The 71,167-nt window shown below is 41.9% G+C and overlaps 4 protein-coding genes across 4 annotated transcripts; 1 reads left to right on the top strand and 3 right to left on the bottom strand.

Annotated features, from left to right (window-relative positions):
- Nucleotides 1-21,952: 21,952 nt before the first annotated feature.
- On the bottom strand, nucleotides 21,953-29,194 carry myorg (myogenesis regulating glycosidase (putative)). The gene is made up of 3 exons (XM_041954666.1): nucleotides 29,104-29,194; nucleotides 26,046-26,425; nucleotides 21,953-25,866 (listed from the first exon to the last, which is right to left on the bottom strand). The coding sequence occupies exons 2-3, from the start codon at nucleotides 26,306-26,308 to the stop codon at nucleotides 24,075-24,077; spliced, it is 2,055 nt and encodes a 684-aa protein (XP_041810600.1). The 5' UTR covers nucleotides 26,309-26,425; nucleotides 29,104-29,194; the 3' UTR covers nucleotides 21,953-24,074.
- A 3,690-nt stretch (nucleotides 29,195-32,884) lies between these two features.
- Nucleotides 32,885-38,149, bottom strand: zgc:109965 (uncharacterized protein LOC619266 homolog). Its single transcript, XM_041958986.1, has 16 exons — nucleotides 38,011-38,149; nucleotides 37,573-37,755; nucleotides 36,483-36,673; nucleotides 36,128-36,272; nucleotides 35,923-36,020; nucleotides 35,724-35,801; nucleotides 35,513-35,616; nucleotides 35,083-35,171; nucleotides 34,825-34,964; nucleotides 34,562-34,740; nucleotides 34,346-34,433; nucleotides 34,187-34,225; nucleotides 33,626-33,798; nucleotides 33,471-33,524; nucleotides 33,310-33,388; nucleotides 32,885-33,140 (listed from the first exon to the last, which is right to left on the bottom strand). The coding sequence occupies exons 2-16, from the start codon at nucleotides 37,715-37,717 to the stop codon at nucleotides 33,084-33,086; spliced, it is 1,659 nt and encodes a 552-aa protein (XP_041814920.1). The 5' UTR covers nucleotides 37,718-37,755; nucleotides 38,011-38,149; the 3' UTR covers nucleotides 32,885-33,083.
- A 1,325-nt stretch (nucleotides 38,150-39,474) lies between these two features.
- Nucleotides 39,475-50,379, bottom strand: fam219aa (family with sequence similarity 219 member Aa). The gene is made up of 6 exons (XM_041953119.1): nucleotides 50,173-50,379; nucleotides 46,184-46,280; nucleotides 44,908-45,001; nucleotides 44,154-44,234; nucleotides 42,789-42,843; nucleotides 39,475-42,337 (listed from the first exon to the last, which is right to left on the bottom strand). The coding sequence occupies exons 1-6, from the start codon at nucleotides 50,230-50,232 to the stop codon at nucleotides 42,179-42,181; spliced, it is 546 nt and encodes a 181-aa protein (XP_041809053.1). The 5' UTR covers nucleotides 50,233-50,379; the 3' UTR covers nucleotides 39,475-42,178.
- A 703-nt stretch (nucleotides 50,380-51,082) lies between these two features.
- Nucleotides 51,083-70,861, top strand: dnai1.2 (dynein, axonemal, intermediate chain 1, paralog 2). Its single transcript, XM_041953451.1, has 20 exons — nucleotides 51,083-51,124; nucleotides 51,315-51,374; nucleotides 51,541-51,639; nucleotides 51,866-51,946; nucleotides 52,282-52,411; nucleotides 52,656-52,711; nucleotides 52,819-52,974; nucleotides 53,192-53,251; nucleotides 53,374-53,502; nucleotides 53,760-53,844; nucleotides 53,977-54,094; nucleotides 54,288-54,331; nucleotides 54,507-54,754; nucleotides 55,060-55,149; nucleotides 55,395-55,482; nucleotides 55,682-55,761; nucleotides 59,362-59,510; nucleotides 62,522-62,621; nucleotides 66,016-66,201; nucleotides 70,653-70,861. The coding sequence occupies exons 1-20, from the start codon at nucleotides 51,083-51,085 to the stop codon at nucleotides 70,752-70,754; spliced, it is 2,103 nt and encodes a 700-aa protein (XP_041809385.1). The 3' UTR covers nucleotides 70,755-70,861.
- Nucleotides 70,862-71,167: the final 306 nt, after the last annotated feature.

Here is a 71,167-nt window from a genome sequence, read left to right as displayed (position 1 = left end):
TGTATTGCATTTACATTTGATGTAGGGGGACATGGGAATGAAACAGAATTTTCGAGAAAAGTACATTATTCAGGCTTGTACAGGGCAAGTTTGACACAGAGAGGTTTTTTGGAAATGCAGTAAGCCAGAGGTAAGATTTGATCTTCTTTTCTTTGTTTCCTTCTTTTTTTTTTTTTTTTTAGCTTCTGCCTGCCTCTGTCTTCATCTGTCAGTCTGTCTGACCGCACGCAGGCATATGTGTGAGCTCTAACTAATACAAACTACCATGACTGTGCTCAGCACTCAAAGGGAAACATTAATCAGCGCTCCAACACCTCGGCCTTCTCCAGCCAAGCAAAGTAAATCAGGAAGAAGTTGGACGGAGAGAAAAGAGGAAATGGCTTTGATTTAATTTATGGCCTCCGCTTTCATGTCGCCACACGCCTGACTAAGTGTCAAAGTGGCATTTATGATGTATGAAATTAAATTACGGAGGAACACCACCACACACAAAGCACAACACACCTGCAATGTGTTCTCACCTCAGCGGCTTCACTGAAAAGGCCCTTCGTTTCTATGAGTGTAATAAGTCTCTCTCCATTTATCTCTTTTTGCCTGTTTCTTCACTGTCTGCAGAACAAGGCAAATCAAATCTTTATTAGGCTTGTAATCAAACAGAGGCCCTTCATTTGATATGGATCAACATTAGCTTCTCATTTCTTCAGTGAGTTGCATCAACTTAAATTGATGTTCTGAACTGATGCAGAAGTGCTTCTTATGTATACAGCTGCCCAAGAAGAACGATGAAGTAAAATCCACAGCTTCTCTCACATGAGCTTCACAGGTGCTTTAGAAAACTTCAGGCTAAACGAGAGAGAATTTGATTTGAATGTAAAGTAACAAACGACTTGCGCAACAGTGGTCAGAAAGGAAGTCGGAAGTTCTCCAAAAAATAATGATGCAGCGCTTTACAAATCCCAGCTGAGAAATTCTCTTTATTCTCAGAGCAGGGAGTCAGCTACAGTTCAGCGCCACTACAGCATTGTTCATTTGTTTTTTGTTGCTGTAAGTCTACCACAGGCACAGTTTGCGAGGTGTGTTCAGGTTGCTCTGTCTATAAACTCTAAGTTGTAAGCATTATTATTGGTTGAGCATTTGCACGGCTTAAGGAAAGGCGAAGTCAGTCTGTGGTCCTTCCACACTTTACCTCCAGTGCAAACATGAGGTGGACATTTGCAGCTTTGACAGCTGCTGGATAGATTACCATGAAATTTTGTTCAGACACTTAGAGAGTGAATCCTATTGGCTCTGGTTTATGACCAAATACCTGCAAAGCTAATAACATCCTCATCAGCCTCAGCTGTAATGTGTAATGTGTTTGATGTATTGTGTTTAGCACTAAGTAGCAAGTGTTAGCACGCTCAACTAAAATGATGAATATCAAGCAATAAGAAGATTGCCACAGGAAAATTAGCACGTTAGCACGTCACTGAGAGCATGTGAGCATGCTGACTTCAAAATTTAGTTGAAAGTACCGCTGTTCCTACTGGCTCAGAATTCATTACAAGCAGGAAGTTTATCTTTCTCCCTAACCAACTTTACTTTACTGCACTCTATATGTGTTCACAGCAAGTGGGAAATATCTTTATAAGGGTCCGGCACATGATCAGATCAGTACTAGCGTCGCTCGTAATTACATCCATGAAATTTTTCATGCTAGCTGGGTTGCGGAGTTGGTGATCATAAAACCACAGGCTGCTACACTGCCCTCAGTTGTAAAGTCGTCTTGGCATTTACTTCCACAAGTCTGCCCTCGTTTTTAGTGATTTTTCACAGCTAAAGAGGGAAATCACACAAATGTGGTCCGACTGCTGTATATATTGACGTGGATGTTCCTCTATCTGCCAGTGAAGCACCAAAAAAAGTTCCCATCTCCCAACAACAAAACATCCTCCTTGTTTATGTCGGCCTTAAGCACTTGGATGCACGGCCAGCCATAATTACGTCTCCGCAAGTTGCAAGTTTACGAGGAGCCCATGAAGGTACGACCTGCCTTTCATATGCTGGGCTGACAGTGACAGACTGCTTCTGCCTGGCATAAAGTGTGGAAGAATCACCCTATCAAATTAACACATGCTGCCTTCACTTTCCTGTTGGAAACAACCAAGTTACAAGTTACAGGTGAACATGAGGACAGTCTGGGTTTTCACAAGCTCAAAGTCGCACAGTTTTTTAACCTGGTCCAATGCTGAATCTATGGTGTGCGAGTATGACATGCGTAGACATTAGATTTTAGTAAGTCTTTATTTGGACATAGATTAGGAATTAGTAACTCAGTCAAAGCATAAAGGGGTATTTCTAAATTCATAGTGAGGGAACAGGTTGGTTTGGGCTTGAAATATTGAAATTGTTGCTACAGATAGTGACTACAGAGTAACAAAGGGTGTAGAAGTATGAATTTGCTTTTGAAAATTTTCTGCCCATGACAACCTCAACGTGGAAGTGCAGGACTCATATATGTATAATTTGATAATGTTGTATGGTTACGGTTTTAATGCTCTCCTATTAAAAACAGCCTTCTACGCTGTCAAAAAGAGTGCAGTGTGAAGGCCACAGTTACACCTTGTATATGTCGGCCGCTGCACAGGGAAAGCAGCAGAGCATCAGTCCTCCACCAGTGTCTACTGTGCACTGGATCACAAGCGCTTGGTAGATCCCACATCCCAGTCTGGAATCTGCGGAGCCAGTGGCGCCCACAGAAATGTTTCATTGTTGGTGGCTGCATGTAGCTACACTATAGCATGAGCGATGGAAGAAAATACATTTCAAAGGCCACTTCTCAGGACAGTTTGTGTGCATAAAGTGCAGACAGCTGCACATATTAAAAATGAAGCACATGAAACACAGCTGACACATCCAAACATGTATCTTAGGTCATTTGTCCTGTCAGTGCCCTCGACCAAGGCACTTAGAGCTGGAGTTAGTCCCTGGGTCCCACTGCTCCTCAGGGATGGATTAAATATAGAGGACAAATTTCACCACGTTGCACTGAGTATGATGGTATGCGACAAAAAAGAGTCCGGAGTCAGCCGCTTACTTCATATTTTCTAATGGAGATTTTGCAGAAAAAATATTTGTAGTGAAATAAAGTCAGACAATACTTTACTCTCTTCTATTCTGTGTGAAGTGTGACCACTTTCCCATTTTTGCTCAATTTATTTACACTATTAAACAATATTGGTTTACGTTGCACATGATCATGGGGAAATGGGCCTGTATTGCCGCTTGATTTAATATACTGTTTTTGTCTTTATGTAGAGGCTCCTTCTGGAAACAGGAGGCCTGAGTGAGCATTGAATCGCTGTCACAGAACTCACAAGCTTTTTTCAATTCATCAACACACATTTGTATCAAACATATTTTATTCTTCCCTCTCTATGGTGCGTTTGATGTTTACTCGGTATATCACGCAGTGAAAAGGCATTCTTTTGGTTTTCACTGTGGCTAAAATGATGGGAGGAAAAAGCCTTCAGAACACGCTGCCTTAGTTATTGTACATTTACAATATAGTGGCTTACTAGATATATCAACTTAAATCATGCATTAGTGTTTTATATAAGATGATAACTGCACTTTACTTTGTACCATAACTTTTACAGTCCCAGCAGGTGAAAGTAACTGAACCTCCACTTAAGACAGTTTGACCTAGCATTTTAGATTTTATGCAGTGCTTAGTTGTGACCAGAGGTGTTAATCTTTGGCTAAAATTCATCCTGGCCCTTCCAGTCTGAATAATGAGCCTCCTTCTAATCCCCCACCTGCTAATGCCTCCCCTCGCCTCCTCTGCGCTTGGACTCTTCCCTCTCCAACTTACCGTCCTTAATCTTGTGTCTGCTTCTTCTCACAGGCAGCGGCCACCTTTTTTTACAGGGCTGAAAATCTGCTGAGTAACTTCGCCGCCTCCTCTTCCTTCCTCCACACCCCCCCACACACACATACACACACACCCCTGCTGGGCACCTACAGAAAGTGATGGGAGGAAGAAGGGAGGAGAAGGTGAAGGGGGGGTTGCTGCTGCTGCTGACGTTACGCGGCTCACAGGACTTGCCCGTAAATGAACTCATTTTTCATCCTGCCTCTCTCCCTCCTCCCCCTCCCGTTAATGACTGGCACTTTCCTCATACGGAGCACCGGCCCTCTGAAGAGCCTGGCGAGTGACAGAGCACCATTCATCTCCCCATGACGGAGGAATGGGGGGGGCAGGGCGAGAGCGGGAGGTAGGGCTGGCCGACGGACACGTGGACAGATGCTGGGGAAGAAAGAGACAGAGACAGGTTGCAAGCAAGGCTAGATTAAGGAACACTTCTAACAGTGGGAGCAGGTAAGAGATAAAAGAGCGTAGGAGAGAGAGGAACCGGCTACCACAGATGAAACAGGCGCATGTCCTCTTTTTCTGATGTGCCAAACTGCTCAAATGCCAGACGAACCATCAAGTAAACCAATAATCAGCATGTTTTGATACTGATTTTCCGATCTTTGGTTAAAACAACGGGCATCCTGCCTTTACCCAGCTAATGAAAGCTGTCCTAAACACCTGGTACCCACAAGGACTTTTCTCAGAAAAGTCCTCCGAGGCGCAGGTGGGGTTGCACTTTATGTTTACACAAAGAGCGACAGCAGCTTGTCTGGAATAAATATGATGCTGCTGTCAGGTTAAAAACCTCTCAGAAGCCGAGGAAATCAGCGATGATGCATGAAACAACGAAACACTGCAGAGTATGGAGGTGTTAGATGACAACAGGACTTTGAATATCCAGAAAAAAATTAAATAAAAGGCTGCTAACGACAGAAACTCAAACAGATGACTGTAACTACTCAGAGGAACAAAACAAAATACATAGAAATAACAAAACATCAGCAATGGCTGCAGGTGAATGAAACAGCCTGACGATGATGGCTGCGTGATGATTGAGTTCTATCAAAACCACAGCCGACCTCAGCTGCTTTTTGCTTTACTGAGTCTCTAAATGCCATGTCTGTTGCTGTAGATGCAGGCACAAATCTCAGACGCTCAGCAACACTCCACCCAACAGCACAGTATATCCTTTAATTTTCAAAGGCTTGCCTCCTGTGGGCTTGAAAGATGGCTGGTAAAAGTTGGAGGTTTCTTCCTTCAGAGCACAGCGGTCAGCTTCAGTTAATGTCAGTTACGTTTTAACGGCAACGTGTTTGGTGGAGAAAAGCATAAAAACATCCACAGAAGCTCTTTAAACCAATCGCGCAGTATAACCCACTTGTCCTTCCTTTGTCGTATTTCATAGGGCCAAATACACTGCTTCTATTTTGTTACGTGCTAACTAGCGTGATAGCTCGTGGGACACAATCATGAACGAGTGACAGGTTTGAACAGCTTGGTTTGGGTGGGTGTCAGGTGTCAGGTCAACAAGTTATGACTCCAGTCACTCTGGGGGAAACACAGGAACTGTAATACTTCAACATGTTCATATCTAGACTACATTACGTACCTGTAAAACTGTTCGCTTATTTGCATATTTCTCTCACTAAGACAGAAACATTGGGCATATGGAGCTTCAGACTTCATCCTGCTTCTCCTCCCGTTTAAAGTCACTTTGATGCCCGTGTTAATATCCCATGCGAGACCCTGCCATGAAAGTTCATCACCATTCTGAGGTCTGCAGTCTATTTTTCTGCACATGCACAGTATGTCGTGCGCAGTGGACGTGAGTTTGTTGATGTCACGATGCTGAACACGTACACTCCCTGCACGTCTGTTCAAATATAGCACCGCAGGATGATCTGGTTTTCCAACATAATTGTCTTCTAACAAGAGCCAGACTCTGTAGCCATGCTAGCAGTGGGGCTGTGGGGCTGTATGTATTATGTACGGATGTATGTACGAATTAGCACTAAAGACAAAGCGAGCTGAAATTTTGACCTGATTACGGCACGAGATGAAAAGTCACATGATCATCAAAGTCAGTAGGATTCATCGACTGGGAACCACGAATGTGCAAGATTTTGTGCCAGATCATAGCAGATGTCAAGCTGTTTCACTGAATAAATGGAAACTAACTGGATTTTATATCTTAAGATATATTTGATTCCAGTTTCAGTGGACCCTTTTCTCTCTACAACAACACTACAAACTAGAATTTTTTGAGACATTAAGTTAACGTTCATCAACATTCAATTAAAACGTCACAAACCCTGATTGTGCACAATTTCATGCACCAATTCTTCTTTTCAAGGCAATAGATCATTAAAGACCATTCTCATACAAGCCTACATTCAGTAACACAACGTAATGCAAAAACTAGCAAATAGCTGGAGCTTCATTATATTTAGAAGGTTATTTGTAAGGAATCTGAGCAGTGACTCCCACATAAGCCCCAAGTCTACATCTCAAATATCAAATTACCATAAGCGCTTGAAAGATGTCTGCCTTTGGTAGACTAGAAAATCATCCCCAGCTCTTGATTAAGAGCACTGTGCAGATCAAATACACCCTCTCATTACATATAATTAAATAAAGTATAAATATGCATGAGCCAGTGATGAGCATCTCCATCTCTTGATCACTTTTAGGGGTCGACCTTTTGCTCTTTCGCAGGCTCTGGAACACTGGCAGGTGTTTTGCAAAATAGAACTGTTATTAAAAATTCAAGCATGCGGTGGAGAAAAACACGCCCCACTGTTCAACACAAATCTAATTGTGCTGCCTGTTTCCTCTGCTATCGTATTACCTGTTGGTGGGATGACGGATCGCTGAGTCTAAACAATGCTATTAGGATAGGATGTATGTGAGTCAGATCCCGGCTTTGGTTTTGCAAGTAAACAACATTATTGTGATACTGGAGAGCGTGATTAATTATGATTATACAATTATGATTATAAAACAGGCAACGCTATACTAATGCCTCAGAAAACTTGTTGTGTCTTGAGTCTATAATACTAAAAAAAAAAAAAAAAAAAAACCTTTTTCTGAGAAATGGCGCCTTTTTAATGAACTCTGTCAACTGTAAAGTTATGTGACCTAAAAATTCATTTGGGATCAGTGAGTTTTCCTGCACTGAAGCTTGACAGAGGTATATGTAGCTGGTTAACCAAAAATGGTTTATGGTCCAAACAGATCAACCACCAATCACACAAAAAAGAATGATGCGTGATCAAAGGGCTGAGGGTTCTTTTAAAGCCATAATATAGCATGAAAAACCTTTAAAGGGAAGTAAATGGAACCATAAAGACAAGAGGATCGACCATAAAATCCTATATGTTTGAAAAATGAATACATGTAGTCTGACAGTCTAAACCAGATTGTGTTCATATGTGAAAGCACACGTGATGTGATGTGATGAGACGTCGATACAAACCTCACAATGCGCACAATCCACTGTGAGTACATAATGTCTCTATGTATTTGTGCATGTGCACATGCTGTGAAAAGCAGTTTGTTTTTTCTTTTTTCTTTTTTCTTTTTTCGCCCGCTGAGTGTGGCAGATGGAGTCAGGCTCAAAGTGACACAGCTATAAAGCAACACCTGGTGGAGATGGGCCGGTCACTGCTACATCTGTGGCCATCAGGACTGAGTGTGTGTATGGGTGCACGAGTGTGCCTGTGTGTGTTTGTGTGTGTGTGTCCTACGGCCAGCAGAAGTGTTGGCACGCCGTGGCCGGTGCGGGTGATGGTGCCAACCTGAATTCTCTGTGAGACGCGCCAAAAAAGCAGGAAAACACAGCAGCTTGAAGATGCAAAAGAAGAAAAAAGATTCAGGCAGCTGTGGAAATATTTGCTGTCTGAACAGACATATTTTACTTTTTTTTTCAAGTTTTTTTATTCCCCAATGTTTTGTCTCCAAAAAACATTTGTAACTGTTGGATATTTGTTTTGTTTTTTTCACAAGAAACTATATTACGTTCTTGTTAGAACAGGAAATGAACAAGCTCATACTTGTATCTCAACTCTTGCCATGACTTCTTTACCCTGCTGCCATAATCCCACTAAGAATAAATGTCTGGTTTGCCATCAAGTATCTGCCACATTAATTTTTCATGTCATCTTTGGTTGAAACGGGGCCCTTCAAATACGCATCGCAGAAAGACACATCAGACTGTAGAAGCTTTCCAGTACGGTGGAAATGTTTTTATGTTCCATCACCAAGCAGCTGTCGAACAACAGATTTCATATTACAGCAGGGTGAGTTCGGCAATGTGTCAGTGTGAGTTTGGTGGGATATGCTGTAGCTAACAAAACCATATACTGACAATAAGATAATAAGATAAGATGCTTTTCATCCCATATGAAATGTCAATGATGCTGAGATGTAATAAAATAAACGCATGCATAGTATATATACATATCTTATGTGATAAAATAGCATTATACATACATACTAAAGTAAAAATTCTAAAAAGTTTAAATTTATACATTAATAATAAAGGGATTTATTGCAGTTAATGTTCCTGATCGTCAGCCCTAAATACTTTGTTAAGCTCTCAATTAAACAGTTATCAGTGGGCCCATGTGTTGTGTTTACTGCTACTGCAGAGGAATAAAACTTTTTTCATGTTTTCCCGCTAGCGCTCATCAGGCTTGCTAATGCTAGCGCAAGCAGCTATGTCTGAGAGGCGCAACCCGAGGCTACAGCAAGCCAGTGTTGCTGCTACCACAGTGCGGGGACTCGGCATACGTGACAAACCTCAGAGTCTCGGCTGCTCTGTCGGGGAGCGAGGGAGTTCAGCTGAACCAAACTTTCAACACAGGACGGCCTTCACGTCATGGAAGTATTAACATTATTTTGAATTTGTGGGTGAAAGGGACACAAATGTCATAGCGAAACTGTGTCCGGCCGATAAGAGTTCGTCAGCTGCAAAGAGCTCTGCTTCAAATCTGAAGAAACATCTGCAAGCTAAGCAGAGCTCCACAACACCTGTACTTCAGATATGTTCTAGAATATGTTACACGTTGTATGAACTTGCTAGAATACATGCATTGAGCTCCAGTACCCTCTTGATTTTATGCTTACTTGTAATCAACATAATCATTGATGAAGAGCTATAAAGGGGATATTGCCCCTGTTATTCCTGTTATCAGCCTGCTGAGTTACACATTATGGGCTGTAGACTAGACTATGCAGTGACAGCAGACTAAATGCATTCAAAGGAAGATGTGCAGGAGGATGAACATCCTCTGGATAATATAAGCAACACACACAAGGAGTCACAATTCATTTTTGGAAACGTGACGGTATTGTAATTAGTTACTTTTCGCAGTAGTTACTTTTCAAGTTCATTTTAAAACTTTACCTAAAACTGACGCCAGCAGGAATCGTGAGTGTGATTGTGTGTACAGCACAAAAAAATTCATTCTTTTCATGTTCATTTCCTCTTTAAAAGGTACATCACGCCGTGACTGTAACTGTAGCTCAGATACATTCAGTCTGAACTGAAGTCTGAATTAAAGATGTTAGTTCATCTACCTTGACAGAATGACGTCCTGAGTTTTTATGCCTGTTCTGCTTCACTGCTTTGCATCCTGTAAGACGCCTCAGCATGTCTGAGCCATCCTATTGTGTCTGTTTTACGTGTGACACTTTCGTCATTTACTGCACTGTGCAACACATATGATCTTGGAAGTTGCTGCATAACTTTACTTACCGTCATGCCTGTAATAATCCACCATGCCTGCTCATAACATCACAATGGTAGTATGATCTTTCACAGAAGCATTCACACATGTGAATTGCTGAGCAAAGTTCCTCAGAGTTGTCTGGAGAAGTGAGTCCAGCTTCCTCTGCTCTGTCACCCACGGAGTGTTTCCCTGCCTGCCTCTGCCCACCTTGCTCCACAGTTAGCCATTCGAAGCCTCTCCTGTCCCAGCAGTCCACAGCCCAGCCAGTCAGAAGTCATTACACCCGCTATTAACTCCTGCTCAGCTTCATTAGGCATGCAAATTGAGGAGGGACAAAGACTTGAAAAACTTTACTCTGTCTGACGCTTCCCTCCTCCTCCCTCTCTTTCTTTCTCTTTCTCGCCGCTGCTAAACTCTCACCTGTGTTCAATTAAGCCTGGATCTGCATCGAACGGTCTGATGTGAGAACTACTATGGAGACTCCAGTTGGCAAAATACATGAAAACTGCAGGCTTGGACCTTAAAGTCTTAGAGCAAAAACTTCTGTGATTTCGTGCCTTTGCCGACACAACCAGCTGTGTCATCAGGTGACGGCGCACATGAGTGCATTTCAGTGCTTGTCATGCTGGACAGCTTTACTGGGCTGGTGTCACCATCTTTTCAGAGATTCCTCAATTTGTTCAATTCTCCATCATGAACATGGATAATCTGAAATAGTCTGTGCCGCTTTGTCAGAAGGCTGATACTACAAATAACCTCTTCAAATATTCATGAAGATCTCTCTTAACTCACACTGTGGTAATGGAGTTTCAGTGGCTTATTATATATGATCATATAATCCTGAAAGCTAACACTGAGATCCGCCATTCATTAATGCACTGACTTGTCATAATTGTAAGTGGAAGAGGTTTCTCTTTTCACACCATGACCTCCATCCCTCTTTAGTAACCCTCTTTGTCCCTGCTGTCTAAAGCCACCAACATCAGAGGCGAGGCCAACATGGGTCAGGGCCAATCCTTTGCTCTGACGGAGCATAAATGTATTACCGGCGGGCTGAATTACCAAGGGATAACACGGTGTGTTGTGCCGTGCCACTGTGCATCACACAACAGGCTCAAACAGGTAGAAAATGTATTCAGAGGAGGGGAATAAAATCAGCCGCTGTCAGTTTTCACAAGAAACACGCCTTCAACATGATCTGGATTCGACTGAACGTCGCGCTGTGAGACAAGCGCTGAACAGCGGTTTTAAGATTCGGACCAAGATTAATATCACATCTCTAATAATGAGAATTGCCGAGCTGACGTGAGGCCATTCATGATGCAATGAGGTCTAAACGATTCTGAAGGCTGTTACAGGGTTAGAGTGGTTATGCAAAAGGGGTCACACGCTTAAAATCTTCAAATGTTAAATATCTCGATGCATCGATACTGTGATTTTAGCAAAAGCCAAGCATCCATTCACATTTGTCATCTGAGCAGAGGCATTAAGAGCTCTGACTGTTCAGTAGTCAGCTCAGCTAGGGATCGGCTCAGGTATTCTGTAGTAAACAGTGCCTTCCACTGATTCATAAAAGAACTACACTGACATGACTGTCATCTGCAGCTGGAGAAACCGTCCGGAGGCTGGAGAGGAAACTGTTACTAAGATCATCAATGTGCTGTATAGTCTTTTCCTGTTGTTATTGTTGTGTTAGGGTCGGTTGATTTCTGCAAACTTAATCTAAAAACCACTAGAATCTTAAAATTTTTTTGATATGTGAATAAAACCTGCAACAAAAAAAAAAAAAATAATTTGATATAACAGTTGGGACTTTTTCAGCATAACTCTACGTTACTTCACCTGTTAATGAAGCATAGGAATTACCGCGTAAATTCATGCACAAGTTCTGAGACCTTCTTTCCATCAGGTCCACAGTGATGAAGCATGTCTCAGTGAAAGTCTTGCCAGTGCTAAATGGCGCCGTGACGCGGACGGCCCGGAGGGCAAGGGCCAGCCGGAGGACAGGTGGTAAGCTAATCATGTGGAAAATGAGAGCCTGGAAGGCAAGGGTAGGGGTGGGGACGGGGGCTGATGAGGGGTGTCCACCTTGTGCTCACAGGTCCCGGCCCGACTGGGAACAAGACCAGCGCTGTGATCCTCCATTCTGTCTGCCAGCTCGCCCCCTTCCCACCCGACACCCACACAACTCTATTTTCCATCCAGCGTTTCTCACACCAGCTCCTGAAGGCCAACCTGTTGCTCCACCAGCCTTTTCTTATCGCCATTAAACAAATTCAAAAGACACTAACTCATTAAGTCATTACACTGAAATAAGGAGGATGAATGAAATTTTAACCAACCTGTTGGTCAATGTACTGCTACAGCATTCTCCGTTTGTTCATTATGTGAAACAAATCAACAAGTCATTATACAAAGCCCACACAGTACAAAGACAGAGCGACCGGCATTGATGCTTAACCCTCACGATGCAGCTAATTGCTGCTGAACTGCTTCTGGACAGAGCTTTGTCACTGTCTAATAGAGGTCTTGTGCTAGCTGTGATGTTAAAGCGAGACCATGTCAAACTTTGCAGAACAGCGGCCACTGAGAGAAAAAATTGGCAATGTTTGCTGAAAGTTTGCTAGCATTAAGCCGCTGGTCACACCAGACCAAGTAAGCCTGCTGCAGCAAAACCCCTGAGTGGGTTGAATTCAGTAGCACTTCCTGTCAATGCTCACTGCATGAATTAAACTTTGTCAAAGGAGGAATGTGTTATTCATTTTTTTCTTTCATATGTTCCACAGTCTCACGTTACATTTTTGGAAAAACTGTAGCAGAAGGTGTGATCGAACTTGTGCGGTTTATTTCAAGGTAAACCCGAATGACTCCCTGTACTGTGAAGGAGCTGCTAGCACTGCTCAACACTTTCAGCGGTTGTTTTGGTGCACTGGAGCAACAAGGCTCCATCATCTGTGGGCAGTCACTCGCGGTCTACAAGCACTGACGGACAACACCACAAATTTTTGGTTTTGATCCGATAACAAATCACCAGTGTAGGTCTCAACAATATTGATGATACGGGGCAGGAGCTTGAAGCCACTGGTTCAGATATGTGGATGGCACATGGGTGGGAAAAAAAAGAACCTGCAAGGTAGTGGCTTTCACAAAACACATCAACCCAGTGAATGATAACATCAATCTTACAATGGAGGGCATGTCAAACAACAAACAGGCATTCCTAGACTGTGCTGTCTCCCTGAAAACGGGGGATGGGGTCTTGAAATTGCAAACCTGTACCAATACCTTCTGTCTGATTCCCACAACCCACTTCATAAATTAGCTGCAACTCAAACCATGCACCACCAAACAGACACAAACGCCGGCTCTAGAAGCTTTCACACCACAACCACGTGAGAACAATTATCATCTAACTTTGACGGATGTCATGTGACACCGCCGTGTGACTGAAGCACAGAGGTTTTAAACACCTGGGATGCCCTCACCTCTTCAATCGCCAGACTAATTCTGATATTTCTCAAACAACATTTTGGTATTACTGCTACCGCTGAGGGCTGGAGACTGTATTGATTCAGTTGCTGGAAGGCAATTTGGTAAAGCAGGGCATCGTGGGTAGGTATAATTTGCACTAGCTATTCTCTTCTTTGACCATTATGTCATTCTGCAACAATTTAGCAGCTAATGGAAATCGAAACAGGATCAGTATTTTTTATAGTTCTCATATTGATCCCGCTCTTTTGAAAATCAATGTTTTGCTAATTGACACAGGTATTACAGGATCAATGCTTTTGGCATTTATATGTTCACTACCTGCCAGCTCACACAAGCCATTTATACACGTCCTGCCTGTCTCAAAAGCGTGGGAGCCAAAGTAAAGAAGTGACTGAAGAGAGTATAACATTTAAAAAAACATTTTAAAAAAATGGCTTGAACTTGTATTTTTATTTTATGCAAATTTTTTGTCATCTAAAAAAGTGTTTCAGTGCTTGTCCTGTCTGACTTGTGAATTCTATGGATTTTTGTTCCTGGCTGCTACTCCCCAAACAGACTTGTAATATAAAGGTAATGAGTAGAGCCTGTTCCTCTGTAGATTTCTTTCCTGGAGCTTATGGACCAGATCAGAGCTACAGGTGAGTGAATATTGTGTTGAGGCTGAATCAGAAAAGTAAAGCTACATACAACCAAAACAGTCATCTTAAATATAAAGAGGTTCCACCGAGCTGAGGAGAGCTGCAGAGTCGGCTGATAATTATCTGTGGGGTTGTTACTGCAAGCATTTTTAGTCATTTTTTTCCATTTCTACCATTGCCATAAAATATTGATTAGTGCAGCGTTACACCATTTACACCAGTGCAGATTCTACCGTTCATCACTATGGATGAGATGCTGGATTAAAGGTTTGTTACATTCGGCAGTGAGCCGCAGAGTGCAGCAACACTGACAAGTCACAAAGGACAGAAACTGTCAGTGTCTGTCGTGGTTTTGTTCTGTACAATTGTAAACGAAGATGACGGCAATGACAATTCCAGAAGCTCCCAAAAGCCTGAAGTGCACTTCATTTAAAACCAAGTGGACTAACAAACACCAACAAACAGACTGTCCCACGCTTGTGTTAAAACTCTCCTAAATGTCAGCTGTACAGAAGGTGTTGCAGAAGTGTGAGAAGGCTTTGAAGAAACTGTGACAGAGAGCCATGGAGCTATAAAAGCCAGAGAACCTGCATAGAACAGAGGGCCACAACAATGTCTGTCTCCTGGGTAACCCCCTCTTTGAGAAAATAAGAAGGGCTGCAGGGCAGGAAAAACGGGTCAATATCACAGTGTTTTTCAGGAAGGAATATTGCTGTATGTGTGTTTGAATAACATCCTGAGGGGAATTATTGATCAACACTACAGCATGAAAGAGAAAGGTCCCTCAATGGCTTCAAATTGTTCCTAAATTGCTGTCAAATGAATGCCGCTCACATTAGGTTAGCTGCATCTGGAACGGGGAAGATCGCCTTGGGTGAAATTGAGTGTGTTGCGTTTGCACATAATTTTAAGCATTTGTTTTAATGTGCATAAGAGTACCGGTGTACAAACTATTAAAATTTAACATCAAATGTTTTTCTATAACGGTGCAAACCTTCTTGCGCTCACTATATAATCCCCATAAATATATGCATAATTTAGCTCCTTACCAAACTAAAATACAGTCTTCATTCATTAACCAGCTCATATAATTGTCATTTTGGTGAGAAAATGAGCTTTGTTGCTACCATTTGTGTTTTGATCAACACTGATGTGATCGCTGACAACAGAAGGTCTATCTCATCTGCTCTGCACAGAAAAAAAACAAAACAATTCAACGCTGATGTGATGACACGAATTGCAATTTAGAAGTAGCTTTGCCCGCCACCCCCCGACTTGAGAAAGCAGAGGAAAATTAAATCCTGTAACTCAGGGGTTCTCTTTCAGTGCAGAACCCAAATTAGAAATTTAGTCTCTCATCCTAGGATACAGACTCATTAATATTTATTGGTACTTTTACTTTGTGGGACGACACTAAAAGTAGAGCCGTGACCCACTTTGGGCCTGATCTGTAGTTTAAGAATACGAATTATGCTCCATTTCAGATGCGACAAGATGTCCTGGTATTAAAAATAAGAACTAAACTATGAAAAAAGCAAACCTCAATGACACATAAATGCCTTTTAGTGGACACGACAAGCAGAATGTGAAAGTCAGGAGAGAGGGGGGGGTGGGGCGAGGCAGAGGCTGATAAACAGAAAGAGAAGATGTGTTATCAAACTTGCCAGAAGGGGAATCAACTCCCCTGTCCCTATCCATATGTTACTAAGGTGATGTTCCATGACATCCATCCTGACTCAGACACCTGCCAGCCGGAGGTTCTAGCACTGTTCCCCTGCACGTCCATCTGGAACACTGCTACCAGCGGCAGCTGGAAAACAGGACAGAGAGAAGAGTAAAAGTAAAAGGCTGCCGAATCTGAAAAGAGAGTGAAGAACAGACTGCGCCGGTTAGGTCTTTTTCCCTTTGAGAGTTCAACGGCATTGTTCCAGCTATCATATCGCGAGCTGCGTGGTTGTTATGAAGCATGCAAGGTGTTCTTTTTGAAATGAGGTTTAATGGCGTATTCATTCATCCCAGCTAGAATAGAGTGTTTGGCTGTACTCTAAGCAGCTCCCTGTCTGTTAAAGATAGATCAGCAGGCAAGACAAGGAGAGAAATAACAGAGGAAGAAAGAGAAAAGCCGTTTTGTCCCTGTCGCCCTATTAATTTGAGGAGAACGAGGAAATGCCAGCAGGATTAAATGTGTTACTCCCACGGCTTTTTTTCTCCCCCTTCTTATTCTTTCTCTCGCCGAGTTCAAATTAAAGGATGGGGTGGAGGGGGGGGGTGGGGGTGTTGGGTGGGGCAAGGAGGAGGGTGGAAAAAGAGAAGAAAGGTGTTAATTGCTTGCCAATCGATAATTCTATAATTACTTTGTGACAAATGGCTGGCTTGCGGTGCTAGGGTAGGTTCAGAGGAGGGTGGAGGAGGAGGGTGGTCAGTGGGTGGGGATGTTAAAAGGGATTGGCCATGATCAGGAACGGAAATATTTGCTTTTGTGCCTACAAGCCTGGCTGCCCCAGGGATTTGTGACAGGGAATTTATGTCAGGTTTAAACGTGAAGCCAAGCCCCCCTGCTTGGGGGGGGGGGTGTACACACATGCTCATGGTGATACTCATGCTACATAAAGTAGTTTTTACCTCAGCATACTTTACCTGATATTTCTCCTCAGGTTGAATGAGCTACAAAATCCCTTTATCCTGCAGTGCACGAGACAATAGCCACAGCGAGCGTGAGAGCATATTAAAGACAGACTGGCAGATTATCATTTTTGCACCATTAAATTGTCAGACCGATTCAAGAGAAAAGCGGGCTGTAAAAGGAAACCTGGAGCGAGTGGTTTTGAAGAGGCAAGAAGACTTTGAGTCTACTACTGCCTGTCACAGTTCACTATCTTCCAATCACAGTTTCATTATGCCAGCCAAGCGTGAAGTGATGGGAGTCTCTTCTAGCCGTAGGGGGAGCTTTAGGCAGACAGCAGGTGGGCTATCTGGAGACCCGTGCAGGTCAGGGCACCATGACACCTGGCGCCCCCTAGCTGCTACGGCTGGGCGGGGGAGGGTCATAGGGGCCAACAGGAGATTGATGGCCCACCTTCACTCATGTCAAATCACCTGTCAGCACGCCCCTGGCACTGAATCCATTTTGTTCCAAGCCACCATTAACCTTGGACCAGTTGGATTCATTCCCCCTCTCCATGGACCAGGCCCCCGCAACCTTTGTCTACTACAGCTGCCAAACTAGTTACTGGGCTCAACTTTTATCACGTTCACTGAGCTTCCATCAACGTGGCCGACTTTTAAAAAGTAAGCAAGGAAACAGTTGAGGCGGAGCTGTGCTGTCTCACCCAAGTCTTCTGGGCGAAACAAGACTGCTCGCGATCAGGTGACGAACAGCTTCGAGGGACGTTTGAGCCAAAGTGAGCCTCAGATAGCACTCTGATTGTGTTACTGATGAGACCTGCCCCAAGTCCTCCTAAACCCACTCATCTGCCACTGTGCATATTTTTGTATAAATGTACTGTATTGTCGTTACATCCTGTTGTGCAGCGTGATATCATGCAGAATTTGATATTGTATGTATGATCCATCTATATATGAAGCATGGTTATGAGCAGATGTTTGATCATTTCACAGGCCTATAAAAGGGCGATTGGGCTGCCAGTGGCCGCTGTAATATTGATTGATGGTGGGCAGGTGGGGGCCACAGTGCCGCCCTCAGACAGGCTCTGTTTATTTATACAGTCCGCCGTCTGCCCACCTTACCCACCACAGGGCTACATTCACTGAATTTACAGTCCTCAGGAGGGAAAAAAAAAAATGCTAATGAGGCCACGTAGGAGAAACAAAAACATTTTCAATCCAAACTTTCCACACTCGTATCAGTTCTATCAGAATGGATCTCGCACACGTTCGCCACCAATACAGCGGGTACAGTATCTCGCCTCTCCACAGTACCAATCCATTATTTGCTACTCTGTCCCCTGGGGCATACATAAATTGGATCCAATAATGAGAGGCAGTAATGATTGTCTTTGCATATTTGGTCTTGATTTTCAATTATATATCGCTGATATTACTGCTGCGGATGCTGTGTGCCGTGGTATTAAATTGAACTTCTCTGTAAAAAACTCGGACTCGGTGTCTCATTGAACATGCAGAGGCAGCATTGTTTTCAGGCAAGGTTTTATCATGGCCAACCTTCCAACGGGTTTATTCGACTCAGGAATCTGTGTGACCGCTGCGTATATACGTTTCCCTTCGTCCACAAGGTGTCACGATAACTTCCGCGTCTTACCCCGATCAGATATCCAACACACTGTAAAATCTTGATCACAGATCGAAAGTCACGCAGTGCGAAAATGAGGATAAGCTTATATTCCGTTGCTGTGACACACACAGAGACAGAACAAATGAGAGGGGGGAGATAGTCCTGTCCACACCATTAAGGATGCTGAATAGTGAAGTCCTTGTTCCATTCCAATTTCCAAAGCTTTGAAGGAGTCAGTGGCTGGATGTGGGCTGCCTCACAGAGCGTGTCTTCTGTTCCACTGAGCACACAGTAGCTTAGGGATCAGCCTGTGTCCCTGACAGGAATGTGTGCCACTGAGCGTTGGCCTGTCCACTGAACAGAGCTGCGAGCCTCAGATCAGTGGCATTGGCTGGCCCACGGGTTGTTCTTTATGGCTGTGTCGCTGAGTGGCTGGCTCTCCGCTGTGCACACGGCAGCCCTCCAGATGGATGCTGGGACAGCGGAGGCCACAGGGCTGAAAATCCCATCAAGCAGCAGTTCCAGGCCCTTGCACTGAGAAGATGAAGCGCACCAGCACGCCAGGGGACACGGGCCAAACCCTTCTGCACCTCCATCACCCCCCAACCCCAATCCCTTCATGCCCCTCTTTCCTTCCTCCCTTCATCCCTCTCTTCCCCTTTTTTCTTCCTTTTACAGGAGAGGACTGCAAGCCCAACCAGCCAGAATATGGAGTGTGGCCCTCGGGGTCTGTGGCCCTCGCTTGTTAAATAAAGGAGCTGACTGGTTGATTGATAGACCCTCAGCAGTCCCTGCACCTCACATGTTTCCCGGTTCGCTGCCTTATATACGAATCCTTTGTTGGCCAGGTCTGCGTTAGCGTTTGTTAAATGCAGTGTTTGATGGATGGCACCAATTTTCCTCCAAAACCCAGATGAGCCACCTAAGCACCTTTCCCCCTCCCCTGGTTTCTCCCCAGGTAAGCCCCATGAGCATGAGGGGACAGGAGTGTTCTAAAACGGTATCAATCAAACAACCTTGTGCACGGCCGCAGCAGCAACGCAATGTTTCAATTATGCATCTGTTCCTCGGCGCCTGACACTTCGTTCAACCTCTTACCCCCACCGAGGCGCAGAGGAAGTGCCCTGCCTGTTGTCCTCACCTGAGCCCTTAATTTTACTATTTGACTGCATCTACATATCTGTTGCCATTTTCCTTAACAATCCTATATATACTGTGTGCATAGACTCAACATTCAAGAGAGCTTTATTGTCACTGCAGCAACAAAATGACAGGTGCAAAGTCTAGGGCTGCAACTAGCGATGGCTACAACTAATGGTTTTCATTATCAAATCACTTCACAATTATTTTCTCGATTAACCAATTATTCATTTAAAAAATGGTCAAAAATCCCCATAACAATTACCTGAAGCTCAAGATGATGGTCACTGTTTTTTCTGACCAATAGTCTGAAACCCAAAGTTGCTCAGAAAAGAAAAGAAACACTAAAGAAAAGCAGCAAATCCTCACATTCATTTGCTGGAGCATGAGAATCTTCAGCATCTTTGCTTGAAAAATGAACCAATTATCCGAATATTTTTCTGTCGATGGACTAACAAATTAGTCGAAGTTTAAAAATTGTTGTACAAAAATACAACAGCAAGTTCTAAAAATATGTTAAGTGGACAAACTATACTATCACGCCCCAGTCATAAAGTTACCAAATGGTGCTAGCAGCCAACAGCGACTATCTCTGTTCATGTGATGCCAGAGGCATGCTCTGAAATCCACAAAGGCTGCAGAGGAGCGTAAGCCTGATGCAGTGCAGCGAACCGACAGGTGAAAAAGATAAACAGATGCGAGACCGGTCTCTGGGGTGTTGGGTTCATTTGTTACCTAGCGAGGACAGACATATTCCTGTCAGACAAGCCGTGGCAGCACCAGATGCGAGGTCATCCTAGTTACGGAGTGAAAATCTTGGGTTAAGGACAAAGATTCTCACTTCACACCAGAGACGGCCATGGGGTTTTATTTCCCCTGTGGTCTTCTACAATAAACGCTCATTCCACACTTGGCTCCAAAAAGCCGGAAAGCTTTTTTAATAAAACTGAAGCTTATTCATCATTGTTTGTCTCTCGTTCATTTTCTGTTGTGATCCAACAGCAGTTTTGATGATGGATTCAGTCTTTTCAGATACAATTATTTTAGTGATCACGTTGATGTGTGTAAAAAAAAAAAAAAAAAAAAAGTGCAATATGTTTTTCATTAATGAGCTTATTTGTCGCAATGGTTAATTAAGTCTAGCTGAGTTTAGCTCTACAAATAACAACATAAATCATAATATAATGTCAGATCTTTGGCACTATAAACATACACTACAATACTGTATTTAGTTATTTTTTACACTAGTTCTTGAGCATGGTAATTATTTATCTGAGTGTTGTCAGCTGAGGATATTAACCACAGGTCTGATTAGAAAAGTAGTTGGTAATTGCAAAAAAAATGCATTTATTTTTATGAACTTTTTTTGTGAGTCAGCAGTGTTTTTATGGTTTTTGTTCCGAGCAGCAGCTCTCTCTCTTTGTGTAATATATATGCCTTTCTGGGGAGGACACACAGCAGACAGGCTCATGGATGGAGAATATGGGAAGGTACTTGAGACACACTGGCTCCTAACCAGAACAACTGGCGTCTCTCCTCTGCAGATGGACACACAGGTGGGCTCACAGGTGGGGAAGGAAGGGGGGGAAGTGCTCTGCCAGTTTTGTGTCCTGCTTGGTGTGTGTGTGTGTCTGTGTGTGTGTGTCTGTATACGCTCCTACAGTAACATCTGGACCATGGTCCACTAACATGTCAGAGAGGGAATTTATCAATGAAGCTACACTGCACCCTTCTGGACGTCTGAAGCACCACATGGTCAAAACAACAACGCATTTCATTTCATTGTTTAGTGTCCAATATCTGTTAAATTTCCATGTCAGCTCTCTAATATATAATCTGTACATTTTTTGGTTAATTAAAATACTTAAAACATCTTCACCCTTACTTTAAACGCTCCACATTATAGTTTCATACTGTTACCTCTGCTCTTGCCGCTTACAGCACTGGGTAAGTATGCATTTAAATCAACAAATTCATAAAAGAGCAAAAAGAAAAGCTCCTACTTAAATGAATTGTCCAGTGTGTGAAAAGATGGGCAGAACCGAACATGATTGCAGAAAGCAAACTGACAAATAATATTGATCGCTGCAACACACAGACAGCTAATCAATGAATGTATGTCCTCCCCGCACAGGCTGCGGGTCGAGATCAATTCTGAAGAAAGATGAGGCATTGGCAAATAAAGTAAAGAGGTTCTCCAGCATATCCCGCTGTTGTGAAATGGAATAAATTCCCCAAACATATGAAAGATTGACTATAGCTGTAAGAAGTGGTCCAGCCAGGCGGTTTGAACTCAGAGAGAACAATCATGCTTAATGCTGTAATTCTATTAAATATTGTTGCTGTTTTCTCCTGCTGTTTATCTTTTTTATTCTTGCCGTCTGGCCGCACACTTCTGTATCACTTGCTCTCTGGCCTCACATCATGAACCACCAGATGATGTATTGATCTAAACACAGCCTCCAAATAACCTGCACAATTGTTTCATCACCTTGTCATTATTGCCCCATGATGAGCCAGGCGCCAAAAGTTGGAAAAGTCCCTCAAGGGTGTCTCTTTCAATATTGAATTGATAGGCATATTAGCTTTCATGTGTTGCAGGCTTGTAAGAGGTTACAGGTTGTTATTGGCTCACTGGTTGCACTGACCTGAATGTCCATGTGTCTTTTCTTCTTGTATTTTATTTGTAGATGTGTGTGAAATGTAAAAGTCTGGCATATATTGATCACTCTAAGAGGATGTTAAATCAGTCTTAAGCACAACAAAAAATGCTCACAAACAGCTAAAGTCAAACTTGATTTCTTTTAATACATTCACCAAAAATTGACATCAAATATGCACTCTTGCTGAAATTAGTGCTGCCCTTAAGTCGCATGCAAATGTTGCCAGTGCTCAGTGAGAATAACTGGAGGCAAACAGCACACGCTGGGTCATAAGAGCCAAAAGCAAAGAAACATTCAGTCTGAGATGCAGCCTCGCAGTCCTGTCATAAAGCAAGACAGTCTGAGACAGAAATAGCCTCGGAGGTTGGCCTGGCCCAGATGCTGAGTGAGAACTGTTATAAATAGGCAGTGTTGTTATGATGAAACTATGTCAAAAGGCACACACAAACCCCACTGAGGTCAACCTGCAGGCCACATGTCAAAGCACACACACAGTCAGCATGGAGCTGCATGATGAGTGAAAGGTAGACAGCATTTAAATATTGCCAAATGTCAGAATTGCACCGGCAGAATCTGCTGGACCGTGTTACCAATATTATTCGTTATTGGTTTGACTGTGAGAAGTCATTTAAAGGAATATGCTTGCTGCCTTACCCCAAGTTCAACGCATCAGTTTTAGATAACAAGATGCATGATTTTACATGACGTACTTTGATCCAGAATATGAAAAAAAACATTTTTTAGACAGCTACATGATGGAAACTTAAGTTTTGTGGCATATGTTTTACAACTACACCACAAAGAGTTAAATTATAATATTACAATAATACTACGTACAAATGTGCAATATGTAACAATAATAAATGTGTAGCATAACAGCAAATCACACATAGTATGTGGCAGTAATTATTAACATATGGCACAACATATGGATATCACTGCAGTTGCAAAATATTTACATCAGCAAAACACAAGGTGAGAAAACACACTGTACCATTTAATTTGATCATTAAATGCTGCTAAATTCATTGCTTCTATAGACTTCCACACTGCATAACAATAAAGGAACAGCGTTCCAGAATTACAAACAACAGAGACTGATTATTTTGGATGTGGAAGTCAATTATAGTATTAGCTGTTTAGCTGCATTTGGAGGTCAGCAAAGCACAATAAAGACAATTAGCAAGCACTTGAGAACACACTGCAGCCAGAAAAAGCTGTTACCTGAGGAAGAGCATAAAATATTTAGTGCCTAATAAAAGGCATCTTCTTCTGGTCTAAGAGTAGCTACATGACACTGTTACACAAATGAGAGCACACGCTGTTTGTAGTGATTAAACTTCAAGCATTCATCCTGATAAGTGAAGCATAAAACCTGACTTCCTGAGAAGTGTCTCGCAGCAGACGAGCAGAGGAGTCAAAGGACAGTAGGATATCTCAGTCAAACTGAGATGGCTTGTTATCAATGTAAAAGGTTTTTTGTCGCCTACTATCTGCTTCATGACATCTGTTTGGCTTAAACTACGACACTTAAAAATGCAACTTTATGGCACACAATGGCAATTATGCCATACTCAGTTCACAGTTTGCATATTCCCTTTTTGACAAACGTTTCACATATGTGACTTAGCGAGACTAACTTTTGAAAGGCTAAATAACACATTCTTCCTTGTAAAAATGAAAATCTGAATTCGTACGCATTAAAACACACTCTTACTTTAATACATGCTGGGGTTTTGCAAAGCCTTGTTTGGTCTGGTATGACCTTGTAGCTTATGGTGGCTAATGCTAGCTAACGTTAGCTAGCTTTAAACAGATGTTGCTGTGTAACTGGCATTCCTGGGTCAGTTTGTTGACTTCTCTACTTGTGCTACTGTTGTGTTAGCTTTGCCATTTATCATTAACCCACAAGCGTCACTTGTGGCTAACAGTCAGCAAAGATTACATTTTCTCTTGAAAAGGACACTACTGAACTATCTGTCCACTAAACCACACAAAAAAAAAATGAAATAAAACATTCAGATGAGCTTTTGATCATTTCTGAGTGAAGTGGTGTTTCACATTTGTGTGGTAATGCTGTGGTAAATTCTTAAATTATTTTTAAAAAGTCATATTTTGTTACAGAAACATTTTTCCATAACAAACAACCTTTCATGCAACGTCCCTCCTGTCAAGCATAAAAACTAAATTCGTTGAGCTTGTCTTACAAGCAAATTGAAGCACAGGCTAATCAAGTCTGTTCGGCTTTATATTCCCTTCTGGCTACACCCAAACAAAGTAAGCAATTTCATCCAGATCTACAGGATAGTCTGTGAGGTGCAGAGGCTCCTTGATATCAAATCTCTCCCCCTTGTAACTTCTCCAACGGCCGGCGGGGAGGTAGATGTCGCGCTCTTGCTTTCCAGGCTCTAAAACTGGGGCTACCATGAGGTCATCCCCAATCAGGAACTGGGAGTCGATTTTATAGGCTGTCTCATCACCTGTGGCAATCCACCACAGGGGCCGTATGATTGGATCCCCGGTGTCCAGCACCTCACCAGCCAGCTCCAGGACCCGTGGCGCCACAATACTCTCATGGAGGGCTGTGTATTTCCGAGCAATTTCGACCACCTCGTTGTCGTATTCCCACGGCGGAATAGAAAACTGCATGGAGGGCATGAAGGCCGACAGCTCCAGCCAGCGGATATAGAGCTCTCGATCGGGTAATGCACGATTTCCATCTGTGCGGTTCAGGTAGGCATTCCCTCCGATCATGTCTGGTAGAATAAACTGATAGCCGAGAATGCTGATGGTGAGCACCGTGGGGATAAGAGACTTGAGACCCAACTCGTAGCCCCACACAGAGTCTCTGTCAATTGGTCTGAAGAAGCAGGATATGTTCTGGGACTGGTAGCCACTGCGCAGCTCAGCTCTATCATTATAAGGAATTGCCATTTCCGTGTAACGTCTTGTGAAAAAACTCGGGTCCCGAATGGGAGTTCTGGTACTAAATTTCCATGGTAAGTAGTTGGTCTCCCCTGCGTCAAACTTGAAAGATGACACTCCATACCTGGAGCGCAGCGAACGTAGCTGGGAGGAAAACCAATCACGGGCTTCTGGATTTGTGAAGTCCAAAATGCCGCCAATGCCATTCCACCAGCGCACCAAGGCTGGCAGCCGGCCCGTAGGCTCCCGGACAAACAGCCCCCTCTCTACGCAAGTATGGAAGTTTTCAGAGTCATAGTTAACAAAAGGGTGAATCCAGAGTGACACCAGAAATCCGTCTGATTTGAGCTTTTGGAACATGGCCGAGGCATTGGGGAACTTTGTCGGATCAAACTCAAATTCTCCGTAGCGGCTGGTGTAGCGGTCATCTAGTTCCATGTGGCTACAGTTAAAGTTATACTTGCGGATGTTGGCAGCATACTTCAAGACTTTCTCTTGGTCGATGTCAGTCTTATGTAGCGCCCAAGTTGACCATATAGGATGGCGGAACATGACTTTGGCAGGCACTTTGTTTGGTTTGTTGAAGTATCTGCGCACCATGTACTTGTGTATGGACGTTACATCCAAGCCTACGCACACTCTGTAGCTAAGCTCAGCACACGGTGCCTCTCCTGGGTTTGGCTTGAAAGGACTGTCATTGTATCGCGCCTGGAAGTACATGGTCTTCTCTGTGTCATTCCAGCCGAGGTGGAAGGGCACAGAGTTGTTTATTTTGATGGCAGTTGCATTGGATGAAAGCCAATAACTCTCCAAAATTCCACCAAATTCGTTGCGGTTTGAGTAGATGTCGCTCGTGACAAAGGGTTTGGGAGCATGTTGGCCAGAAATAGAAATGGGCCAGTGCTGAATTGCTGACACTGCACCACCATACCAGTGTGCAAACTTGTATGTCATGGCATGCTCAACAGGAATGTCAGGAACCAGTTCCTCCCAACGCACACGGTAGCATTGTACCGTGTCCTTGGGTCGCACTGTTTCGATGAAGAAGTTCAGCTTTCTATCAGTGGTGCTTCCACAGCTCAGAATCTCCCCTTCTTTAGAGCATGAATCCAAATCCAGCGTACCTGACCTGCCAAGATTTAAATATAATTACATTTTCAAGCAATCTCTCTCAACACACACCTCACATTTTTGCTGTAACAGTCAGCTAACTGAAATGACTTGTGTTATTTACATTTAACACTAATTTTCTGAGATATGTGTCATTACACAAACAGCAAATTTCAAAGACCATTGAAAATTACCAACCTGAAATCCATTCTGAAAACAATAGCCCCTCCCTGGTTGCGGATAATGTAGCCATCCTTATTCAGATCCAGCAGCTGAGTCTTAAGCAGCTCAGCTTTGCGTAGAGAGGCTATGTAATAACACCATGCAGTCACTGCTGCAATCACCAGCACCAGGCCGATTACTCCAGCTCCGACTAAGGGTCGAGTGTCCTTGCTGTGTTTCTGCTTGGGGATAACATCTGTAATTGTGCCTCCCGCGCCTCCCGGTACAACCTGGTACATGACTTGTGCCGTTCAGTGGGCAAATTTGAGAGTTGCCGGTCTAAGGATCATAAAAGTGATTTCCAGGGAACCGCGTTTGTTTCACTCTGGCCCCGTTGTTATGTCCGTTTGTCTTCCCTGTCATGAAAGAGAGATAACAGTTAGTGTCTATGTCTTCCATACATCATTTGCTCTATTCATATCAACACTGGTTATTAGGGGAAAATGTGTTCAATAAAATGATTACTGCAAAAGCCTTTGTGTAGCACAGTCCCCTAATTTTGCTCAACCGTTCTGGTTAGTCAAGAAATATTGATTTAAAAATCACTGAACTATCAGAGACATCCAGGAAAAGGGCCTCAGTCAGATCAGCAGACGAGATGTCAACCTGTTTCTCAGTCTATCTCGTTTCCCTGTCAGTTCAAAGCCTTCATTACATTTCGAGCATTGTCTTACATGATCTGCATTGCTGCACAAAGTGATTTCACAGCACTTAGAGGTATTACGCTGTCAGGATGTAAACTTGAAAGATGTGTCTGAGATTTAACAAAACAAATCTACTGCCAATTACCCATAAGAGGATAAAGTGGATGTTCCCAGCAGTAATTCTAACATATGAGTTCGACTGAAAGAAGACTCATTTGTATGTAAGGAAGCAGAGGAGCAGAAAAGGGGATTTTGGCCTTAGAGCTCCGCCAGTGCTGGGAAGGAGAGGAGAGAATACTAAACTTTGTGCTCCATCGAGCCAGACCGACCACATGTGGAAGCAACCTGGTTCATTCGGGCCAAAAATCTGACATTCTGACAACTCTGGCAACATATCCAACAAAAACCGAAAGACATGTGTTCATTTCTTTTGCATTTAGACCTAACTGTCCCTCCCAGCAGGCCTACAGCAAAAACTCTTATGGGTAATGAACTGGTTGATGTTCGTTATTGTGGCTTTAGCTAATCAGAATAGATTAGATTAAAGTGCACAGTGGACCGAGGGGAGTTCAGTCCGCTCCAGATTCCCTGTTTGCTGACTGGACCTAACTGCAATTGACCCTCATGGTTTGCCATGGCAGCAAGGGTCGATAATAAAAAATGCTTGCTATTAATTAGCAATCTAATTGACTAATTCGGTGTTCAACCACCCTTAGTATAGATTTCCCCCAACAACAGGAGTGATAACATAAGACCATCATCAATTAACACAGAACTAACTGTTGGTTCCTTGGAGATCCACTCAGGCTGCTGGACTCAGGAAGAGAAATTGACCCCAAAAGTCAAAAGAAGATTAACTGTGTATTAGGCCGACCCAAATTCATAAAAATGTATTAAAAAGTGCAAGGACTGATGTAAGAACTTATCCTATGGCAATCTATGATTTTAAATTCATCACATCCAGCTGCAACTAACGATTCTTTACATTACTGATCAATCTGATGGTTATTTTATCAATAAACTGACTAATCGTTGAATCTAGAAAATGTAAGACAATTTAAAGAGATGTCTTCAAATTGCTAGTTTTGATCAACCAACCGTCCAAAACCCAAAGATATTCAATTTATTGAGAAAAACAACAAATAAGAGCTGCTACAAGGTATTATTCTTTTTATCAACTCACCTGCAGTTTATTTTGTCAATCAATCTTTTTGTCTATGAATCATCACAAAATAGTGAATAGTGCCCATTCTCCAAAGCTTGTTTTATTGGACCAATCAAAACTCAAAGATACTCAGTTTACTTTCATGTATGACGAAGACAAGCATCACATGCTGACATTTGAGGAGCTGGAACCAGAGCGTTTGACATTTTCGCTTGAAAAATGGCTGAAGCCATTAGTTTTCTGTAGATCTTATTGATTAATCATTGCACCTCTAGAAAATATTCACATGTGGGCCCAGAGAGGAAGGATATAATCAGCTATCTTGTTTCTTTAATACAATACACAAACAAGTAATACAATGATCAACTGTCTAACATGATGAAAGATATAAAAGACGGCCACTAATTAACGAAATGATTTTTTAAATAATCCCTCTGTCACTTGAGTAATCAATTAATCATTCCAGCTCTGATCACATTTGATTCACACAATTATATGAAATAAATAAGCTTTTGTTTGTTTGTTTTTTGACGCACACGGTGGCTTTTCATGTGTTTCTCATTGAAAGAGTGCGAACAGACAGAAAATGTTCAGCCTGGGACATTTCTTTTTTGTGTTTGTTTTGTTTACGGTGTGATCAGGGGGTCATATTTGCCATTTCAGCCGATTCACTATCTATTCTGACGTGGAGGAAAGTAAACACAGAAGTGCTGATGCGGTCGGAACACTAGTCTGAGAAAAGTGCGCGCGCATAAAGTGCGCGTGTGTGTGCGCGTGAAGCATTGTCACATTATAATTTCATAATCGGCTGATTAACTTGAATATGTTTATATACGGCAGAACTTTCCAGAGCACTGACAGCAGTTATCAGCAGAGACGATCTTCGCTTTGGACGCATCTATTTTTGTTTGACGGCTTCAAGAGTTCAACTTTCTACGTGCGTATTTTTGTCATGACATAAAAACGTCCAATGCATACAAAAACTCATTTATAAGCCGATATCCTCACAGTACAGAATATGAAAGGCTTCTGTGCTAATGTAAGACAACTTCCACGTACAGTACAGTCGGACGCGGAGAAAGCCGTTGTTGTCCGTTGTTGGTGGGTGGTGCAAGAAAGTTAACGGAGGGAAAACAACACGGAATCCGTGCGAGTACCGTGCCTTTTAATGATCGCCCACGCTCCTCCTGTCTTATCTGTTCATTAAAAATGAGTTTTGGCCTACCGATCAGTCTTAGTCCCCTCAGCAGCTCCAGGCGCAACTTGTTTGCAAGCGTTCACAGAGAAAGACCAAGAGGCATCAAGGCATGTTGTTGCGTATCCGCCTCGTCTACGCCCACCGCAGCATGGGAAATGCAGTCCAGTCGGTGGAAACTGACCCCTTAATGTTCTCATTGTGCATGGACTGCGCGGTTTCACATGATTAGACCACTGGTAGAAAAACTTCACATGATGCAACGCGCTGGTTGTATAGAGAAGGCAAATGTGCAAAAGACATGGGAAAAAGCAATTGGTGAAGTTAGAAGACATATTTAGATATTTCTATGGGGACTTGAGGGCTTTCTGTGCTATGCATTGATGACTTTAGTAGCACCAGTGGTGTATTTTGTCTACTAAATGGTATCACCAGAAAGTAGCTATAATGATCACCATGATAAGTCTGTATTAACCTTGAGTAAAGTTTCACTGTTTGCAGCACTGTTTCTGTGCCAACACTCCGAACATGCAATAAAGAAGTCATATATCACATGAAGACAATCATCTCTCTAATAGTCAGATAGAAATGTACTGTAATTGACAAATGCACATTAGGACCACAGTCTCTCATTCAATTTGATCACCACAAGCCCCATTATGGGAAAATGTTTGCTGCTTTTAGTACTGAATTCCGAGTGTCCCAGCTGTATGTAGGGAGATAATAGTGGTGTTAGTGCAGCCAGCAGTCGCATTATTCATTCTTACACCTTGTCTCACTGGGTTAATTAGTAGAGAATTAAACAATAGTGAAGTTAATGATCCCCCATTTTGCTGGGAAACCTCCAGGGCCCCCTTAAGGACCTCTGCAGATCCCCAATCCCCACTTTGAAAGCCAGTGCTCTAATAGTCCTAACGAAGGCACTCAGACACAAACTCTGGGTGTATTATGTAGTGTCCTGCTTGGTAGGGCTTCACCACATGGAAGCAGCTGTAGCACCCGCTGTGGAGAGACCATCAGAGCAAAAATTAGACATCAGTTGTTAAAATTTATGACACTTGAAGACAACTTTTCATCAACACAATATTTCTTTTCAATATGCACCTAGAATCCAGGCTGCTATTGGAACTATGCCTCCAGTTTTGTGTCCGTGGAAAGTGGTGTTGAGCTGCGAGAGGGTTGCTAGTTTGGGGTCTTGTCTGAAGCTGGGCACCCGCATGTTGCCTGTAAAAACACAATGTCTGTTTCCGGGTCTTTTACACAATAACAGGAGGCAGGTATCACTCAATCATCAACTTATCTGGCGTCCTCAGGGTTTAAGGGCCACAAGAAGAGGTGAGAGGCCGTCCTCTCACCTGAGTTGCTGTGCTGAGAGTGGATGAACATTCCTCTGATGATCCATTCTAATGCAAAGAAAAGTTAGAATCAGTGTGTATTTAGAGCTATCTTTGGGCCATAGATTAAACTGATCAACTGCTACCTTTCTAGGTTCTTTATAGCCATGCGGAGCTTCAATCCAGGGTGCGCCTGAGGCTCAGTCAGCTGCAGTTTCTGCAGTCTGTCAGCAGAGGGCAGAGCTTGCACCATGGATGGGTTGACAGGGGGCATGTGGTTTGGTTTGCATGTGTCCACTGTGTACAGACAGTTGTCAGGGCAATTCGTGACTGGACTGTGGAATGATAAATGGCTGACAGGGGGGAAGAGAGGACGGCCAGGGTCCGCGGGGGGCGAGGGGTGTGGTAGCATGCGGTGTGACCTGTGGTTGGACTGGAGACTCCGGGGAAACAGAAAGTCCTGGGAAACAGGGACACATATAGGTAGAGATACAAGAAGAAGCAGCAGAAAATAAGGGAAAGAAGAAACTGGATAGTGCTGTCACAGATAATCTCTCCCCCTCACTATCCACTTAACTGAACATCTTTACTTGTATAGTGTACAGTATCTCACAATTGATATGGTTTCAATATGGCACATATTTCCTTTTTATTTAGATTTAATTTTCCTTTTTTCATTATCATTATTAAATTAACCATTTTGAACTCCTGCAGGCAGAATATTATCATAACACACTGAAAACTGTGATAAAGTGAGACAGTATTATGCATTAATATCACCTCTCTCGTGCAGTCCTTAGGTTGTTGTTTTTTTCTGTACAGTAGAGTGACTGTACTTTCCTCTTAGCTCTGTTTACTCCATGTCAGGATAAATAAATAGGCATGGAGGAAGTGCTGAATAATAGATAGGATACAGCTTTCACCAAGCACAGGGAAATGTAAACAACCAGCCGCCAATTAGTGTAAGACACCTTAGTCTGGCTAGATGAAGAACAATAACCAGAGTGCCAATAATAAGTGACCCAATTACTCTTGTTTGACCTTAAACACACCACCTGGAAATGCAATGTTTTGTTACATTATTTTGGTCACATTATTTGCTAAATTACCTCATTGGAAGGATGACCATTTACGTGAATTCATTCATTCTGGAGACTCATTTTCTCCCTCTATCTCTTTGCACCATCATAAATAATGACATTGTCCTTTTAAACCTCTACAGTCCATATGGCTGCGCCTCTTACCGGCCGGGGCTGGGGGTTGTTCCTGCGGTGGGCAGAGGTGGGTCGAAGTTGTTCTCGTTTTACTCTGCCGGGAGAGGCAAACTGCTCTTTGTACAAAGTGATGTAGAGCTGAGGAACCATCTTCACTTGTTGTCTCACTTATTTTCCAGCGCTTCCCTGCAGTCCGTCTGAAAGTCATGAGCATCCTTCTCCTCCCCTGTCACCTGCTGGCTCCTCCCTTTCTCTCATACTTGTGTGTCTGTTTTACTTCCACGTTTTTTTCTGCAGAAAAGAGTGTGCGTGTGTGTGTGCGTGCGTGTGTGTGTGTGTGTCTTTTCTGCTTAAGATTGTTACTAGGTTGTGAATGCCACCTACATTGCTAATACATATATCACTCTTTCCGTGATTAATGCATCACTGCACAGTATTCACCTTATGCATGCCTCTATCCTGCATGGATCCTATAGCCAAAGACCTGACAGATGGTAAAAATGTTGTATTCTACTTGTAGCTATTGTGACAAATGTGATGTTGGAAGTAGAGACAGGATAAGAGCACCCTTGCTGAACCAGAACAACTCTTTGTTGCTACCTGAGCACTCAGCCACTAATCCTCCTAAGCCCCAGGCCCCCTGCAGAGACACACATACCTGGGGTCACTGTCTATGACCCACTTCCCTCCCAGAGGGCCTCACAAACAAGCCAGCACAGTTCTCAAACACTAATGTTCCGCTCCCAGCTGTTTAGCTGCCTTGTAGTTAAAACAGAATCAGTCTTATCAGATCTGCAGAACTGGAGCAAACCAAGAGAGGGATGGGATTTTGAAGAATCTCCCACCACCACCCAGGGTCACCTCTATTCACTGTCAGCATGCCACATGAGCATCAATAATTCACCAGGCGCTGTAGGGTGCCTTTGTGTCTCCATCGCTCTCTCTGAGTTATCTGTGACAGGAACTGGCTGTTCATCTCGCTGCAGTGGCTGGGCCTTGTTTGACAGCCATGTTAAGCCCAGTCAAATCCATGTCAACAGATGCAGAGCAGAGGACATGGAGAATCATGGTAATGATGTGGCAGGAACGTCCTTCACAGGGGCTTAAATCAAATCCAATCTTTCTGTTCCCTTCTTCAGTAAACTTAGACGCAAGGCAAATCCCAGACTTCTCCTTTATTTATTTTGTTTACTCCATATCTCCTCCACACAACAAATTCCAGTCTGTTTATATAAGAAATGGTTCACAGTACAATGGATTTATGAATAATGAAAGGTACAAAAATCTGTAAAACAATATACATTTCAAAGCAAATGCACACTTTTTAAGTTGTGCATATGGTCAGTCTCTGAAGATTCTTGTTGCATTGCTTTCATGTTCTGCACAGCCAGTGAAGCAGAAGTCCGACATGAGCGATGCAGACTTCAAACCCTTGTCACAGGCTCAGCGCTCACAGTCTTATTTACTGGTGCTTGTATTTCACTGCTGCTTTGAGCTTTGTGTAGAGATAACCAAAATTCTGTAAGAGAGAACAGATACTGTAAGAAAACAGACCTGATCCGTCAAGTGTTGCCTACCTATCTGTCAGTGCTTTAAAAGTGACAGCATTCAAGGTGCTACGCTGTTTGCAAGCAAGTAATGCCACAATGCAACGTGAATGGACAATATGAAAGGTTGTGTTAGCAAACCTGAATGGCATAGTAAACAATCCCCAAATAAGCAGCAATGCAGCCTCCAAGGAAGAGATCAAAGGCCGCAGGCTTCACTCTGGAAGGAAAAGTGTGTCAGCCTCCAGGTGTCTGATTGAAATTACAACATGCACAACATGCATTTGAACACAGATATTTACCTGTACATCACAATGGGTTGGTTCATTTGATCAAAAAAGGTAATATCAGGGTCCCTGTGCGAAGAAATATAGTTAATCACCATTGTTGTTTTTCTTCCGATAGTACAGCTGAGAGCCTGGCTTAGTATCAGTTTTCACCTCCCACCATGTGTTACCTCTTGTCCTGTCGGAAGGCGTGTCTGTGAACCTGCTGCAGGTAACGTTTAAACTCGTGCTCCAGTGAGTTAACCAGCAGGATGTGACTGGGCTCCTTATCCAGCAGCTGGGTGGCCCGAGGGACTGAGGTCAGGAAGGACATCAGACTGGACATACGGCCATCCTGAAAATCCTGAATCCAGAATTTAGTTTCACAGAGAGAAAACTGTAGGGAATGTCTTATGTGACATCACATAAAAATAAAAGTCACTGAGTGCCCAGGTGTCGCAATTTTTCCCCATGAAAGACCCAATTTGGAATTCATATTACTTTTTCAGTTACCATTAGAAATGAATCTTTTAATAACACTGACATAAAGCTGGAGCTAGAATACTAAACTTCCTCCACTTGAAACCCTTTACACTCAAAATATACTCAAATAAATGGTTTTATTCAAATGCTCCCAACCTGCAAATGAATCAAATTAACAAGCTGGAGGCAAACACGCTGCAATTCCCATAAACTAACACCAGAGGTCAGCACTTGTCTTTGCATGTTGACCAAGAGAACCAGGTACTTACCATGTGGCCCTTGAAAACCTGCACATCTTTTGGTGAACCCTTGTGGAAGAGCATAAAGATTAATCACACATTGAAACGCTGTTGTGAAATAAAACCAATGATGAAAACCAAAGTTTCTGTATTTAGATACATGCAATCGGGTTTCATGCATGTAATCACCTTGTCAGAGAGATTGTACATGTAACGTGCCAGCGCCTCTGCTATGATGACGCCATTGCGCCTAAGTTTCCTGAAGTCCATCTGGGACCTGTGAGATGACACAAAGACAACTGAGATGTGTCCTTTTTTCATCACCTTCACCATCATGTCATCTTACAGTAAACAAAGCCTTCAAGCAGCTAGTCAGAATCACTGTGAATAGCATTTAGAGCTCACATGGTGTCCAGTAATGAGCCACGGAGCTCAGATTTGGGGTCTTCCAGGTGAGACAGGGTGAAGCTTGGTATCCTGCGCAGGCTGTAGCGCTCATGCTCCCAGGCCACCGTGGACTCCACGAGATTGATCTTCTTGTGGACCAATCCCAGCTTCACCCAGGGAAATCTGGAGGAAACCACCTGGTGGAGTCATCACAAATTAAAGGCCATAACGACTGGAATAGGCCTAGTCCATATTTTGAAACCACCAGTGAAGCTTGTTACCTCCTCCAGCTGCTGGTTGAAAGCATGTATGGGAGTGTCAGGTTTAGGAGGGCGGGACACGTGCATGTACAATTCATCGCTGTTGGCCAGTGTATCCAAACACAAAACAAACGCCACATTGTCGTGGAGCAGGCTGGACTCTGGAGAAGAAAAATAAAACAAAAATGAATTAAACTGGGCTGCTCATGTTCAGATATGTTAGCACTGTAGTACTACTTTACTCATGTTTAGTATAGTACCAAAGCCCAAAGAACTCACCAGCATGGTCCAGATTCTCTTCAATCCATCTCTTTGTGCCAAGGAAATTGTATTTCCCTCCTCCGGTTAGGGAGAACATTAAATTATATCTAAAAGACCAAAAAGAAACAGTCAAGCATTTATCCATAATGGACCAAATACAATAGTATGTTTTATACAAAACAACATGATAGGAGCCAGTTTTACAGATAATGAGGTAAGCACAAATTTGTATATCTAGCAGTATCCACTGGAACAAATGGTGACAGCGTACAGCTGTGTTAAGAATGGGACCCAGCTAGATTTTCAGCCAGGTTTGGCATGCCATTTTCCATAATAAACACGCACCTCACATCTTTCAGCGCTGACATGATTAGCATTACTGATGCTTTGGATCCAGCGTGTGTTTGATTATGTTAAAAGGCTCCTCTGTAAGGAGATTTTAACTCACGGTGGTCTGGTGCTCGGGCTACTAAAAAGCTTCTGGAAGAGACGCGCCAACTCTAGCAGGATGGTGACCCCACTGCCGTTGGAGTCTGCTCCGTATGACAACCACTGCGTTACACACCAACACAAAAACACACGCATGAACATATATTATACCTGCAAGGGCTGGAATTTTAATCAACATGGTAAGGCTTTATCATTTCCATGTGGCTCACCGGTGCCAGCCCATAGGAATCGTAGTGGGCAGTGATGACGATGGTGGGTGCATCCTCCCCTGCTCCAGGAAGTACTCCCTGAAATAGACACTAGCAGTTATATGGCGCAGAACTGACAACCAATCACAAGCCAAACTAATCAGGTTTGACTGTCAGAGGTTTTTACCCCTCTGCTCTGCATAGACAGCTCCACACTCACCTCCAGTGTGACTATGGTGTTGTCAGTGACGGCCTTGATCGGGACATTGTTGCTCACTAAGATCTGAAAGGCCGTAGCTGTGACCATGCTCCGAAGGACTGGCAACAAGGAAAACACACAACCCTCAATGTCGACACGCTGTGCTGTTCTTTTTCTGCTTCCTTACAGCAAAATGTAAATCCATAAATCCACTTGCTCCTCTCACCTCTGATGAATATAGATGAGGTCCGGGTGGCTGCGGCTTGCCTGACCTCCTCATACATGTAAAGCAGCTGCTCGTCCTCAGGAGCCACATATACAGGCATGAGAGTCTCCTTCCTCAAGGCCTCACTCTCACTCAGCATGAAGGACTGAGAGGGGAGAACAGATACTCGTTCACAAGGCACAGATGATTAATATTTTTCTATCCTAATGCTTCAGCGAGCTGTTACCTAATACTCTGGAGCACTGAGATATCTAATATTCAGAGACTGTATTCTGAACAGTGTCTCGTATATTTTTTTCCTTGTTGCCTCACAGCACGTCCGAGAGCGCAGAGGTGTCCCTGGATGACCTGTTACCTGCACAGACTCGTGGGGGACACCGGAGATATTTTTGGGCAGCAGGATCAGTATGGCAGCAGCGTGTTGCCTCTGGGCCTCGAGGTATTTCTCCGTGGTGAAGTCCAGCACCTTCATGATGACACAGCGGCGGGTCAGCACCGGCTCGTCCGCCGAGCGAGCCTCCGCCACCACGATGGCTCCACGGCAACCTCAGTGGACAGAGAAGGGATGCATGAGCACAGATATCAGCTCAAGCCTCATGATAAAACTATTTAGCTCCACATTGATTATAATGTTCTCGGTTACTCTGAACTTTTTTTACTTGTATTTCCACTTTCTGTAAGTTTATATTTCTATACTACTAAATTTTAGATTGAGAATATTCTACTTTTTACTCCACTACTTTCATCTGACAGCTCTGGATTAAGATTTTACAGACAAACATGATTGTCTTCTGAGATGTAGGTGAAAGAATCACATTCATATAGATGGTTAGAATTGGCTCCATTTCAATTAGCTGCAAATTTAGAATATTTCTTAAATGTTGGTAAAACCACCAACGCAATAATGTACAAATACTCTCTCACAAGTCCAGTATTCAAAGTTCTGCTTTGGTAAAAATAGAGATGTGTTATCAGCAAATATATAAGTAAGTATACAAGTTTGCATTCATTTTTCAGACTTTTCTCAAATCTTTGCTTTATTGAAAATTTTGGGAAATAAATATATTAAGTTAGTTACTTGTTAAGTTATTAAGAAGTTTAAAGGAGAATCTCTCTTTTACAACTCATAAAGTTGGGGTCACAAGCCAAAAAGAAAAGGCTGGGAAGTACCACTCTAATCTTTAACATTATTTTATAAGATAATCATCTGTAGTTTAATGTATAATCTCAATCTGAAAGTAAGTGGTAACTACAGCTGTCAGATAAACCCAGTGGAGCAGAAAGTACAACGTTTCCCTCTGAGCTCTACTGGAGTAGAATTATAAAGTAGTGCAAAATTGAAATATTCCAGTAAACTACCTCTGCACTGTACTTCCTGTAAGCACATAGTAGACATTCATAAAGACTTTCCACCACTGCAGTGGGGTGCAGCTCTCTGAACTCACCATGCTTCTGCTGTGCCAGGTTGTACTGCTGCATCCTGTAGGCAGTGAACTCATAGGAGGACACAGCGGGAAGAGCGGAGCCGTGAAGACACTGGACACAGAGCAGCAGCAGAGCAGCAGCTGCGCTCACGTCTCTCAGCAACATGGTGTCACGTCCCGCCCGGCTTGTGGTATGGCCTCAATCTACGAGGGGAGGCCGATGTTACCGTAAACTTCATACAAAGCCAGACTGCGCATGATTTAACGGTAGTTAAGTCCAAATATTCTTTCATGGAATGGATTTTTGCAGCTCCTGTTAGAGATCTTGTCTTGTCTCATACTAACAAGTTAACCAGGCTGGACGTCCACGAGGAGGCTCCCACAGTTTGCAATGTTTCCTACCTCTGACCTTGAAGTCTGTTCTACTAGCATCCTCTTAGGCAGTGAAATGTTTCTCACCTGTCTGCTAGCAGTCCTGTCTCATGAGCTTCTCTTACTGCGGCTTCCTCAACTTCAGTGCTACTCTTTGCAGCGTGGACACAAACTCGCTCCAGGGACTCAAGGCGTCTTCTGTAGGTAAGCCACCATTCACCATCTGTTCCCAAGGGATCAATTCAAGGATAATGACAAATACCCAACCCCCCACGCCTCACCCTCACTATTCTACTCTATCTATCTATCTATCTATCTATCTGTCTGTCTATCTGTCTGTGTGTCTTTCCTGGCTGCACACTTACACCCATTCACTACACCTCACCAGCAGAGACTCTATGTAGGAGGTGGGCAGGCTGGTTCATACAGTTGCTATTTGCTTCATCTCCTGCAGGGACATCTGTTTGGATCAGTGTGGAGAGCTGCTGGATTGGACTGCCTGTGCTGGATATTACACACATCACAAGAATAATCATGCGTCGTCATTACTCATGTAATTATGCTGAATGTCTTATTGCACATGTGTAGCTATCGCTTTACAATACATATAATCATGTTAAATTTCTACTATGTTTGATTACCCTGAGTCCTGCACTATGCAAAGTCTACCGTCGTGTGAAGCTCCAGTGTTCATGGAGTGTACGTGATTAGAGGTCCCATCAGTGCAGGAAGATATAACATTTTTGTCAGATAGTCAGACCAGAAACAAAGGCCCCTCTGAGAGAAGCTGTTGGTCCCTTGGGTATGTTCACAGAAAGGACGAGCTGCGCCTGGGAGAACTAGCAGAGGGTTGCTAATTGGTAGCAGCCAGAAAGGCCGAGGCGTGTGGTGACACGGAGAGCTAACAGGACAGGGAGACAAGATAAGACCTTTGCAAGGTCTAATAGGAGCGAACAACTTCTCTTCTGTGTGCACATGATGAACTAACCTTTGTCTCCCTGTGCTCCATGCTCTGAGCATTAATAAAGTGCGACAGTGCTGGAAGAGATTTTTGTCCCGTTCCTCTTCATTAGAGTGGAAATGCTAAACTGCCACCACACCGCACAGAGACTTCACCCTGTCTGTCTGTCACTGAAACAAGACAGTAAGGTTGTCAAGCAATACCAAGTTCAAATCTAATCTCTATTAATTATACATTCAACAGTTTCAAAAGGACAGAAGCTATAAAAAGAACAGATCTATAATTGATCAATAACAACGTAAAGAAGCAACATTTAACAATGTTAATTATTGTTAATTACTTATTAATTACAATATTATTACAAACGTATTGGCATGTGCTCAGTGACTTTTTTTTCTGTACCAGTAATGTGTGTGTGTGTGTCTGTTATGGTCTCTGACATGGTAACAATATATCACTCTTAGATACATTAGTCATGTATCAAAGTTTAAAATTCTGGCATTACATTAAATGTAACACATTGTTTAAAGAAGCAATAAAAAAGTACATGACAGAAACACGTGGGACGAGCAAACTTCAGATATCTAATATTTATTTTCTGATATGTTGCACTATACACAGAACTTTTAACACTGTTAAAATCTAAATGGAACCAGTTCACAATCATAATAAGCACCTGACAAACAAAAAGCATCCGTCGGCATTATTTCCCATTCTTGAAAAATAAATAAAAAATGCACATCTGCAAATAAATAACTTGTGTTACAATGCATTACTTTAGACTCCCCAGGTGAGACGACATTGGCCAGAAGTAGTGCACTCAATAGAAGATGGCCAGTGAATCTATTAGGATGATGATAGAAAAAAAAAAAGACATCAGCACCATAGTCAACCACACCGTCAGTCCCTCAGGATTAATGTTTACTGTGCACAGCTACAGGTCCTACACACACCTCAGCTAAAAGCTGCATTAGTGACATATTACCTGACCTACTGTACTGCTCAGGTCTTTTTTCTACTATGACTATGCAAGTCATTTAATTATCTACACACATGGCACCTTATTTGGAAATGAAATGTAATTTTTTTTTTATGCTTACTTCTGCGACTCAATTTCTGTAGAAATATTGAGGCTGTTAATCAGGTATAGCAGTGAGATGAGAAAGGAAATGCCCTCTTACAGGTTCATAGACAGAAATGGCATTTTGTTTTCTCTTTCCAAGTAGGTTTTAGCTGTTTACTCTCCACATACAGTATTTACAGACATACAGTATGCAGTCATTCGGAGTCATATGTTATACACTGTATGTCCATTCAGTGAATTACAGAAAGTTGAAAGATTAATGCAAAGTTTCCCAAAAACACTGCAACATGTCCATAAAGCAAAGTAAGATTGTTCAGAGTAGTATTAGTAGTAGTAGTGTTCACACAGTATTTCAGACATAACTCCATATCCTGATCGCAAATCCTCTGTGAGCAAACATTCAGTTTTCTGAATGTTAACACGAGAATGTAAAGTGCACACATACAACCAGCCATCGTTCCCATCAGCTGGATAAGAGCGTACCTAGGTTTTAGGCATTTCATACAATGTGCATGATCGTGGAGGCGAAACCTGGCATTGTTGCTGTGTTTTTGGGAAACCCAGCCTGATCCTCCTCCGCCATTTGTTTCAGAGCAGATTCACATGCAGGTGAAAGTACCTGATATCTGTAGAGCTCTACAGACATCTTTATATGGACGTTAACATGTAAAATCAACAGTATGCGTTTAGTACTTCCTAACAGCAAGGACTACTTCCTTTCCAACATCAGGGCAAACGTCTATTGGCATAAAGCAGTGACAATACACAGCTGTGTCCGGTGCTACATATACAGTTCTCGTCCCCAAATCAGACAAATTGGTTATATTAAAACTCAAGGGGAATATGCACAAATGTACAACCATACAAAACAAAAACACTCACGACTTAAAGTATAAAGACAAGAAAGCATTTTATACTTTGCTTGATTAGCAAAAAAAATCCCATTTCATTTCCATACGAGCGATATGAAATCCCTTCATAAACATTCTTCAGAGCCTGCAACAGGTGTGACCAAAGTTGCACAACTTTCTATGTACCCGCACATATTCTAAGCATTTTATCAATTAATTTATTCCCTCGAGAGTATGAATTTGTTCGTAGCCACATTCACTGGTGGTGACTGCCTTTGTGATCCTTTTAAACATCCACTCATGTCGGGGCTAACATAGACAAACACAGAGGACGTACACACTAACTTGTGAGCTGTTCTGCCATTAGTTCGACTGTTTCTCTATATCTACTGATATTACAGAGGGTGAACCTAACTATTACTAACCTGACCTAAATGTTTGTAAAAGCACGCCTCACATAATGTCTCATCGGCACAAGGATGTGTTCAGGGGTCAGTAAAAAAAAAATATATATCTGCACAGGCTGGTCTTTAGGACACAGTGTTAGCAGGCAACATGCAAAACTATTTGTTTTCAGCTTCTTTTAACTGAATATGAAACGATCAAGCAGTACAAGCTGGGTGTAACACAGACTTTAAAATGAAAATCTGGACTTGATGTCTTAGCGTAAGCATAGCGTTTTGTCAGCAGCTTGATGGTTTAGCACTATTCTCCTGGACATATTTAGACACACGCACGTCTTTGTCATGTTTGACACGTATACACAAGGAGATGAAGCAATGAGAGAGCAAAGAAATGAGAGAGAAAACAATGGCCATCACAAGACTTCCAATCTCTTCTTGTACATTGACCGACGATACACCAGCAGAAGAAGTAGATTCCATGGATGATGCACGGTAATGTCCCCTTGTCCTTATTTCAGGTGTTTTGCTCAAACAGTTGCTGTCGTACAATTTTGTTTATATTCTTCCACAGCGCTGCGCAATCCTTTATGGTCCATGTAAACCAATAAATCCACAAGCATGAGATGGAAGTCAAACAAGGGAGAAGCAAAAGTAACATGTTTTCCTTAGAGGTAAAGTTTCTGCCAACAGTCGAGTGCTTCGCTGAACCAACAATGCAGAAGTAAGGTGCACAGATCCTACCATAGGAGGAACGTGCACAGATACTGTACATATTGACTCTTTTCTCAAGACTTGACCTATCTCCATCTCTTCTTTCGCCTTTAGAAACCCTTATTTTCCCTTTGTGCCATCGCCAGTTTTTCTCCCGTGCTGCCACTCTGGTCAGTAGTTTGCCTCAGTGCAGGTGGCAGGCAGGAGACTTTTTTTTTTTGGGGAGGGGGGACAGGGAATGGTGCTACTGGATTTGACAAGCTGTGGAGGGAGCAGCCTGGCAGCACATGCAGGTAGGGTTGACCGCTTTGGGGGGGATCAGATCCAGGTCCTCGTCATCCGGGATCTCGTCAAGCCGGTACCCGTCCTTAAGGAGCTGGATGTTCAGGTCCTGGTTGATCTGCTGCAGAGGCAAAAGAGAGGAGATACAGTGTCGGCCGAGCTTCAGGACAGTTTGGATATATCCTTTACCTACGAACGACCTTGTTAGTTAAATTTGTCACTATGTTGGTTCTAAAAATATCATTATAGGTGCTTAAGAACATGGCATCCATATTAATTGCATTTTACAGACACGGACAGCAGCAACGCAGAGCACAGTCAGGTCATTGGTGGAAACGGGGTGAAGCAAGAAGGAAGGAGGAAATGAAGATTTGGATGAGAATTATGGATAAACCATCACACACGACTCTGAATGATTGGAGGAGCGAGTCTTCAATGGGTGCACATGTACCTGGTGTGGGCGGTGTGACAATGGAACAGGGTGATCAGGTAGTGATGTTTGTGGATTCACCAAATGACGCTGTGAAACAGTATAATGTGTGTATAGATACCTGGTCCCTCAGACATCTCACCTCGGCTGAGGAGTATCCTGATGAGGAGTATCTGGACATGTCGAAGTCGTCATCACTGAAAGACAGAAGACATCAGCAGTGAGACACAACAGTCTCAGAAGATGGGGGTCCAGATGGTAAAATGATATCTGAATGTTTAAAAGGGTGGTAAAGTAATTCAAAAAGCAATTTAGTATTGCCAGAGGACTTTTAAAAATTATTAAAATCGAAGCAGCAGAGGTTGAGATATCCTGACTTTTGCCCCAGTATGGGTCAAACTGAAAAACATGCTGGATCCTATAATTTCCCATAATGCAACTCTGTATGGTTTTTGTTCTTTGCTTCCTGCCTGGTAAGTGCCCACATCTTTCAGACTCTATGGTCCCAGTTTGTAAAATTTGTAGCGTCCATCAGTGTTATTTAAGGTTTATTTAGTCTCTAAATAACCCTGATGACGTCATCAGGGTTATATGCCTGTTTTCACAGGCTGAGTAGCATTCCTCATGCCCCTTTTAAAAAAAATGCTACTATTGTTTCTCATATCTGGCAGATAGTATTACTAGTTACTACTATTACGAATACTACTTAACTGCTGATATTTCCAAAGCTCTGATTTCACATTTTAAGCCACACAGACGATCTGCTGCAGCCTCTAGTCTCTTTCATAATGAGGCTGGATGAGCAGACATACTGTAGCACACGTTCAACAACATACAGGACACTAGTAAAATTCTATATAAAATCTGATCCAAGGATAGTATTATCATGCTGAGGCTAGCAGACTGACAGGCTTTTTCCTCCCTAATGACTAAGCTGCCTTTTCCTACACTGTACATAAACAGAACAGGGCGACATTGTGCAAAGGCTGTGCACGTGAATCTAAAATGTGAACAATAAACGGGTGTCCTGTGAGGCCGTGAGTCAGAAAGCTTGTCAGAGGGTGTGCATGACGCAATACATGCTATAAGCTTGGTTGGCTTCCAGTGAGCTCATTTCACATGAGAGCGTTTCCCGCGTGTAGCTACATACGGAGGGCACAAAGGGTGGGACTCATCTGTGTCAAATGCAGACCTGCTGGTACAGGGTGGAAGCGAGCACTCCCTCTGAGCCGCTTTTCCCTGTCCAAATCCTCACCCCGCTATCCTCTAATCCCGCGCCCTGGGAGAGGCTTTGCCCCTTTTTTAGGATCCCTTCTGTTAAGAACTCTCTCAAGTTGCTCTATGGATTAATGTGCCATCATGACACAGTGAGCCCTCTGAAACTAGCAAGTTAGCCAATTTCTCCTTTTTTCTCTCTTTTAAGGTCAGACTGAAAAGTTCCTCTTCTAACTGTGTCATATTTTAGTGTTACAGAAGTCGACAGGAAGAAACGACATCATGTACATACCTGTCGGTGTCCAGTGCCACCAGGGGCTTCTCGTCTGGGCTCTGGTCTAAAGAGGAGTAGCCTTTGTTTGGCACCACCAACCTGAAGACGAGCACAGAGAACGAGACAGAACACAAAGAGGACACACAGGAGACAAAAACCTGAAAAAGCATTCAACACAACAAAAGTCTTTCACCAAGTGGTACAATGCATTCTTACTGAAACACCCACTGATATACTTCCAAATATTTAAAATCATGTGGGGAGTGCAACAGACTAATGTGAGACAGCTTCACACAAAACAAGATAATTGTCCCGAGTATGGCGCTCGCTTCGCAGGCCACAAAGAAACAAAAACTGGGGCTAATCTGTAGCCTTCAGACTGCCGGCGTTCCCAGATTATCTTCCCCCCTCAGAGACCCGGGGTCCAGACCAGTCGGTAGCCTTTCTTGTATTTCCGCTAATCCACCAGGGAGTGGGATTAGACTGATGAGCCATTTGTCAATACTGTGGGTTGTACTGGGTTTATGCTCAGTGCTCTGATTCGGTTATCACCATTAACACTCACAAAAAACATGCAGCTCGCCCTTCTCTAAAAAGGCTTGTTGTAACATTAGGAAGTCTGATGGCGTCCCTGGCAGGCTGACAGCAGCGGGCCGACACTGAACGTGGATACACAAACGTATCGCTCGAGGTGCTAATCGATGCAAAGTGTAACATTTGCTGTCGAGCTGGTCAACGTAACGGAGACACAAACGGCAGTGGAAGCTGTTACCTTGTCCTGGCATTCTTCTTTGGTTGTTGATTGACAGGACTTCCCACGGTGCCGTTTTTCACTGATCCCTTCCTGGCAAGGTCCCTCTGTTTCTCTGGGAAATCACAGGATGTGAGGTCATCAGGAAATGCACCAATAAACCTCAACTTCATGACCATCAGTGGTAGATTTATAGGCTTTTCTTTCTTGGAAAAAGTAACCAAACATGTTTGAAATAAAAACAGGCTTTTAGCCACCTGACCTGCTAAACCACATATGTCAAACTGATTCCACAAAGGGCCGTGTGGCTGCAGGTTTTCATTCCAACCAAGGAGGAGCACACCAGGCCAACCAATCAACATCATGGGATCATTAGTTATCAGCTGAAGACTGAGATCAGCTGATTAGTTGATTCCAGCCTGGTGTGCTCCTCCTTGGTTGGAATGAAAACCTGCAGCCACACGGCCCTTTGTGGAATCAGTTTGACATGCCTGTCAGCTAAACAGTACACAGCCTGCACGGGCAACTATCTGTCTGAAAGTGATTATGACTTCAACATGGTCAGTGCTGGTGTTTATTTTTATGTTGCTGCAGCATTTAGTCAGTGAGTCTTCATTAGCACATTAATGGATAGAAATGAAAGTATGTTGTTTTATTCCTATAGGAACTGTACAATTCAATACTACGCTATGTGAAAACATTCAGGGCTGCTGGTGAAATGTGAGTTCATCTTGAGACCCTTAGCTTCAATTTAAATGTGTTTTCGAGGATGGAATCCTTTGGAAAAACTGAATATTTCTGAAATATTTGACTGGTGAGCTTCAGGAAACAATATTTCTCAGCAGGCTTTTTGAAACGGAGCCCTTAGGACTAAATAAAAATGAGGAACTGTGAGTGTGGCAAAGGATTTCGCAGTATTGTGGTGGCACAACAACACAGGCAGCTCAAAAATGCTTTGACACCTCCGAGAGCAGAGATAAATTGCAATGCTGGGGAATATAATTTCACCAGCACACAGCATTTCTAGTGAATGTCATACAGTGTTGGCTATGAACTGATGTTGAACAGAGCGTTTGTGCTTATTTTGACCTTGTACAGTGGAGTTTAGTAAACATGCACACTGCGGTAGCCTATGGCAGGTGTGCACATACACATTTTTCTTATGTGCTTTTATATGCAATTTACAGGGACTTTACATTAAGCGCTACCACATACTTACTTACTGTTAAACCTTGATTATAGAGTGTCAAGTGAATCCATGTCATGTATTGATTTGCAGTCTGTTGGTTTGTATTACCTATTTGGACTTGCAGAGGTGAGGGCTTGTAGTTCATGGCCACAGTCTCTCCCTTTGTGTCCGGGTCTGCCTCCGAGGTGGAGGACGCTGCTGGGTCCTAGGAAAATAGGCACAGCACAGAGCATGTTAGCTTTGATACAACCAAATAACAACCCTAACAACATGTGACATCTTACTTTAGTACAATCTCTATAGATCCAAGGGTCCTGTCTCTTCATAGATAATCCTTGTTGTGGCACTGCTGCAGTGTTTGCTAACTCACTATCTGACAGGGATTAAACTTGGGCTCAAGCTGTTTTCTAGTAATACAATTCCAATAAACTTGCACTACGCTTCTATTGGGCACCTGAAATTGAACACAGTCCTGAGGGCACAATCAACTCAGCACCGAAAGCGACCCACTGAGTTATCGCCAGGCTAACACAGGCTGGAAAATCAGCTCTTTTTTTTTTTTTTTTTTTTTTTTTACAACCTGCTTGCGTCAAATACCCTGGCGAGATTTCCCAAGCCTATGTGCCACTATAGCTGCCTGCTTTGCAGCATCAATAAGCTTGAGTGTTCGCCGGCTCTGTCTCTTTTATGTAGCAGCAGTGACGGCATGGGGAGGAGGCCGTGGGAGAACAGAGGGGGTTGCTGTTGCACCTACGGTTTCCCCAGAATGAGAGAGGGGAGCTTGGCCTGCTCTGCTGACAGAGCTCCACATTATGTTGATCCTACAGGCCTCCCCTTGTTGCACTCGGAGGGACTCCGCAGGCCACATGGACGAAGGCTACCAGGCTTTCAAGAACTCTGTATTCTCTCCAGAGAAATGGCTGCTATATTTAAAAGGATCCTCCAAGCAATTAAATAAGTGGAGCTGAAACCTAGAACTTTACAGCTAAAGTTGAAAATTCATATAGGCCACTGCTTTATACTGAGGTACAGGATTCTTCATGTAGGAATATCTTTTAATAATGAATAATTCAATCTAAAACACACTCAACAGGCTCCGGCATGTTTATACTTCATAAAAGCTTAATGATAAAAAATTATAAGAACTAAAGTGTCTTTGAAGATTGCGTGAAGGGATTACAAAATAAATAGGTCTAGACACAGATATGCCTGAATCCATTTCATCAAAACCCTTTCATGGTATTATAGTGAAATACTATAAGAATTTAGGCCAATACCATGAAACCAATAGAGCTTATCCAATCTCACAGGACCTCATGAAAAATTCATGACTATTTAGCAGGGACAGTGAGAAGCTTATTTTGCATATCGATTTTCATGTAACACTTTTAAAAACAAGCTGCCAGTGACAGAATCTCGTAAAACAGCAAAGCAAAGCACAACGTGTGTAGATACATGTAATGTTAAGTTAAAGCCTGAGCAAAAAAGTTACATTATTGCCATGAGAGCAAAAGGCTAACCCTGTGTCCTCTTATTGTGAAAGAAACATCACCTCCTTCTTTTTCTCAACAAGAACTAGTGATAAACGACAGGCTGATGACGAGGGTTCTCTTCTTTCTTTTTTTAACTGTGGTCCAATATGGCCAGACACACCTCCGATGGATACAATGGTCTCATCCTCATCTGGTGATGTAGCATTGTTCACTTAGCTGGAATAATTAATGAGAGTCGCAACAGTGAATACATTATACACACGAGTACAGATGAGGTATTCCCGCTGTAACAAGCAAACATGGGCTCTTTCTGTTGTGTGACAGGCCCGTCCCTTGGATCATTTGGCTTACCCATTGGATGATTTTCTTTTTTAATTCTTGTTTTTCACATTTTCCTCCCATCACGGAAAGATACCGTGATGAGGCAGGGTCACATTTTCTGTCAAAGAAAATCCCTTTGAACATTTTTCAACAGAACTGGCAGTGAATAATGAAAGGGATTCAGTATTAAGCCGTCTGTGACAGAATCCACTGCCACTTCTTAGATGTAGGGCAGCACAATCACTGATAGCAAGTAGCGGGTAGCCCACTATAAACAAATGAAAACTCTGAAAACCATAAGTGAGCGCTGACAGCCACTAAAATGATTAAAACCTGACCTATGACACTACAGTAAAACATGACCATGGGCCCTGACCTTCAAAATGCATTCACATACAGTACACCTATACACTCACTCATAGTCACACACACACACCCTGTTCTTCTGTTAGTGACTCCTTTACTGCCTCTGATGATGAAGAGCCACAAGGTTGCTGACACAGCGCAGACACCAAGCGATTGGTAGGATTACACATCATGGCCTCCCACTGGCCAATAGCAGTGTAGACTGATATATCAGGTGACCATTAAAACAGTTGCATGCTATCCTTATGACAATGGCAACTGGACTGGATTGCAATCTCAATGTTCTGCGAGGCAATCTGTATTATATTTAGCCTACAGTAATCAGTCTGAAACGCCCCTGTGCTTAAAGATGGGCCAGCTTGCAAAAAGGTTAGTTATTGGAATAATGTGTTTTATTCAAACACTAATTAGTTAAAGGTTAATTAAAAGCACTTTACAAGTTTACATTCACAAACATTCTAAAGCTTGACAGTCATGGAAATTCCATACAAAGCTGTTTCATAATTCATTCTCAACAAGGAGGCAGGTGCCAAGCGCATTCATGCGGTTTAGGAATCACAATGAAGTTATTAGCATTAAAATGCACAGCCATGTGTTCCACAGCAACTGAGATCCTGACACAATCAGGTGCGGTGTAAACATAACGTGAGGGTCTGTTTCAGAGGCTGGAACTGCAAAAGATACGAGGGAACATTTTAAAGCCCCACTGTGTTGTTTGATGATAATTACACAAGCTGCTAAAGAATAAAGTGTTTAAGAGGTTTAGGACACAATCTGACCACAGACACACTGCGGCCACAATCCAAGTTTCTCTGATGCTGGATTCAGAAGAGCAGAAATCTTGCTGGATGAAACATGACAGCATCAAACGCTCATAGGGAGAGGCTATTGCTGCTGAAAGGATGGGCTTTCAGTGACTTCTGCTAGAGTTTAGCCTGAGGGGTAGCAGGGCCGGGAAAGCATGGGTATGATAATGAACACTAGAACTTGGAGCTCTGTTTTTGCCTAAACCCCTGAGGCAAACACTTTAAAAAAGGGACAGCTGTTTGAGGCTGCTTTGTTTGAAGTGCGGATAATGAAGCTGGTGCATCAGAATTATCTCTGGTCACAATAAGCTGTATTACCAACTCAAATTAAATGTAGGAAATAAGAGCAGCAGGTCAGTTAATTATTGGTGGGCATGACTTATCATTTCAGATCGCGTCCTGTTTGCAGGTGTGGCCTTTGTGATAATGGCATTCAAACACAGAGAAATATACAGTTTTGCAATAAACAGTGCAATGGAGAATGGAGCACAGAAAACATGAATGTGATGACTGGCTGCAGTTGGGGTACATCTATTCTAAATCATGGAAGAGGAGGCTTTTCTCTTACTATGGGCCTGCTCGGGTTAGCCATCATCTGGGTTGCAGTCTGCAGTATCAGGTTTGGACAGACCCTCTATTCACGCGATCATTTGGGCTCGCTGCTCATGCAGCCTTTCAGACCCAAATAACACGTCACCAAATGACGAAACGTAAAAACAGTGGGCTGTGTCAGCTATTGATGTAAACAAGCGCATAAGGACGTGGATTTAAAAAAACAAAAATCCTGTTTTTTGTCAAGTGCGCAGTTTAATCACTATGATACAATAAAGTGAAGGCTCATGTATTATTTAATCATATGTATTATTGATAGAATCATTCTATAGATAAAGATATAACGTTAGCCGCTATGCTTTCATCTATAGAAAATCAATCTACACCCTTCCCAAAGATCCAGTTTATGCCGCAGCTGTAGATTGCTATCGGTTAGCTCCCGCACGCAGATTATGAGACACAGCTGTCGCGATAAACCGCACAAACGAGACAAAATTTTTGCCGTCTGCCTTCAACAGAAATATTTGCATAAGATGTGTTTTTGTCTTTCCTCTCTTACCAAAGGCTGTGTCTCTCCGTTGACTGGAGGGACTTGGAACCGGTCGATTTCTTCCATCATTTTGGCAAGATGTTACAGAAACGATACGGCGGTGAAGATAAACGATGACTTATGTCTAAGTGTGCCGGTTTATGATGCTCAGTTGTCGGGATCCCTCGTTTTTCAGCATGATAGCAATTCGTTTTCCTCCATCCTAGCAGAGGTGACTCGACAGCAAAACAGCAGTACCGCCCCACTTCCGGGTTTATAGAATATTCATGACAAGTCCGTCCAATCACAGAGGAGATCATATTGAAATGCGTAGTGAACCAAATTCATGTGTTGAATATACATGTAAATGTGTTGAAATAGCTGATAGAGACATTTATGGAAGTCTGCTACTACATTTTAGATTGAAGTCCCCTTTTTCCTATAGCAGACTACTATTATTACTCATTTGTTTGTGCAATAACAGTTTCAGGGAAAATATAGTCACCCCCCTTCAGTGTCTTACAACGTACTATAACATTTTCCCTAGCGTACTGTTTTCCTTACTCAAACACATTGAACAACCAGCTTGACAAGGAATGGAAGGCTGTTGTTCCAAAGATAAAGGCTTTCAAAATGTCCTCAGGAGACGATAAATAAAGTGTGGTGAAAAAAACGGCATTTAGCTCGAGAAGCCGACGTGTGAGCGCCGGGTGATGAGACCTATCTTGACTTGATTAGGATCTTTGCCCTCTTTAGTGACCGAAGGAGACGCCTGGTTGTCTTGGCAACCTACACACATAGCAGCGGGCAGTCGCTAAACAGCGAGTTGTTTTTTTGCTTTTTACGATATAAAAATCTGTCTTTGTGTCGTTGTGCTGTTTTTTGACAAGGTTAAACACTTAAATTGTTGGTCAAGTAATTCAACCAGACTCTTTTTACAATGCCCGTGCCTAACAATAACGTTGGAGCATCTGTGAGAAAGGTAAATGTCAGCTAAGTTTAACTAGCCTTGATGTTAACAAGCTAGCAAAGTGGTAAAGCCACCTCACTGCAGCCGTGTTAAGTAGAAGCAGTTGCTACAGTTAACGTTAAGCAAACGGACGCTTTTTTTACATTATGCTGATGTCATGTCACAGCTCACCATTTAGTTTGTTTTATTTGTTTTCACACAGGGCTCAATTGTTCAGAAGGTACCTGCTGCTAAGTCAACCAAAGCCCCAAGTAAGAAAAAGGTAGGTGCACTTCCAGCTCACAAACCTGAGAAAGAAATCCAGAAAAGTTAAGAATTTTGGCATCTGACAGTAGAGGAACGACTATGAGAAACACATGTGCTTTTACAACGTGGTGTCATTTTTAATTTAACCAAAATATAAATCTTTTTTGTATGTAACGTTGCAGGATGATGAAGAGGGTGTGGATCCGGGTGATGGATGGGACGAGTGGTCTCATGGGAAAGCACTTATAAAGCCATCAGATCAACTGGAGCTCACTGAGGCTGTAAGTGGATGGGGTTTTCTCAAGTTTGAGGCATCCACATGGGCTGTGTCGAGGAAATTGGCTCAGCTTTTGCTGCTATTGCTCAATTATTTTTTCCCCAACTAGAACAGTTAATTATCATTTTTTTGTCATGTTTTTGGAATCAATAAATACCTCTGGCAAATTAGTCAGGCATGTGTAACCTGTGCTGTTATGCGCTTTGCTTTATCTATAATGTTCTTATTAGGAGCTGAAAGAGGAAATCACAAGGATCCTGACTGCAAACAACCCACATGCCCCCCAAAATATTGTCCGCTACAGCTTCAAGGTACCAAAGTTATATCTAGGCTCATAACTTCATATCACTCACTGTAGACATCAATGTAGTTTAGAAACCACTGTTTATTGAAGGTTATTTAATGAGAAAGGCAGACATTCTTGCTTACCTGTCAGGTATTCACCTTTAAAAGAAGGAAGTATTTCTGTTAGTATAACCAGTATTCCCAGCCAATGTTGTTGTGCTTTTTTTGTTTCAAAAATTAGTTTGAGATTATGTAAGTAGTTAATTAACATACATTGTTTTCTGTCCTAACCACAATCAAGCAAAACTAACATGTTTCTCTGCTTGCTATTTCTCACATCATTGCCTCTTGTGTTTCCTAGGATCGTTCCTACAAGCCTACCAGTGTTGTGGATCAGATGGCTGTTCACTTTGTGTTGGAGGGCAGCCTCCTGCATCAAGATTCTGATGAGGCTCGTAGATTGAGGGCCAAGGAGGGTCTCCCTGAGGGTAGTTACTAAAACATGCTGCAATGATATTTTGTGTTTACAGATCACAGAAACACTTTGTGAGATATTCAAGACTTAACAATGTTCCACATTGAGTGTCTTGGCATGTAGTGTTTGTTTCTCTGGTGTAGTGCATATTAGGTGCCACAAGGTGTCACTTTCAACATGTGTCATAAAATGCAACACAAAAATGATGTGTTCATTTTCTACATAGTCAAATTCTGACTTTATATCTGTAATGTGTCCAGAGACTGCAACAGTCGACACTGAAGCAGAACCTGATGAGGAGAAACCAGAAACCCCGGTAAAATATGTTTTATTGAACTAAAATAAGAGCAGTAGTTTGTGTTGGACTGTCTGTTCCATTTTAAACAATGCGTGACACGGTCCTGTTGATCAACATTTCCACAGGCAACACCTCTAGAGGATGGAGGGGAAGTGGAGGAAGCTGGAGAAGAGGACAGACCAGACAGTGTTTCTTCCAAATCTGACAAGAAGGAGCCTAAACTCACTAACCAGTTCAACTTCAGTGAGAGGGCCTCCCAGACCCTCAATAACCCACTGAGAGTAGGAAGAAGGATGACCTGTTCATTGATAAAGGAGCATCTTATGTCTTGTCACAACACACATCTTTCGCATAGCAGTTGAGATAACTAACATTTAAAAAAGGGATAGTTTTAGGAAGGGGGGTATGAGAAAACCAAATATTGATGTGTATATAATAAAATATTCATAGCCTAGTGCCTCAAGAGTTTCAGTGGAGTCATTTTTTATTTTCCTGTAGGAAAGGAGCTGCCAGACTGAACCTCCACCACGCAGCATCTTCTCTGCCACTGCTAATCAGGTACTGGGTTACCTGACTTGTTTAAAAGAGATGTTTAGGCCAGGCTTGTTTTCACACAGCATTAGTGAACATACAGTATGTGCTCTCCTGGGCTGACTATAATTGCTCTATTGTCTTTGCAGTGGGAGATCTATGACGCATACGTGGAGGAGTTGCAGAAACAAGAAAAAAATAAAGAGAAGCAGAAAGCTGTACCTTCAAAGAAAGATAGTGACAAAAACAAGAGGAAGATGATGCTGATGGAGACTCAGGTAAATTGAGACCTCACCAACTTTCCTACCTAAATGTAACATGTATCTGTGTATGTTTTTGTATCTTAGAATGCAAAGATGCAGTGCAGCCGATAGTAATGCTGTTGCCATACATACATTGCCATACAACATTTTGTTAACAGCTGTCTAATCATAGTGTTGGATCTTCAAAGTTAACAAAATTACTACCCAGAACTTGTGATAATGCTAATGTAATAATGTACTTATGTTAGTCTTTTATAATGTTTCTGTTATAGAATGATGATATCACCAGAGTGGGCAAGGCATCCAAGATCTTTGAACGGATGGTCAATCAGAATACATTTGATGACATAGCACAAGGTATGTTTCAGTAAATATGTTAAGAAGCTACAGTCCCACTTGATATTCAGTTTTCTACATTTTCTCTTCTCTGTGCTTCTCTTTGCTTCTCTTCTCTTCGCTTCTCCTTGCCCTCCTTCCATGCCCTTTCAGATTTCAAATACTTTGAGGATGCATCTGATGAGTTCAGGGACCAGGAGGGCACGCTTCTCCCTTTGTGGAAGTTCCAATATGACAAGGCCAAAAGACTGTCAGTCACTGCCCTCTGCTGGTAGGTTAGCTCATCAACTGAGCTAACATTCCTTGAAAATTATATTCATTATTATTCTGGGGGGGATATGTAGCTGCAACTGCCACACTGTAATGTAATTGTCTATATATCTCAACTCTCAGTGTTTGTATGTCCATGTTTGTGCATCCATTCTGCTCTTACCAGAAGGAATTTCTTATTTTTTATTCAACAGGAATAAGAAATATAAGGATCTTTTTGCTGTGGGAATGGGATCATGTAAGTACACAGCATAAAACTGAGGGTTCATAGGTGAGGATTTCTGTTAACATTGCTGACATTACCTAATTTGAGCCAATTTTAATTGTTACTTTCTATGTTTGGTATAGTTGCTGTTTGACCTGATCTGTTTTGCTTCCTCACATGCACTCTCCTCTATCTCTTCCCTGGTCAGACGACTTCAGTAAACAGGGCCGTGGCATGCTTGTCTTCTACTCATTAAAGAACTCTGCCTTCCCAGAGTACATCTACCCCACCAGCTCTGGCATCCTGTGCCTTGACATCCACGAGCAGCATTCCTACCTGGTGGCAGTTGGCTTCTACGACGGCTGTGTGGCTGTCTACAATTTGAAAGAGGACAGACTAGAGCCTGTTTATAAAAGTACAGCCAAGACTGGCAAGCACACTGACCCTGTCTGGCAGGTGAGAGTAGGGGACAAGAATAGAGGTGATGGGAGATCAGGCTGTTTTTCAAGTTCCAGTCTCCGTATGTGAGTTTCAATGGAAGTTTTGCCATTTTAAGAGCTATCGCAGAGCAGTTGCTTGGGAGTGGAAGTGGTCTAACAAACTCTCTAAAACCAAGCATGCAATGATGCCCAGTTTTGATACCCATCTATCCTTCCTCGGCAGATATCATTTTGATCATGCAAATGAACTTTTTCACAAGCACTTAAACCAACCATATTCTCGTTTTCAGAAGATTTATTTATTTATTTATTTTAATTCAGGTGCGCTGGCAGAATGATGACATGGACAATAACCACAATTTCTATTCTGTGTCATCTGATGGCCGAGTTGTGTCCTGGACACTCGTCAAGGTTAGCCAAGCAATTCCATTTACATAAACATATTCTCTCAGTGACTTGCATTCTCATATGGTAAAATGAAAGTGAATTTTCTCTCTTGTCATGTTATCTCAGCGAAATGCAACTTTCAAGATGCTAATTACTTGCTTTTTGTGAGCACTTCGTGCCTCTGTTTGTTCACATTTGCATGTGTTGGTTTTCATTTGCATGTGTATATATATCTCTTACTTCATCGCAGTGTGTTTGCGTGCTTGCAGAATGAGCTGGTCTTTACAGACATTATCACACTGTCACTAAATGGTGCTGTCTCTGAGGGGTCAGAAGGTGCACAGCAGCCCAGCATCGGTAAGTCCTCCAATACTCTGCATGTCGTGTTGCGCATGTGTGTAAGAATGTGTGTATTTAATTTTGAAACTGCTATTGCTCACGTAAAGTACTACACGTTATTTAACATTATCTGATATCAGATCAGATTTGCCTTACTCTGGCCAGTGTCTATAAAAGTGCTTGTCTAATTTATGTGCTCAATGCCTCTTGTCCACAGCTTGTGGAACATCGTTTGACTTCCATAAACAGATCGACTATCTCTTCCTAGTTGGCACAGAGGAGGGGAAAATACACAAAGTATGTATTATTATTAGTATGGATTCCACTATTAACATGACTCACTTAGGCAGTCAAATGTCCAGTAGTAAGGGAATCACAGTATAACTTCTGACTCAATAACTTCAAAATACTGCACATTGGCCACAAGTGCTGATTATATGATACAGACAAATGTATAATACACATATTTGTCTATATCCTGTTCTGTAATCATCTATTACTGTGCATGTTGTGCAAGACAGTTTAGTAATACATTACAGTACAGTGTGTGTGTAACTGTTAAAAAACATAGCCCTATAAAATGGACAAAAATAGTTTTTAAAAAGCATGAATTAATAAGATACTGTATTATTCACATTTACAACCCTTAAAAGAACATTTCATTCACTACAAATTGTGTATAATTAGCATTATTCTGTAAGTTTTTAGATTTTCAAACACACAGTCAGTGATGGATATTAGATCATCTCAGTAGAGTCTTCAAACGTGCTTCAGATAATCTTGCTATCCTCCTCATTCTTTCTTTCTGAAGTAGTATTATCTAACTGTTTAGAGTATAATTTGATGTTTTAGTTTGTCTTAGTCAGCAATGCCACAGAAATCAGTTAAAAACAGGGCCAGTCTCAAAACAACAGCAATACTTGATGTCAGTGCATCACAACAGTGGTGCTACCCAGAGTGCATATAAATGACCACTGACAAAGGAGCTAGTCAAAAAAGACAGACAAAGACAAAAAAAGTCTGGAAATGTTAACATATTTCCAGTCAATAAAATGTGCTGAAAGTTGGATGAACATTGCTATGGAAGCCTTATATTCATGTTAAAAGATGTTTTGACCTATCATATGCGTATCAGGCTGTGCCCTCCTGAATCTACCAGGTCCTCTGACATTTGACACCAGCTCTGATCTTATGTACCTTTAAGCTGCCTTTAAATTCTACTCAAAGCCAAACAAATATATCTACATTGTATCTGCTTAGGCTTAACTACCATGGCCGGCCCAACTCACTTGAAAGTCCACTTCATGTCAACCACCATCACTGTGCCACAAGACTTACCCAATAGCCACTAGTAAGCAGTCCCATTGGTATGAGCACCTTTTCCTGAGTTATGACAAAGAACAAGGTTTAAGTATGAATTATAAAGCCAAAGTTACTCTTTTACCAGTTTTGACAATAAGGCATTGTAACTATAGAACCAAAACAAAGGTTTGGCAAAGTTAGGTGGTTAGGATGACTTTTGAAAGTTAATCAAAAAATCCTGCTGATGATGTTTAGGAAAGCCTCATATTTAAAATGTGTTTTCTTTCTGTGCCACCTCTCAATGACATCAGACTTGACATCGTCTTGGGGCGTTACACTGTCTCCATGAAAAACAGAAGCTCATTTTGTTTGTTGTGCACTCTCAGATATCCTGCTGGGCTTGCACTCTGGAGGGTACAGAGGCAAGAAAGTTGCCATTAATAGTGTGTGTGTGTGTGTGTGTGTGTGTGTGTGTGTGTGTGTGTGTGTGTGTAGAATTATACACGTGCACTTGTGTGGTTCCATGTGACCCGTTGGGAGCCCCTCAGGCTTGACGTTAAAGGTTTAATGAGTCTCCTTAAGCAGAGGAGCAGAGGCTCTCTCTGTCCGCATCAGACAGCTGGTAGTTTTTGGCTGGCCTCCCACCCTCTCTATGCTTTTCTTCCTCTCATTCTTGTTACTGTAGGCAGAAAGACTCTTATTTGCTGGCAGTTACGGTGCCCTCATTCTATTGATTTAATTTAACATTAATGTGCAGCTCACTGAGTAATGGCCATATCATTAAAACTGCCTGATGTTTACAAAATTCAACCAAGTCTATCCTACATGAACTTAAAGAGAGTATAGTGTTCGTTAGTGAGATGACGGGAGTTGTTAATTCCTGGCTGCTAGAAATGTGAAGCATGCAGGTGAACTCACTGTTTGGGAGGCAATGATATTGTAAAGGACAAGGCTCATTATTTTATCATTATTGACATTTGACCCTAAGGATTGCTCCAGGCTAATACCTGAGCTGCAGTGAAGAACATGACTGCCATTCAACAACAATTCAAATCATCTACAAAAGATCAAATAATTATGCTGAAAATGATGCTTAAACAATATTTAATACACTTATTTGTGTCTACTCACTTGTCTTGTTGTGTAGTCAGTAAAACCACTATCACACTTTCTTCTCACTTCAGACAAGAATTATCTTTGTGGCCTTAGAATTCCTGAGTAACAAAATCTAAAATGCACCTTTTTGCAAATCCCTGATTACCTTACATATTGGACCTAATTGTAATCAGACACTTTTGAAACATTTTGATTGCATTTTGGTGGCTTTGTTCCCGTCAACATGATTAGGGTAAGGTTACAAGTGAAGCAGCAGACTGATTCTGCTTATTATGATCTTTGTTGCTGAGATGCATCCTGCATATAGGGGACACACGCCTTGGTTGCACTCCTGTTAAATCACCCTCCTTGCAGCCATTTAGGCAGACCCGCGCCTGGTATGTGAGATGAAATATGTTCTGCATGTCACCTCAAGGTTCAGCTGCATAGACACCCCAGTAGAGGAGAGATTAAAAATCTTTCACCTAGGTGTGGGTCAACAATCAAACTGTCAGTGCTTGAAAGTGCAACAGCTGTCCCCACAAGCCATGCTGTTTTATCCTGGATTGTCCAGTTAATTTATCCCTGCAATCTAACTGCTGCTGTGGTGCTGCTTTTGTAAACCCCATTTTGTCAATTGCAAACAAACTTTGGAAATTTATAGGGCAATTTAACATTGATTCACAGTGGATTACATTACTCTCTTTGGGTTAAACCTGTCAAGCATATTAGACTTCTAGCCCCTCTCCCATCAGTAATGTCACAGCAAGACCTTTTCAGCTGTCAGTGGAAAACTTGTGCCCAGATGCATAAAGCATTCTCAAGAAAATATTTTATTTCAAGTTCTCCATAGACTTCCATAGAAATATTTGTTAACAAATGTAACTCAAGTCATGTCCTTATCATTTTATCTGTCTATTAGTCATGGAGACTACTACTCAGCTTGTGAAAATAGTGTGAAATAATGTCTTCTGAGGTGAGAGGAGGGACCTTTGATAAGTCATAGTGATGTTTAGTTAGCCGTTGTTTTTCTCTGATTTCTGTGAACATTCTTACTAACCATACTATGTAAATACCCTGACCCTAACAACAATAACAGTTTGGATTACAGTCAAGATTTGATTAAGCTGAGCAGGAACGGTGTTACCATGGAAACTTGATGAGTAGCTCCTGGACTGGTGCGCTATTGTTTAGTATTTTAGGAATCTGTTTAGATGTTTTTTAAGCACCTCAGTTTACTGTTTTGTAAGGAAAAATTTGCAACTTCAGAGAAATATTGGTAATGATAAAAGCACATAGTTGTTATTCAATACAATAAGTTGTTCTACAATCCCTAGACATTTCAGCAATCCTTCAGTACAGTGGTTATAGTAGCAGGTGCCACCAGCAGGTACTGAATGGGTCCAGTCACTGAACGCTGTGCTAAATACTAAAATACGAAGAAAAATCTTTTACACAATCAACTTTGGTCCAAATTAAGACTTTGCCTTCATTCCATAGTGCTCCAAGACTTACTCAAGCCAGTTCCTGGATACCTATGACGCCCACAGCATGGCAGTGGATTCTGTAAAGTGGAACCACTTCCACCCAAAGGTTTTCATCTCTTGCAGTTCAGACTGGACCATCAAGATCTGGGACCATACCATCAAGTAAGACAACTGATGAGAGTGAGAGTGCACACTTGTAGCTACTCTAGTTATGAAATCACTTTAGACACTTTATGTTGTATCACAGCTATAAAAAATATCATAATATTTTGTCTAAGTTTGTCATTTACAGTGTTATATTTTGTTTTCCTTTATCATCAGATGTTATTTCCATTCCTGTTTCATATATTGAGAAGAACAAACACGGTGTCCATGACAAGCATGTTGTAGTACATGTTAACATGGAAAATTCTGTGGCATTTGGATAGCATAAGATGCTATTTTTATTGAGTAATAGCTCTCTCCCACCATAGTGACTAGATTGCCACCTCTGACATTGGTGACTTAACTGTGGGTCCCATCAAATGCAAGAGACAGTGTTGGCTGGTGGGAAGCTTTTGAAGGATCATGTACTTGTTACTGCACCAGTGACTCCTACTGGTTGGCTGGAGTGAATTTGAAGGGGAGGGTGACATCTCCAGGGAAAAGCTTGAAATACTAAGTGTTACAGTCTCCCTGTGAGGCTCTTCAATACTGGGTGAAAAGAAGGTGCTTATGACTCCATATGTGTTGGAGTTGACACATGGCTGGCAGTGGGAGTTGAGCAGTGACAAGAATTACAGTGCATATGGAATTGGCCATGTCAAACTGAGAACAAATGTAAAAAGAACATATTGTATGTATGTATGTGTGTGTGTGTGTGTTTGTGTGTGTGTGTGTTTGTGTGTGTGTGTGTGTGTGTGTGTGTGTGTGTGTGAAAAATAATTAGTCAAATGGCTATTGTCCATTTCAGGATTTCCCAGCAACTACATTTATCAAATGTATATGTCTGTCCAGTGAGGAAGGAACAAGATAATCATATTACTATAATCTTTCCACAATATTAAAGTTAGTCTTTAGTCTTTATTACCCTCTGATATTCATCATGGAACCAGAATAATTTTCCTTGCTTATTTGACTAACCCGCAGTGCCTCCCACTTCTTGTCAGCACAGGCAGCTTGACTGAATAATGATAGTAATCATCCACCCATTATGAAAGACAGGGTTTTCAAGAATGATCCATAACATCCCATAGATGCAAGACATATTGTTTCCAGGAGAGGATCTGACTGGATCAAACAACTTTTCACAAACTTTTCCACAAAAGTGTGTGAAAGCTTTACACTGAAAATTGCCACTTTTAGTGCACGGCTGAGTCTAATACTCTATATCCTGTAAACCTGTCAGATGACGTTCAGTCCTGAACGAGCTGAAGGGTTTGTTGCATCGAGTCTATGAATCACTCAAAACAGTTAGCTTGATAAATTTGCACCTCAGTCTAGTGATAAACTTGGACGTAATTTATGAATCCTAATAGCTGTAACTCTGGATTTACAGTATGCGCAGCATCCTTCTGCTGTAAAAAGACTCTGGGCCAGATTTATTAGCCTTTTACACCTAATTTCAGACATATTCTACACCTACCAGAATGCATGTTATTTATCAAACAGGCACCGCAGCATGGAAGCACAGTTTGTCTCTCATCTGGGGAACATCTTGCACAAAATCAATAAGGACAAATGCGAGAAATGCAAAGACTGTACATAGCTGATTGTGCTTTCTGGTTTATTCAAATGTAGGAATATTTGTGAGTATACGTCTGTATTTAATATAGGATGTTGTGGAAAAGGGAAAATGTAAATAACCAGCATTTTCAGCCTTACTGAGCTGCTCATTAAGTAGTAGTACTGGCTTTACTATCCCTGTAGATCAGTGCTTTACTTGACTTGGGTTGTGATGTTGGGTGGAATGTTGACCACCAGAGGATCTTATTTGTTGGGGCAAATGTAGTACATTAAGTTATTCCTTTCTTTGTACGAACAATATTGTTTCAGTTTGTCCTGATGTGCTGCAGTACCAGCATGGCTGCTCTGTGACTAGATAAATTATACACCTTGTTAACTGCAGATCAGCAGCACAAATGAGTCGAATGAGTTGCACACCATCAAACACAGTCACTTCTTACTGTATATTATTCATTTCCTACCTGTATTGCTTTTTTCCACACAGTTCTGTTGAAGAAAAATAGCACGACATAGATGTATAATCGACAATCATAAGTGTGTCTCTTTCATCCCTCTTATTGCACGCTTACTAAATTTGAATCGCAATTTTATGTTAGCTAAAAATAATTATCTATATCAATGTTCTGTTGCGTACGAATGCCAGCACATTATACGGATTGTGTTTACACCTACCTACCTAAAATCTGAACACAATTCGAGCCACACTACCTCTAGATGTGCTCAGGCAGATTTGATCACATTCCGATCATGATGCATTTAGACCATACACTTTTTCATTATCCAGATGCCATGTTTGGATACAGATGGCATTTTAATATCAGATGTAAATGGGATGTGTCTCACAATACACCCTCTGCTGAGGCAGGCCGCCACAGGCTGATCAGACAGAAGTTTTTGATAAACTTTGTCTCTCACGTTCAAACACATAGTCCCTCATTAACTTTTTAAAGAAGACCTGTATGCACCTGGTTTCAGCTGTAAAAGATATTGAATTTCTTCATCTTACTACCAGTGGTGTTTCACGAGTAAATAATGGGAGGAAATAGTGTGCAGATGGCTTCTGTTTCACCTCCCTTTCTCTACCAGGTTGCGATGAGGCATCGGTAGCTGGTTATAACTGAATACCGTGGATGATGGTTTAAAGATGGTTTTCCACCACTGGAAACTTGCTGGAAGAAATCACAGATGCCTCGACCATAGAAATATGACGTGCTGTTGTGTACATTGTGTCACATCACATAAAGTGAGGAAACAATCTCAGTTATACAGATGATGTTTCTCAGACTCTAGACTCTATAAAAAAACACAAATTTAAGATGATAAGTACGTGTTCTTTTTCATTCTGGATGAAAAATATTTTGGATTTCGGAGTCATATAGCATTCCATGCAATGTAATGGAAATTTACACATTTTCTGTCTGACCTTGGATATCTGTGTGTTTTTCTAGTACTCCAATGTTCACCTTTGACCTGAATGCAGCTGTTGGTGATGTTGCCTGGGCTCCATACTCCTCCACTGTATTTGCGGCTGTCACAACAGATGGAACAGTAAGTGTCAGTCTAAACTTACATTTTGCAGCCCACAGTTTGGCTTAGGAGTTAAGCAGTTTTGGCTTCTGGAAGACTCCAGTTCAAGCTATAGTGTGTGACTTATTCTTAGATTTATCAAGTCGCTCACATCATTAATTGTACACTTTTCTTACATTTATAGTTGATTAAAGCAGACTGCCTTGCACTGTGTACATGTAACAGCCACAAAACAACTGAACAAACTGCAGCCTCTAAAATGACCATGTAACTGAATCAACATCTCTCTAAGACAGTCTCAACAAAAACTGAGCATTATAACCTTCATGAAAGGAGGATTTATTGCATGACTGTTCTATTAGATTGTATTAGTTTAAGCTAGGTGTACCTAATAAGCGTATATGTTGTTTTCCTTTACCGAGGATCAGAAGAAGGGACACATTATTAATGCATAAAGAATATTAAAAAATAATTACATATGACATAAAATATATTTTCAGAGCTTCAAGTGATATAGGCTGACTGTAGAACGAGTCTCAGTCCTATGTGAGGGCCAGAGGATGCTTTGTCTGAAGATTATGATTATCACCAACATGTGAAATCACAAAAAGCTGCACCATCTACCACCTGCCATTTGCTTCATTATTATCCTGATAATATAGTTATAAATTCAGCTGATTAAACCCTTACTGCATTCATTAAGCCTTAGATTGATGCACAGTCTCAGGCAATGGAGTTTGTTCAAACACAGCTTCTCCTAACAAAGGCGGCTTCCTGCCCCTGACCTGCCCTGCTGGTTATTGATTCCAGCCAAAAGTAATTTCAGTGGATGCCGTGTTGCTTATCTCCACATATTTTCTTAATATGGCTGCAAGCTGTCCCCATCTGTTCGGCTTCGCACCAGTCTGCACCATGCTATAAAAGTCCAGTGTGTTGTGTCTGACACATTTCCTGTCCAGTGTGCCAAGTCAAGTCAAGCGAGAGTGACAAAGAGGAAATGAGAGCCGAGCAATTTGAGAGACACCTTATGTGATAGTGTGTGGGTGTGTGTGTGTGTTTGTGTGTGTGTGTGTGTGTGTGTGTGTGTGTGTGTGTGTGTGTGTGTGTGTGTGTGTGTGTGTGTGTGTCCTGTCCTCTCCGATGCCAGGAGTCAGTCACCACGGGCACAATACATAATGTAGCGTACCCACAATTATGCACATTATTTCACAGCCAAACATATCGGTCTTGATAAAATATGGGAGAGAGGAAACATCAGATTTCACAACACATTCACAACTATCGATCAAATGGAACCTTTAAGGTAAATTGCAGATAAATAACTGACAGTGCATACAGCTGATGTTTAAACACAGAATAAAACCAGCAGTTTGGTTAAGTGTAAACATGACTTTGCTAGAAAGCATATCGAGTCTGAGTTCTTTATGTAACTATGGTAATTTATTCTCTCAAACTAGATCAAAAGCAGTTTTCAGCAGCTATTAAAAAACTCATTAAAATCTCATCAGTTGGCATACATTTTACAAGCACAATATCCCCTCCTTTCTAAGCAGTAGGAAGGACAAGAATATGAAACTGGAGTGGATCAAGGTCAGTGTGCCTGGTCCATTTTTTCTTAATGTGCAGAACTCAAAACTGAACTATCATTCCAGTCAGATATGAAAGATGTGCTTTGGCAAAAATAGCTTATACTTTGTTGAAAGGAGCTAGTAATTATAAATAGGTATACTAGTATTTACTGAAATGGTATATTTTAAGGTAAGTGAAGATTAAATGTCACCTGTAAAGTAACAGGGATGTGCAGAAGTTAGATCCATTAAATGACTGTTCAATATTCAGTCCAAGGCAAGACTGAACATTTGGTCGCTGTAACTGATTTTGAAGAATGACAGAATATTGTCAGAATTCCCACTTTCACTGGTGCGGTCACAGTGCATGATGTTAATCGGCATAATCTTCCCCAGGATAGCAGAGTCTTTGCAGTACATTTGTCGTTTTTTGGTGACAAGTGCCTGATAGAACTTTAGTGACTCAGCATGAGTTGTGCGCTGCTTGACGTGTATTTACTGTTGACGACAACCTGGCCTGCTGCTGTTGCTGCCACACTGCAAAATGTCAGAGACGCAATGGCGTACATGTTTGTGTGTGTGTGTAAGTGCATGTGTACGTGTGTTCATAAGGATAATGACCTGCCTGGCTGGCTGAAGTATAAGAATGACACTGAGTTGTGCCACTGCAAACAAATATCTCTTCGTTCTCTCTGTCCTCTCCATCTGAGCCGACTGTTGAGGAAATAAAGTGTCAGGATGAAATAATGAGAGGTCCAAGCTTATCCCCCCGTGATTAGTCTCCAAATCCATATTTGCTCTCTGTGCAGCGCCTCTCAGCCTTCTGCACATGGACTGCCACATATTTCAGTTAGTATACCTGCATCAGCTCCTGCTAGATTTTTCGATCTGATACTTAAACAACGTGAGCCTAAAGCAATAAAAACTGACTAAATAATTCTGCTAATTTAATAAACTAAAATGACTGAAAATAGAATATGCAAGATGTAAAAAAAAAGAGTTTGATACATTACAGACAATCATTTTAACACAGTAAAATGTCACTGTGTTCCAAGTTCTTGCATGAATGACAAATATAGTCAGTGTTTACTGCAATCAGTCATGACTAGTGTTACATTAGTGCTTATTTATCAAAAGCGAAAACACTGCAGCAGATAATGGCTGTAGTGATGGAGGTTACAGAAAGTCATACCCTGGTAGAATATGATGATTGGTTGCGAGTGATGACTGCGATGCTTTCTGTGGTGCTGGTACACATAGACAGTGTGAACCCTAGCGACCTGGGCACAGTCATCTTTCTGGTAAAAAGAGTGGGCTGTGCTTTGAAGTGGGCTCATTTGTTGTCGACAGATTGTCTAAATGCACTTAGGCTGAAAGAAGAATATCTGTGATCTGGTTCCTTTTGGATGACGATGCCTGTGATTTTGTATTGGGGCTGCCAAATACACACAAACGCACATACATAGGCACATATGGACAGAAGTGCACACTCATTGAATTACTGGGAACACCCTTCCTTGCACCAGATGGTCAGGCTTGCATCCCTGCAGAGGCTTGTGCTCCACTATTCTCCCTCTCACATAAAAGACAGCAGAAGCAAAAGATACGAAAAGGCAGTCTGTAACAACAGATTTAGCCTTTACTTGCTTACTGTCTACAGATGTACATCCTCCACCCTAATTTGGTGGTCATTAAAATGGATTAGTTTTTTTTACTGGATTTCTATCTCAATCCTCACTCAGTGTTGAGTAACAATGTCAAACTCCTGAAATGTCCATTCAATTACAGGGTCAGTACTGTAATTAGAAAAAAACACCTTAATTCTTTTGATCACTCTTCTTTTTCAGGTTCATGTTTTTGACCTCAACATTAACAAATACGAGGCCATCTGCCAGCAGCCTGTAGTGGCCAAAAAGAAGACCAAGCTTACTCACATTGAGTTTAATCCCATCTATCCTATCATCATTGTGGGTGATGACCGCGGCTATGTCACCAGCCTCAAACTCTCCCCTAACCTCCGCAAGAAACCCAAGGTAAGACTCTTATCGAGTTGCCAGAAAGGGACTTTTAATTACATTAAAGTAGTTTGAGCTCATTTACACATGCAGCCACTTTACCATTCCATGGTGATCTCTTGCTGCTTTGTCTTTAGAATTAGGGTCTCTTGGCACATACGAATGGAACTTGTACACATTAGATCTTCTACCACTTTCAGCACTATGCAGAGGTGTGTTCTACAGTGTTACCATCGCACTTGAATGGCTATTCCATCTCATCTGGAAACAGTCTGGATACATGTCTGCCCTTTTGCATTAAAGCAGATCAGATGATTCATTATTCGTATATTCCTGACCTCAAGCTAATTTCACCAAATAACAGTTGAAGGGGACCTTTCTCCCCCTCCTCAGCAGCTCATTATCAGCATCACTAATCTCCCTCGTTCATTTAGGCCGGTTAAGAATTAGCCACAGATAAGTGGAGTGTTGTTTGTAATTGAATACGCTTGTTAGAAATGATAACTAGAAGGAGAAGCAGAGCATAAATTGTTATGTGTTGCAACTTTTACTGGAAATCGACAGGAAAGGTAAGATAAAAGAGAGTCTCCTGGTGGCCTTGTGGTTTAAAAGGCCTGCCACTTAACTGCCAATCGCCCTGAGCTCATGGTTTTTACAAGCCCTGTCTGTCTCCTCATAAACCCTGTCACTCATCCTGTCAAACTGGCAACAAATGCCAAAACGTAATGGGGGGAAAAAAAGAAAAGAAAGCTAACGTAAATTTCATATTCAGAAGACGTTGTATCTACTTTAGACCATTCACAATTGATGAGTCACTGAAGGCTTTGTTGCCACTCATGACAATGGTTAATGAGCTGCAGAGTAATCACAGCGATCCAACTAAACACAGGAGGAAACCAAATGGCACACTGAGTCACAACACTTTAATCAGGGCCCATTTACAGTCAGCTCTGCAGCCTCTCCAGCTTTTCTCTGTTGTGCTCACATCTGATGCACGTAAACTAAAAGAAATTCTAACGACTCGAGTAATATGTTCTTATTTTCACAACATGCGCATTATACATAGCATTGCCACGTCCGGGTGTAACACACAGAAACAGTTATCCTCCATCACACACACATCGTTGTTACAGGATAACAACGCATACACACACATCCAGTGCTACCTCATTAGCAACCTCAGACTGTAGCCCTAAAGCGTACAATTGGGAAATAATTGCACAGTTCAGCACCGCTGACAGTGCTCAGAGCGTTTTGGAACCCAGTGTGGCACATAAGCATCAAGCACAAACACCCAAACCAAATATTGTCAATAATCTTTCTTAGAAAATTGACAAAGCAGCCCACTAAAATTAGCACAATGGACAAGGTGGCCTATTAATATACCTGAAACATTGGCACAGTGACTTAGCAATCCAAACTGTAACAATACAAGTGTGATGTACTCACCTATTTGAAGGGAATACTGTAAGGCTGTCAAGACAACATCTTGGCTCATTTACTCTGAATAAGCTAGAACAGTCCACTTGACCTCTCACGTCCTGTGGTTTTCCTCAAATAGTTTTTAAAAGACTGTTTTGAGCTTCAGAAAACAGAAATTTACTACAAGATTTACCTTCCCAAAGTATGTTCTGAAGTTATCTGAGCACTCTCCGATGAATAGTTATTTCCCAGTTGTAAGCCTGAGGGCTACAGTCACTAATGAGTCAGGTGTGCGTGCTGTTATGCTGTATGTACAGAACTGTGTAAGCCTTTGGGTACTTGGTGTTATCACAGGCCCAAATGCCCAAGTAACTGTCATGACGTGCACGTCGGTTTTTTGTTAAGTTTCCCATTGTGTGTTGTCTTTGCCTGTTTTTGTTACATTGTTTTATTTTGAAGGTTCATGTTATGTGTCTTTGTCTTGCTTTACTTCCCGTGTTTTCCTACCAGTGTGATTGTCTAATGTGTTTTACCTGTGTGTCATTAGTGTTCCTGCCTTGTGTATTAAGTCCGTGTCTTCCCCCCCAGTCTTTGTTGGTCGTTGTTGTTTCTTGTCTTGTTCTTGTCTTTGTTTATGTCCATGCCCTGTTTTATGTTAGTGATCCACCGTCTTTAGTGTTGTCTGTGTTACTTTTCCTACCCTGTGAGTCTTTATCCTGGTATTGTCTGGTTCAAGTACGTGATGTCAAGTCTTGTCTTTGTCTCTGTCATTCCTCAGCCTATGTTAGAGTTTCCTTGCTGTTAACCATGCCACAGTTCATGTATTTCATGCCATGTCATTGTCCATGTTAGTGTGTGTTTGTCTTTAGTCATGCTCCAGCCCTAGTGTGTTCTAGTATCGTCTTGTCTAGCCACCTCACGTTCTTTGTCAGTGTTTGTTCAGAGTTTTGTTTATTCAAAGTTTCCCTGTGTTGTCTTCGTTCTGTTTAACTCTTTACCCTAGTGTGTGTTTTCCCTAATAGCAAGAGTTTTGGTTTTCCTTGGTTTTTGTCCTTGAGTTAAATAAATGTGTTAAAATTATATCTGCGCCCTGAGTGTCTGCGTCTGGGTTCAACCCATAGTTTCCCTAAGTCCCCACTTCCTGACAGTCACATGTTACTCACCAGTGCCGAGCTTTAAATGTTTGAAAGTGTGAGGTGTTGAGACACAAGAGATTACAATGACAGAAAAAAGTTTGTGCAGTCATCACTTTCTACTTGAATCTGGTCTGAAAGTGTGTCATAATATTAAGTACCTGAAAGTGCACGTAACAGTGTACTTTAGACACACACTCCAAATGTTCATCATCATAACATCAAATGAACCCTGTCTGTGTTCAACACAACACAGTGCTCTGTTCAGCCGTGTGCAGCATGAATGTGTTCATCTCATCTGTGGCCTCATTCTTTGATGCCCACAAACCACAAGTAGGGGTTGCAATATAAAAGCAGCCTAACGCAATGTTTTGTTACTCTCTCCCAGAACGTAGCGTCTATCAAAACATTTAGCCAGAAAATGAGCAGACACAAAATTTCTGGACAGTTTCCTGTCCGTATGCGTTACTTTTATACAGTCACGACAGGCGTGGGATTTTATTGTTGCTGTAAGCAAACCAGCAAGGAAAAAAGGAATTTATAACACAGGTTGACATCTTGAGAGATAATGAATTTTTATGATTTTGATTAATTCTGAAGGTTTATTAATTTTAAGTGCTCATGTGTGCCCAGTCAGCCTTTCTCTCCACTGCGTTATTGAGTCATTCATCTTAGCAGAGATATTATGTTGCATCGAGATTTGATGCTTATTCGTTTAGGGAACGCAGCTGTCTGTCTGGATCAGCCCCCTCACTGTATCCATTTCACATTTCAAAATAGCTGCACCAAAATATAGCTAGAAAGTTTCCAAGCTTCAAAGGAGTAAGCAACTAACCCCTCGCTTTTTTCAACTGTGTTAAGGGGTGAATCACATTATGTCCCACTTCCATACTAATACAATTTAGTTACATTATGTACTAATTTTGTGCAAACGGGATATGATAAAAACTTCACTTTAAGGCTAAAAGTGTGTATTGTTTTTAAAGCCATAGCACCAACCACCATGTAGGGTTTTTTTACTTTGTATTTGCATTGTTTGTTGCATTATGCAATGATAGTGTCCTTGCATACAATGCATGCTGGTATTTTAATGCTTCATGTTGTCATTAATATCTAACCATGTTAATTATTTTTGTAACCTGCCTCTGTTGAAATGCACAAAACAAGTTAACACGAATTGCCACTCTATTCCTGAAAATGAAGATCCGTCATATTTGTACTACGTATGTAGTAAGTTGTAATATCAGTATATAAATATCACAAGTTTCATTATCACAGTCGTGCAAGCTGTAGCGCACGCTGCCTCTTAAATTCCCAGCCATGTTATTTCCTGATTAAAATAGTTAAAATCAAGTGAAGCTTTGTTGAACTAGAAGATTGTATCAGGTTTCTTTAATCAAAGTCCAAATCAGTTGAGAAAAGTCTGTAACAATAGTAAATGAGCCTGGGTAACAACGGGCCTGTTAAACAGCCTTTAACAGAGGTAGAATCAGCTCTCGTGACAGGACAAGAAAAACGTTTAGATATATGATGCCACTCTTAAACAGCTGTGCTTTTCTGCACCAGGTGTATTTAATGTGCCAAAGATATTACCACATCACTAACTTCGGAAGATCTTTTTCAATTTGACCTTTTGATATGGTGCCCTTTATGCAGCAGCTCTTTGTCTTTAAAGCACATTTCACAGTAGGGTGGAAAGAAGTTTTTATGTAATGGACGATGTAATATAACCACTCTGCTTCTACTGACCTTACATTTCAATTTCTGTCTGATTGTGTTGTGTTCTCCTCCTGTTAACTGCCTGCCTGTTGACTTTGTGGTCTCCCCCATTGCTTGGTAAGCATGAGGTCAAGTCATCTCTAATTCCTCTGTGTGTGTGTGTGTGTGTGTGTGTGTGTGTGTGTGTGTGTGTAGGGCAAAAAGGGTCAGGAGCTACCTAAGGGTCCAGAAATGGAAGTAGCCAAGATGGAGAAGCTCCTCAGTCTGCTGAGGGAACCAGAGCAAAGCACAGTTTAACGCTGCGACTGTGACTTTTCTCCACAACACAACAACCTGGTACAACCTTTTATTCTCATTCATAAAAAAACACACTTCCTGTGTGCAACAGTAAACAACCTCGACATAACAAGAAAACAATTTATTCCTGTTTATGAAAATGTTTTCTTCTGATCTCTCTGAAGCCGTTAATAAAGTATTCATTTTGAATTAATAATGCATTTATTTATAATGCAGTTCTTGATACATATTAAACAGGCAACATCAGAATTCCTTCGACTTGACTGACCTCTTCTGCAGGGATTTATTAAACCCATTCCATATGTATTGTACAAGTTGATTAAGCCGAAAAATGAGGGGGGAGAGTTGCTGCAAGTGAACGAGGAGATAAATTAGCGTAATAGATTGAGCATTTATGGACCATATCCAGACGA

Source organism: Chelmon rostratus, chromosome 2 (assembly GCF_017976325.1).
Source record: "Chelmon rostratus isolate fCheRos1 chromosome 2, fCheRos1.pri, whole genome shotgun sequence".
In the NCBI taxonomy this organism is placed as follows: domain Eukaryota; kingdom Metazoa; phylum Chordata; class Actinopteri; order Chaetodontiformes; family Chaetodontidae; genus Chelmon; species Chelmon rostratus.
The sequence above is the reverse complement of the archived record's forward strand: the minus strand, read 5'-3'. Positions and strand labels throughout refer to the sequence as shown.

Excerpts from the sequence above, each read along its gene's own strand:
- fam219aa (XM_041953119.1), bottom strand. The coding sequence starts at position 50,232 with ATGATGGAAGAAATCGACCGGTTCCAAGTCCCTCCAGTCAACGGAGAG. Across the intron at positions 45,002-46,183 it reads ACCTCTGCAAGTCCAAATAG|AGAAACAGAGGGACCTTGCC; the intron begins GTAATACAAACC and ends GTGATTTCCCAG. Across the intron at positions 44,235-44,907 it reads AAGAAGAATGCCAGGACAAG|GTTGGTGGTGCCAAACAAAG; the intron begins GTAACAGCTTCC and ends GCTCGTCTTCAG.
- myorg (XM_041954666.1), bottom strand. The coding sequence starts at position 26,308 with ATGTACCAGGTTGTACCGGGAGGCGCGGGAGGCACAATTACAGATGTT. Across the intron at positions 25,867-26,045 it reads GTTTTCAGAATGGATTTCAG|GTCAGGTACGCTGGATTTGG; the intron begins GTTGGTAATTTT and ends AAATCTTGGCAG.
- dnai1.2 (XM_041953451.1), top strand. The coding sequence starts at position 51,083 with ATGCCCGTGCCTAACAATAACGTTGGAGCATCTGTGAGAAAG. Across the intron at positions 51,640-51,865 it reads AACTGGAGCTCACTGAGGCT|GAGCTGAAAGAGGAAATCAC; the intron begins GTAAGTGGATGG and ends TGTTCTTATTAG. Across the intron at positions 53,503-53,759 it reads TGATGCTGATGGAGACTCAG|AATGATGATATCACCAGAGT; the intron begins GTAAATTGAGAC and ends TTTCTGTTATAG.
- zgc:109965 (XM_041958986.1), bottom strand. The coding sequence starts at position 37,717 with ATGTTGCTGAGAGACGTGAGCGCAGCTGCTGCTCTGCTGCTGCTCTGT. Across the intron at positions 35,617-35,723 it reads ATTCCTATGGGCTGGCACCG|TGGTTGTCATACGGAGCAGA; the intron begins GTGAGCCACATG and ends TGTGTAACGCAG. Across the intron at positions 33,525-33,625 it reads GCCTTCCGACAGGACAAGAG|GGACCCTGATATTACCTTTT; the intron begins GTAACACATGGT and ends TTCTTCGCACAG.